Source organism: Mchenga conophoros, linkage group LG16 (assembly GCF_057382185.1).
Source record: "Mchenga conophoros isolate Kocher_MC1m ecotype Shallow Benthic linkage group LG16, M_conophoros_male_GT1.1, whole genome shotgun sequence".
NCBI lineage: Eukaryota > Metazoa > Chordata > Actinopteri > Cichliformes > Cichlidae > Mchenga > Mchenga conophoros.
The window spans coordinates 38,812,206-38,882,764 of NC_140541.1; the positions used below are offsets into that span (position 1 = coordinate 38,812,206).

The following is a 70,559-nucleotide window of genomic DNA, read 5'->3' on the forward strand; positions in this document are numbered from 1 at the left end:
ACAGCTCAGGTACAGATAGCAGAAGAACACAAAGAGTATATCAAGAATAGAAAGTCAAGAAATACAAAGTAAATAAGATAATACACAATATCCGGCTCTAGACTAACTTTTTGTGCGCCTAACCTTACAAACTAACCCATAATAGCTGTCCATACAGACAGTATTGATTTGTAAATGATTAACTATCAATCCTCTCGACACAAAGTTCTTTATTTGGAGCACATTTCTACCAGAAAGCCCAGTTACTGAAAAAGTTCTTGTGCCTAACGAGCTTCACTGAGCTCAAATTTAAACTTAACACCGTCTCAGAGGTCCCGCCCTTGACTGTCTCTGATTGGCTTAGACCACGATATGAGCATAGTGTCGTCTGTTGTCGGCCACACAGAGACTTTTTTTTACTCGAACAGCTGCTCCATTATTTTAGTGACATTATTGAGGAATTAGGTCGCATTTGCAACCAAACTGGCTGCACTCTAGAGCCCTGCTCTATACAGCAGCAGCTGAGGTTCTATGTACACGCATGCACAGTATGTGTTATGGATAAAGGGCTGTGGAAATATGCAAGTAATAGCTATCTAACAGTATAGACATGTACATGCACACATCCATACAAATGTAGGAATCATTTAGAGTGCAGCTCTTCAGTATTTCACAGGAGCTCAAACAGCAGAGTTTTAATGAAGCAGGGGCTGACTGCTGTCTTCTACAGGGGAGGATGCTCACACCTCATCGTCAGGTCACCACAGGTGCAGAGTGGTGATGTAGTGAAGGATGGCGGTCTCCTTCAGCCTGGTGGTGCTTCCTCTGCAGGACCTCATTCAGGTCTTGAGCGTGGCTCCTATCTTACAGCTCATGCTGTGTGTGTGTGTGTGTGTGTGTGTGTGTGTGTGTGTGTGTGTGTGTGTGTGTGTGTGTGTGAGACTGAGTGTATCAGGGATGGAATATGCTCTCTGAATACTCCCCCACTCTTGTAAACAGATGTTCCAGACCAGCGGTGTACCAAAAATGCAAAAATGGAGTGCACTCGTAGCAGTGGTGAGACGTGCGTGGATGGAGGTGTTGCACTCCATGGCGACCGAACCAGAGAGTTCCAGGTGAGGTCATGGCCATCGATGTATTTGGACCCGGCCAAGTCCTTCTTCAGCTGTCTCAGTGGTCGATGGCTGGACTACACATTTGCCACAACCTTCCTCGCAGCGCTCATGAAACAGCTTCCCCAGCTCTGGACGCAATGCTGTTTTGATCCTGAGAGACAGTTACTTCTACATCTGCATCATCGCTCTCAGCGCCACTCTCCCAAAACTCTTCGTCAGGCTCAACATGAGCTTCCTCCATGAGGCCGCCTCTCTCTGACTCTCTGTCCAGTTCAACATCCAAACTAGGCAGAGGGTGACGTCACACAATGCACTGGCACAAGATGGCGCTGCACATGCTCTAAAACCAGTAACTTTAAACACTTACTGGTCAAATCCATCACAGACCTGACACAGCACCTGAGCGACGGTCCACAGTTCACTGAAACCTCCTCAGAAATGCTGTCATGAAGACATTCTTAATGAAGGGAAACAGGAGGACAGACTGAGGCTGAAAATGACACCAGAACTGGACTGAAGGTCAGAGGAACAGGTGTGATGGAGAGATGGATCCACATCATGGTCAGTGTGTACGAGGAGGTCAGGAGGAGGTCCAGCAGTGAGAGTCTGCAGCCATCTGTGAAGCACGGTGGAGGCTGTGTCATGGTTTCAGGTCAGTCAGTGCTGTTGGAGATCTTAAACTGATGAATTACAGAGTCTGATCCACCACGCAGGAACATCTGGAAACATCTGACTGGCAGCAGCTTCATTTTTCAGCACGCCGATGATCCCAAACACACTGAGAGAGCAGTGAAAGCACACAGGAACACACACACGAGTCATGGAGTCCAGTGTCGAGTGGAGACTGCTTTGTTCCTCCTGAATTGGAGGCCTTGTTTCTTGAAGAGTCAAACACCATCCCGCTCATGCAGCGTTGTAGAGACATGCAGCCAGAGCTGCAAAGCACTGTGGGTGAGCCTCATGCACCCGCGTAGCTTCTACGTCTCTAAGCAGGCCTTAGCCATCACTCGTCATCGCTGTGTTATCAGTTAAATACAGGGACCAAACAGTGCTGCAAACATGCTTATCTGCTGGGAAGCTTTAACATGGGAGTCTACGGGGACGGGCTCGCTGCTTCCCCTACTGGACGTCAGAGGAACTGCATGTTTTGTGCTTCAGTGTGTTTCCGTCACCACGAGTGTGTGAACAGGTCCTCACAGCATCACACACACACTCCTGCCTTCCTTCCTTATGAGGCCCACTGTCATAATGACTTCAACCACAGACTGACCCGAGCCTCAGCTTGAACACACCGCGAGTCCGAACCCCCCTGCCCCCTAAAGCTGCCACCTGCCCACGTGACTGCACACTGTAAAAAGTAAGTGTCGGTGAAAACGTTGAGAAGTGCTACGGTTCCGTTTCGGAATAACTCGGTGCTGTTGGTTCGTCTGCCTGTGACTAAGCAGCAGACATGCGCGCTGTCACATAAATAAACCCACGTATAAATAAAGGCACGTGACACCCCGTGTGCGCGTGCTCTGGGTGAACCCACACTTTTTCCAGCGCGCTCTGATTCCTTGAAGCCGGACTCGTTTCTGCGCACACGCCAGTTTCGCTTCCGCGTACTTCCCCGCCTCTTGTTGCCGTGAAAGCTACCAGGAAACACACTCGGAGCCGGATCACAGCACACTGACAGCGGCGAACCTGCCGGGGACATGGCAGCCTCTGTGTGCGCCTTCATCCTGGCGCTTTACGCACTGTGCGGCTCCGCAGGTAAGCACACCTTTACTTTGAGGGCAGGTGAGGAGGAGGCGGTCTGACGGAGGGAAAGGCAGCGCAGAGCGTCTGGAGCTCAAAAAGAAAGCTCAGCTAGTGACGAGTGTTTAAACTAAAGCTGTGAGCTGAAACCCAGAGCACAGTCTGCTGTTTACTCAGTCAGACAGGTGAACTTTGACCCCAGCACAAGAGACAGCAGTGTGTTTTAGTGTCAGCGAACAGCGCTCATGTCTTTGTGTTTGTGCTCAGCCGGCTCAGGAGGGCTCAGCGCACCCACCCACGTCCGACTGACGTCCTACAACATGGACCTGGTGCTCAGGTGGGATCCACCTGAAGGGACGACCGATGTTCTGACCTACACGGCCGAGTACAGGTGAGTCACCGGCGGGTGTGACAGCTTCAGGTGATCGCAGTTTAGTGTCAGAGAACTGAGTCACTTTCAGTTTGAATGTTTACCTTCAGGAGGGCGAGTGCGATCATCACACTTAGGGCTGGGTATCGTCACTGATTTCTAGAATCGATTCAATTCCGATTCACAAGGTCCCGAATCGAAATTTTGACAGTCAGAAATATTATAATTCAGATCAGAACATTTACATATTTTTGTATCTATAAAAAGGAAGCTGACACACGCAAGACTTTATCAAAGGTGTGAGCATCACAGCAGAGGCCTTTGTGTCAAAGTAGCTGAAGATAAAACACAGAAAAACATGAAGGTGATTTTCCTGGCCTGGGATTTTATAAAAATATTCTGCAGTACATCAAAAACGAAAGAAAACCATTAATCAACACATGATTGTAATCTGAAGTTACAGCGGTTTTATTAGAGACACAGCATTTTGCATTTTGCATAATTTCAAAAAGTTTTAATTTGTTCAGTATTGAACGGCAGAAATTAGGTTTTCTTTTCGGAAGTATATAAAACGAAAAAAAAAGAAAGTCGGCCGACAGCCTGTAAACAACGGTAGTCTTGTGCGTAACAAGTAAGCGAATAATGAAGAAAACAGATTTTTAGACGGGAAACTGTTCTTGAAGTATACTGAGAGAGAGAGGGAGAGAGAGAGAGAGCTGTGCATCGTGGTCGAAGCAAAACAGTAAAAGTCAGAGTGAATACATGACGATGTTTATGTGAAGTGTAGTTTGGATCTTCTTTTGCTGCTGGTTCGGTCAATATTGTTTGGAGAGACATCAAACTAACAGCTTTAGAATCAGCGCATAAAGGGCGTGAACACACGGACCCGCCGAATCAGAATCAGCGAGCTGTCGGCTTTCAGCCCCGACCGTGAGAAAGGCGACATCTCACTGATTCTGATCCGTGGGTTCGCGCTGTGTGTTTAAGTCTTTGTGCAGAATCCGTGTTCCTGCTCTCATTTACTCTCTTAGCTGTTTGGTGGTTCTTGAAATTTTGTGAGATTTCACCTGAGATTCTGGCATTTCGGGCAAAATAAATTTATATAAAAAAATCGATTCAGGATTTTAATGAATCGATTTTACGTTATCCAAGCCAGAATCGATTTTAATCGATGAATCGATTATAAAAACCCAGCCCTAATCACACTGCGAGCTAGAAAAGGAAACTTAATCTTTGGGTCTTACTCGTCGCTGTCAGTGGAAAATCAAAGATTCCAGAGCAGCTGGGCTCAGAAATGGACGTTATTCTTCCTCCGAAGAGTCCGATCACCTCAGTGTTTGGGAGCAGGTCACACTTCGCTTTGTCATATTTTTAGTTGCTCTCTGAATCAGGGATGCCAAACATGAGGCCTGGGGACCAGCACCGGCCCACCAGAGGCTCCATTCTGGACAGTTCATAAAGTATTATGAAGAAGTTTTACCTGCAGGACACTGGCTTGGGAATACGTGGAAAGTTAAAATATTCCTAGATCTTTATAAACTACTGACATCATACAGAATGAGTGCACGTTTGCTCACTCCTGCCAAAATAAAAAATGAAAGGCTGCAGCAATAAAACATCCGCTGATGCTTTCTCCTATGAAACCCTTCGGTTCAGCGATGCTGCAGAGCTTCAGGTCCTGCTGGGATTTGTCCCAAGTAAGGCGCGAGCCTTTTCCCAGGGTCTGCATGGACTGAAGGAACAGTGACTGCAATAAAGCCTGTGAGCGCAGGATGTACTCTGTTCAGGCCACATAGAGGAAGTTGGATAAACTGTCAGTAAGATAATCCATGCAGAATGTGAACTAATGAAATCCGATGTGGCCACAGACCGCCCCTGAGAAGACCCGCCTACCTTGATGTACTCACGCGTGCGAGCAAACCTGACCCCCACGACAAGCCCATTACCGTCAGATTATGAAACGCCACCCTATTCAGCTCTTCCCACCATGTCTGTGTCCGATGGGCTCCTGCAAAAAGCTCATTATCTGCAAACTGACGCGCCGCCATCCCTGCATGAGGAAGCACCTGTACCTCCAGGTGAAGCGCTGATGGTGCCTCGCGATGAGGAGACTGAAACAGCCGTGTCCAAAGAAGAAGTACAAACGCAGTTATGGAATCACAAAGTCACAAAAGTTACTCATCCAAGAGCGGGGGAACGGTGAGTTCCAGCTGTTGTTCTGGGAGAGATCATTCTAAGAAGAACGGATTTCATGAGTCTGTATAAATGTGCCCTCGTGTCCAGCATCAGGAGTTTTTCCTGCAGGCAGTATAAATTTGAACCTGATGTCTTTCTGTAGGAACAAACATTTAAAACTCAGCGCTGAGTAAACCTTCCATCACACCTGGATTTACCTGGATGCAGAGGTGCGGCGGTTATTCTGTAGAACGCCGTGCGCTGATGAACAGTGTGTTTGCAGACTCGTGGATTAGTCGTGTTTTTTCTCTCCTGTTGAGATGTCGAGTAAAACCGTCACAGGAACATCTTCGCTTCTTTGTGGGTGTTGACCTCCGACCTCAGCCCCTCCTCCCTGCGCTGTCAGATCTCGGCTTTATGAGGTCGATCTGATGAAGACGTGCGTTCAGGCAGAAGTCAGGAGGCGGAGTCGTGTTCAGATGAACAGATTAAACTGCGGTGCGTTTGTGGAACCGACACAACCGCCGTCATGTCCAAACATAATCTCAGCATCTGATTGGTCAGGGCACAGCCTTCCATCTGTGCCCGGCTCAGGCAAGCCGGCGGCGTTCCCGGGTCTTCTTTGCGTGGACGCAGTGATGATCCTGAGCCCATGCAGATGTGTTCATCCAGCTGTGTGCGCTCTGGAAACACCCGGCCTCCTCTTTAGTTGGCAGACGTCGAGGTTTACACTCTTCTCCAGCCTTTTGTTGCAGCTCGTCCAACTTTTCTGAAAAACGATTCTAAAGCGGTGTCAGTGTCAGCACTCGATGTGCTCCCTTTGTGCGTTTTCAGATGATCCTTAATGATTATTTAAAAACAGTATGCACGTGCTCTGAAACGGTGAGGACAGCGCAGTGACTGCAGACCGGTTTAGTCCTGCTTTGCATATGAATCTGTGATATCTGCACCATCAGTCCTGCTGTTCCACATTTCTGAAAAGCTGCAATCAGATCACTTACAGGAAGAACAGCACCTGCCTTTCTCCTGCTCTCCGGCCCACTGAAGCCATTTTAATATGTGTGGTGTGGTTTGTGAGGACCGTGGTGAAATCGAAGCTGTTATTGTTGCGGTCCAGGTGTTCACACAACAGAAACGTCCTCTTATCTGCAGCGTCTCTGTTCTGGGAAACGCCTCCACTCGACTGACTCGTTAGAAAGCAAACGCACGCTTTTCTGTCCCGATGCACAAACGGTGAACGTGGCGTTCCAGCTTTGATGTAACCAGCACCGCCAGCTCGTGTGAGCGTTAGTTTCTTTGCTTCGTGCCGTCACACGTCCTGCAGGATAAAGTCGTGAGATCTTCTTGAACAGCGGTCGTGTTCCCGAGAGGAGAACATCTGTCTGAAGTCACACCTGTGACGCCATCGCTGTGTTTCTCTGTTACAGAAGCTTAGCAACTGGATACAACAATGGCTGCACAAACACATCAGCCCTCAAATGTGAGTTCACCTCCTCCTCCATCACCGTGCACGGGAGTTACACGGGCAGAGTGCGGGCGCATCGGGGGGCCGAGAGCTCCAGCTGGGTGGAGAGTAACGTCATTGACATGGACAGACACAGTAAGTGAAGCTCGTCATATGTATTTAGTATTTAGTATTTATTTATTTATTGTCATTGTCAAGAACAATGAAATTGCGTTTGGGGCTTCCATACAACCCAAAAAAAAAAAAAAAGAAGAAAATAATAAATACCCCTTAAAACCCAAGTGTACATATTTAACCCAGTGTGACTCCAATGCAATAAGACAATCCTTAGCAATAATGTTCGTAGAAATTCAGACAAAGACCTGAGAAACATGACAAAATACAACAATGCAACCCATTCAATATTATTGTACTGTGAGATATGATATCAGATATGATAGTTATCTATTTAAGAAAGAGGGGGGGGGGGCAGGAGGGGGAAGAGAATAAAGATATGATGCACCAATGCAGACCAGTTCATTGCTATTAAGAAGTTGGATATGGTTATTGTCCGTGAGAGGGGGGCAGAGAGTTCAGGAGCCTCACAGCCTGTGGATACAGGCTGTTGGCTTTCTAACGTTTGGTGTTTCTGCGGAGCTCGTTTGTCTCTGATCCAGTAGCGTGACACAGAGAGGAAAACCGAGTATTAGCCGATGACGAGCTGATGGGTGTCGTTTATCCCACTGAAACTTTTGCCCGTTTGGCACTCGGGTGGAAATTTTAGCTCTGTGCTAAAAAACCAGCCCATAGTGATTGGAGAGGGGATCTAACCCCTGCAGTTATCTGCATTTGAAACTATGAAATCTGCAGGCACAAAGCAAGACCTTTGCTTCTGGGAGCTTTTGGTATCCTCTCGTTGGCCACTTCTACTGGACAGAGCTGAAGCTTTTCCAGTTGTGCCACATGTGCTCCACAGTGGGAAATGTTGCTCTAACTCCCATCGGCTGCTCAGTTTTGTTCCAAGCTTCCATGTTAGTGGATTTCCAGGCCAAGACTTTCCCCTCTGTCGTCTGGTATTTACAAAGGAAGAGGCTAAAAAGCCAGCTGACAATTATAAGGCAGCAGATAATAACCCTCACAGCTGACTTGTAGATGATTAAGGTTATTTTCCCTCGTGTAATGTCATCATTGATCTAACAGAACAAGTTTTGGGAGGTAAAATGAAAGATTGGTGAATGAGACCATTTGGTGGCTCTCAGAGAAGCTTCCTGAGATCAGGATGGTCCCCTTCAGCTCCGGTTCAGACTGTGGCAGCAGCTGTGTGGGGAGTCTGCAGTTATGCAATGACTGCTTCAGCAGGGGACGTCTGAAGAGCCTCGCTGAGCTGAAGACGATCAGAAATGAAACCGTGAGCGAGCTTTTCAGCGTCTCGCTCGTCAGAGCTCTCGCCGTCGCTGACTTCAGTCCAGTCAGAGTGAAATCCTGGTTTCTGTGTTTCTGTCTGTGTCCTCAGTGAAACCGTCTGCCGTCATGGTGGGAACCTCCCCAGCTCCAAGCACACTGGCATGACAGAGCTGTAGCAGATGGAGTGGACTGTTAGAGAAGCTGCAGCTTTGATTTTGTCCAATAAAAACGTCTCTCCACATCTGTCCCCCTCAGCCTTCATCGGTCCACCTGATGTGACTCTTCATGTCACTGGGACATCTTTGGAAGTCAGCATTAAAGACCCAGTGTTCAAGCAGTCAGAACTGAGGGAGACGTACACCTCGGCCACCTATAACATCACCTACTGGAAGAGCAGCTCGAAGGAAGAGGTGGGAACGCCGGTTTGTAGTTTTAGCTTCTAATATTATTAGAAGCTAACATTATGCCAGCTAATATCAGGCTCCAGTGTCCTAAAATCACACTTTCCCTCTGATAAACAGTTTGATTACGTTCTCATATCACACGAGAGTTTGTTCACAAAGCGTCTGGGTGCAACAATGTTAGATGCACAATAAAGTTTCATTAAACCAGCTAAAAGCAGCAGAAACAGCATTGCTAAGGACACTTAAGCATAAGCTCAACAACTCATGGCTGAGCTCCCCTGACTTGCACTGGCCTCCTGTCACAGAGCTTCACAGCCTCTTTCAGATTAAATAAAGGTGGCGGCGTCTCGCCCACCAGTGACAGCTGAGGTAAACAGCACTGACAGCCTTCCACAGGCTTGGAGGTGGACGCGGTCCAAACAGTAGCAGGAATACGGCCACAACCGTTATGATGTACAGTCCAAATTTCATGTGTTTGATCTCTCATAGAAGCATGTTTGTCCTACAGCAGCCACCGTAGTTAGAGCTACGCACTTAAAGTGTGAGGGGTAAGAAACTGCTGACAGCTAGTGATGATGTTTTACACACTGTAACTAGGGATGCACCGATACCAGTATCGGTGCATCCCTAACTGTAACTTTTAAAAATTCAAAGAGTGAAAACAGTGAAATCAGCTGAGCTCCTCTGCTGCCTCCTACAGGTAGAAACAATGAGTGACATGATGCAGGACCGAGTGGTTCTTAGTGACCTGGACCCGCTGAGCGAATACTGCGTCCAGGTCCAAATCATCACCAACATGAACCCCAGACCGAGCGAGTACAGCGACGTCGTCTGTGAGCGCACCGGTGACGGTAGGCACCGCCGTCACACAGCCGTCACAATCGCTCAAGGTGTCGCTGATGGGCTCACCTGCTGCTGTGTGGTTTTCTTACAGTGGATGCAGCTCCGTGGGTGGCGGCCGTGGTGGCGTTTGTGGTCATGGCCACGGTGGTGGCTCTGGTGGTGACTCTGGTGGTCTACTGGAAACAAATCTCCAAGTTCCTGTGCCCAGAAGTCGTGCTGCCGCCACACTTTAAAGAGGTGTGTGTGTGTGTGTGTGTGTGTGTGTGTGTGTGTGTGTGTGTGTGTGTGTGTGTGTGTGTGTGTGTGTGTGTGTGTGTGTGTGTGTGTGTGTTCTTTAATCTAACACTGACCTTTCTGCCCCGCCCCCTCAGTCTCTGCTGCTGAATGATCCCAACTCCATCTACCCAGTCTCGCTGCCCTCTGAGCACTGCGACCACGTCAGCATCGTAGCAGACCACAGGACTGAGGAGGAAGGAGGGTGCAGCACTCAGCCTGATACCTCACAGGATGGGGGCTAGGAGGCGCAGGAGGGGGTGGGATGCACTTTAAAGACTCTGAGAATCGGCCTCTGACTGTGAGGTTTTAGAGCTGTGAACTCTGCAGCAGTGAAGTGATGAAGACGAGCAAGAACAGGTGAAGCTGGCCCAGGTGAAGCTGTTCCCACTGTCACAGGCTGCTGTTTATACTTTAATAGTTTATTCATGTCAATGTAAATGTTTTGCTTTCTACTGGTTTTTTAATGGTTTTAATGGTCGGAGGTTAACCGAAGCCTGTGCTGCTCCTGCTCGTAGGAACCAGGTGACCCGATGCTGGGCTGTACTGAGACAGTCTGGGTCTTTTACTGCTCTGTCTTCGTAGCCCAGTTTAATTACGTGTTCAGTAACTGGATTACAACATAACTACATGTGAAGGTGTAGCCCTGCAGGCTGTGTGTTTGGGTGTAGTAATAACTGATGTGGGGATGAGGTTGGCTTGGGTTTGCCACCAGCTGCTGTGAGACCTCGCCGTCCTCTGCTGTTTCCAGCGGGTTCACCTTGGATCTCCATCAGGCAGGATTCGGGCCGTCCAGCAGAACTTATGATGAAGAAGTGTGAACACTGTAAATACTCTGATTTATTTCTAATAAAAGTCTTTGTGACGGATGAAATGCTTCTGATTGTTCTTCGCTACAGAAACACGTGAAACATCGTTTTAAATCAGACTCAAACTTGGCTGCTGGTGTTCCAGATCAAGTGGCGTTGGTCAAACAGATGTGTGGTAGACTTGCTTTTCAGGACTCCATTTGAGTGCTCACAAAGTAAACTGCACGCTTTAGTTGTGAAGCGAAAACGCTGAAATCGCAGTAATAACACGTGCGAGGGGAACGATAACAACGACAAGATTCTCCAGATCGTTTGCTCTGTCCTGTGAACTGCATCGGCGTGGTGTCAGTCGTTTGGTGTTTCTGCGATCGTGCGAGAGAACCTCACCAGGGAAACTTTTTGAATATTTTATTGTTCAGCAGCAACAAGACTGACGGAGTGTGTTTGAGGGAAGCTCACAAATGTCAGGGAGGAAATATTTGATGTTTATTTGCTGGTTTGTCGGTAGCAGCTCCTGAAAAGCAAGTCTACCACACATCTGTTCGAGCAACTGTTGCCAACCAAGTTGATTTTGCCTCTGACAAAGACGACTCCTCAGCCAGGCCTCATTTCAAAGCCCTGTAGCGCCACCCTGAGGCCCCAGTGCTACCTGTACACGGGCCGTTGAGGCCAGCAGGAGGCGCTCCAGTTGAACTTGTTTTCCCATCAGTCACTGCGTGGACGCACACTTCAGCTGCATTTATGAATCATTTGAACCCTCCTTTATTTATTTTGTGCATCTCGATGATGTTTTGTTCTGCTGGGCTGTTCTTTTGGTCCGGCTCTCAGACTAAAGGTCAGCTGTCACATCACATCACATGTTTTTTTTACAGGCTACTGACAAAAAAACAAACACTTTTAACCACATCCTCGCTGAAAACACAGAAATGCAGAACTTCAGCAGCACAGGAAGTTTCAGGGTTTTACTCAGAACCAGAAAAACTTTATTTTGAGACGTGAGGCAGAGCCTTCAGTTCTCAGGCCCCTCTTCTGTGGAACCAGTTTGGATCCAGGAGACAGACACTATCTCTACTTTCAAGATTAGGCTTCAAACTTTCCTCTTTGCTAAAGCATATAGTTAGGGCTGGACCAGGTGACCCTGAATCCTCCCTTAGTTATGCTGCAATAGACGTAGGCTGCCGGGGATTCCCATGATGCACTGGGTGTTTCTTCTTCACTCTCTTAAACAAAGTCTATTTTAGTTTCATGATCTGTAATGAAATGATCTAAATCATTTATAAAACAAACTGACCTCTACACCTGATCTTAAAACCTATTTTGTCACATCTAAGTTGTAATTGGAACATGAGATGAAAATGCAAAGTTTTCTTTTCTTCACTGTTACTTGTGTTGTTGCAGGATGGGGTTAAAATCATATTTTCCTGGGTATGAGCTCCTGATCCCTCAGCTCCCAGTATGAAGTGGTTTAGTGGTGTTCTTCTCACAGGCATCTGTGTCACCTTCCCTGGAGCTGCTGGTTTAATCTTTTAAACTTGTAGGTCCTGAAACAATCTTTGCTTTCCAGTAAAATTCCTTTTGTGTCTCGTTTGTCCTGAAAAGTTTATCTGGCTGTGTTTCCTACTGACGTTGGAACTGTGACAGTTTCAGTATGGCTGTTGAGGACAGCGTGCATACTAGGGCTGCCACGACTAGTCACGATTAGTCGACGACTGATTTAATAGTCGACGCGTCGTTTGAAGCTTTGTAAGATCACAAAAGACGCAGGAATAAGTAGCAGGATGTGATGTTACAACACTGGTGAAATATTAGTGTGTCATATATTTGTTCACGACATTTTTCTTATGGGCAAAAGTATTGATATCATGATGAAGAAGGGTGGTGATTCTTATGACTTTGTGTATATAATTTGGCATTTTGTACAAATGTGGGCTGATAATAAATATATGATATCATTTCATTCTTTTCAAAGGTTTATTCCCATGACGCACAGACAGACACAATTGAAAGGTACAAATGCGCATGAAACGAATTCAAACGTGCTGCAGATGTGTGTCACAGGTTGATCTGGCACTCGGCCAGAGGTGGCGCTGGTTGACTGGAGTCCATGTTAGTGCACAAAGTAAACTGCCCGCTGTAGTTGTGAAGCAAAAACGCTGAAACCGGAGAAATAAAACGTGCGAGGGGAACGGTAACGAGTGGTGGAGGCCCCGCCCGTGCTTTTATTTTGAAAACAACGCAGGAACAGAGCTCCACGAATTACAGACGTCCCGTGTCTGCCGGTGTGGAAGTTTCTCGGTCCGTGGGTCCTCTCAACAGCGCGATGTCCGCCGCCCCCCGCCACAGAGTGGCTCTCCTTCACGGCTTCCTCTTCTTCTTCTGCGGTAAGTCCCACACCTGGTTGCGTTTGCGTAGCATCCTAGCCTCGGTCCGTGCTGCTGCTTTACTTCATATAAATCAAATCAAATATATTTGAGATTAAAGGAGCTTCGTCTCAGCCCGCAGCTGTGCGCGCGCGTACACGTGTGAGTACATCATGTCAACAAAGTCTTCATTTGGTGTGTTTCCCTTTAGTGATCACAGCTTCTACTGGTGTGTGAGGGTCGGCTCGTGCAGTGTAGGGTGACTGGTCGATAACTGGTCGATAACTGGTCGATAACTGGTCGATAACTGGTTAACAGTCGGCCAGTGTGAGGCTTGGTGGTGCTTTATGGTTTAACGGTGGCCATAATAGTTTTACAGGGAGTCATTTAGAGTCGGTCAGCCTGGATGAACCTGCAGGACTCATGACTGTCATGACAGGTTCCCAGTGGTCACATGGGTTTAGTACTGATCTGTTTCAGGTGGCTGCTGCTGTAACGCACAGCTCTCCCCGTCAGTGTGTCTCTAGTATTTGTGTGCAGACTCTGGTGCTGTGTGAGCTGCTGATTGTTGTGTGGATTCACTTTCATTTCACTTTGCCTCGGTGTGTTTCTCTCTGATTCATGACTTGAGTTTCACTGTGAGTCTGAGGCCACGCCTGTGTCAGTGGCGTGTCTCTGCAGGCTGAAGGACACTTCCCCTCCCCTCCTCAGGCACAGATCGCACAGACACCGTTTCCTGTAGTTGTGTGCTTGCGGTGGTGAAGGCTGGCACGTCGTTACTCAGGGCGGTGAGCCGACACCCTTTGTTGAGCAACAGTTTCACCTTGAAGTTGTTCTGCTTTGGATTCGCATCAGTAACACGTTTGGCACACAGACCCCCCCACTCAGCTCGCTGTCACTGCACTGCATTTAACTCATATACACCATCAACATGTCCACGCTACACTCGCTTCAGCAGATCTCCACCTGCAGGGCTGAAAAACGTCAGCTCTGAGGAAACATCGAGTCAGCTTTAAAGCCACTGCAGGAGTCCCGGTCTGAAGACTCGGCCTGTGTTTGTTAAAGCAGCTGTGAGCAGCTGTGTGATGCTTCCTTTAGATTCCTTCTGCTGCGTACAAATAGCTCTGCTGTGTATAAAAGAGTAAAAGTGGTGAGAAAATCAAATCAGTCAGTTCTGTCCCACACAGTCAGTGATTTCACAGCGGCAGCGCGTTGAAACATGAATATGGGCTCAAAATGTGGTCATAAATATTTTGTACTTGTAAAAAAGATTTGTGTGTGTAAAAAAAATTTGTGTGTGGACTTAGAAAAAAAACCCTGCAAGTTACAAGTACGGATTTTTGACCCCATTTTCTTCCTTTCATCTGATTGGTCAATGTCATGTCAATCACAAATGTAACAATCCAATCAGAGAGCAGATGGGTTTGGCTGTCGAGGGGCGCTTTTTTGAATTGCAGGTCTTTGAAGGGAATAAATGCCCTTTTACATGCCAACCCAGCGTTTTCCTTCATCACCACGAAGGAAAACAGTCTGGTTGTCTGAGTTTGGTGATTTTTGTGTCACAGGACTACGTGTTTAATACAGGGACTTCAACAGAGCTGCGGACCGCGGGGTGAGGGGGGGCAGTGTTTTGGAAATGACAGTCTTCATCACAAAGCTTTCTTCGTTATGAATTAGCATACATGTTTTTATTGAACATTTGAAGAACCAGCAAAAAAACCCAGAAACTCTTGTAGTTCACATAAAGTCAGAGATAGAAAAGACAAGGAGCAGGTGCATCTAGTGCAGGTAGAGCTGCTGCACACAGAGCCCAGCAGCCAGCAACAAATCCTGGATCCTTGGCTTTTAGTTAGCAGTTAGCATTAGCAGCACATCCTGCGTCCGATGTGAAAGGACCTTTATGCTGCGCACTGTGACTCACAGCAATGGTCCCGGGTCAGCCCTGACGTTGTGTTAAACTAATCCTAAAGTAATGATGGCGTTTCTAACCACTGATATAGCACAACTTTATCCTTTCAACAGCTGCTGAAAGTTAGGGGACCTAGCTGCTATCGGATTTTTATATAGAGATCCTCCAGCTTCAAACTGTATCACCCTTCAAGGACCTGCAGTTCAAAAAAGTGTCCCTCCGACAGCCAAACCCATCTGTTCTCTGATTGGATAGTTACATTGGTCAATGTCATGTCAATCACAAATCAGATGAAAGGAAGAAAAATAGGGTCAAAATTCGTATTTGTAACGTGCAGGGTTTTTTTGGCTAAGTCCACACACAAATCTTTTTTACACATACGAAACTGATTTACAAGTACAAAATATTTATGACCACATTTTGAGCCCATAGGAAGCTCGGTCTTTATCCACAGTTCCTCCTTCACTCTCACAAATGCTTTCTCGCTCATATTTTTATTCTGCTCAGAAACACCTGTGCTTTATTTTTGTCCCTGGGGCTGCTGGGTAAATAATCACTCTCACTCCCAGTGCGGTCCGGTTTTAGTCGCAGCACTTCCTGTTCCTCGGCAGACGCTGTGCTGGTGTTTTTACTCGATGTGCAGACGCTTGTTTTCGTGGCTGATACGATTATTGTTATTCTGATCTAGGGCTGTTTGATATAACTATATATATATATATATATATATATATATATATATATATATATATATATAAAATTGTAGGTTGTGTATCCTTCAGGTGTTAATGGGGTTATTGAAAATGTGCGTATGTGTGTATATACGTAGGTATGGATAGATAGAAACATATATGTGTATATATTAAAAAAAAAAAAAAAAAATTACACATAACATATAATGTAATTACAAGGAGGTATTTCTGTAGTCTATTGATACTAGATAGTGGAAAAGGGGTGGGATTAAATAAGCTTATGCTTCTTCCTGCTCCTTTTTGAACATGGACGTTATTTGGAGTTGTGGTTGCTCGTTTTCCTTTTGTTTGCTTTGTTCATTTGTCTCTTTTAATTCTATTTTTTTTTAAATACTTTTTCAGCATGTTCAAAATAAAGATTCAATCAATCAATCAATATCGGATGGCGATATAAAAACGTCGATCGTTTCATTTTACGCTATCGTTTGTTTCGTGGTGTCGCAAAATAAACTGTTTACAGCAATATGTGTTCATGGTTCTGATGTCACTGTAGTGGCTATATTCATTTATTAAAGTTCTCTTTCTCTTATATGTAATATCACCACACTACGGACGGACAAGCGCCTGTTTTTATGCGTTGTCGTTAGCAACAACGACAGTAACAGCATCGCGTGTCCGCTTGTTTATGTTCCACATAAACCTTTCACAATAAAGCTCAAGATCCTGTTGAGACTTTTCAAAATAAACTGAATCACGTGAAAGATGCAGATTATTTACGATGAGAAGTAAAAAAGAGCCGCCAGGTGCTAAAAAATCAACCTTAGACTCAAACATCAGAACAGGCTTTTCCCCGCAGCACGCCGTGTAATAAATACTCACAAAGAAAAAAATGTATCGTTTCATGCATCGTTAAAACACTCGACTCCGGGTAAAGGACGCGCAGCTGGAAACACTTCACGCAAGTCGAGCTGCCCGAGATTCACAGAATTTACAGGAATTGTTACATTTTTGTGATTTATATCGTTGTCAGGACGATAGAATTCTGATATCGGGATGTGAGATTTTGGTCATATCGCACAGCTCTATTCTGATCACAGCCACGTGGACCTGATTTACAGCTGCGGGGCCAGCAGCTGAGGACGAAGGAACAACATAAGGGTCATGTGACAAGTTGATGGCTATTTTTCAAAATAAAAGCCTCACTTAGTTCTAGGACCTAGGGATGGATAATTGGGGAGGGAATCAAACACGGGGTTCATGTCCCAGACTGAGGTCACAATGACCACCTGTGGACACCTGAAGACCGAGACTAGAGGCAAGATGGCGGCAGCTGATCTGCTGCGTGTGCACGTGTTACAAACCCTCAGACACACACACACAGCAGGGCTATAGACTAACGTTTACTTCTGTAACTTGTCCTTTTCCCCATGTGTCTGCGATGACACCTGTAACCTGGGTGCATGTGACATCATTACTGGAGGTGGGGTTTATTTTCAAGCCATTTGAACTTTGAACGGAACATCTTCTTTGGGAATATCGTAGGCAATGTTAAACCTCATGTCGGCGTCCTCTGACGACCTGTTTGCTGCTGCCTGAAAGGCCGATGTCTCGGGACTACTTCCTGTGAGGTCGCGCTGACGACACTGAGCTGGAAAGATTTCTGTTTTTCTCTTCGCACACACATGTTGACTTTCTCAGAGAGATAGCGATATAGAACGCATAGTATGCAAACTGTTAACCCCACTCCAGCCAATCCCCCGCTGCCCCGCCCTCTCCTCCCTGCCCCGCCCCTCTCCTCCCTGTGCAACAAGCAGCAGGCACACCTGGCAAACAGAGTGAATATCTCTGATTGGTTCAGACAACGATATGAGCACAACGTGTGTCTGTTGTTGACCACACAGAGACTTTCTCTTCTTTCAGCTGGTCGCGGTCTTGTGACCTACGATTTTTTTTCAGTCGCACCTTTGAGGAAGTAGGTCACATGTCTAGAGCCTTGCACACACATGTTTACTTTCTCAAAGACAGAAACAGAAATCTTTTCAGCTCAGTGTGTCGTCAGCGCGGCCTCACAGGAATCAGTCCTGAAACATCAGCCTGATTTGATTACTGATTGATTGATTACCAATAATTAGCATCAGGCCTGAGGAATCCTCATTGATCGGTCCTGTCTGATATCTCTTTTTATTTGGACCCCGCCCTCTAACAGCTGGGGTTGGACGGCTCTTATAATAGAGATTGAAAATGTGACGTCACTCAGGGGTAAAACCGCAAAGAATTCTGGGAACTTGTGGCAAGAGGTACTAGCGCACGCAGGCTTTCAATTGAACTCAGTCACACAGCGATAAAAAGAAACACAAAAATGGCAAGAAGCTGTTGTATTATTAACTGCAATAGCCGGTCACATGACAGCCACAGGAAGCCGACGGGTAAAGAGAGTGTTTTTATCGGATTACGTCGTTGAAGAGAAATTGTTCGAGCCATGTTTCCGAAGTAACAAAGACGCGACGGATGGCCTGGATTGCAGCCATTCAAAGAGCAAATATAACGTCTCAGAACACTCCAGCTCACAGGTTAGTCTGCTCCAAGCATTTACACGAAGGTCAGTGTTTTGTAGTAGTTAATACGTCATTTTTCTTAACATAATTGGTGACATAGGTTACAAGCAAGTCTGGCGCTGAACAGAAATTGTCGCGCTATGTTCCTTTGTTTATTGTGCATAAATAGTGAATTGTCCTGACACAATATTGCGTTTCGCTTCTGTTATTATGGTACACTGACAAAAACATATACTTTTATTCACAGGATAAAACAGTTGTTTTGTATCACTAATTGCCCAGTACGATTACAGCATACAATATTATCGTCACTGCTACATTTCTGTGATGCTACCAGAAATTATTTCCACTACTAATTAATTACCGTTGAGCTCAAAGGTCCTATTAATAAACGGTTAACGAATGTGTATTTATGACGACGATTTGTGAGACTGGTAAACTTATGATACGTACGATGGTCTTTCGTTCTACACGGTGCGTTTCAAGGTCCTGCACCCATCCGTCGGTAAACTGTACCTGGGCTTGTTGCAGTGACCTGAAGTTACTAAACTTCATGAGTGTATGCACTCACTCCAAGAACCGTATGATTATAAATATGAGCGTGGTGAAAGTTGGGCAGCACGCTGACGTCTTTTGTCCCTCTGTGTGCTCGTGAGGATCTAACACTTTCACTGGTTTGATTTTTTTCCTCGTATCTTTTCTTTGACTTTTCATCAAGTCTGTCTTTGTACGGACCGGCATTGTTCTCCTTCGTTTTGTACAGAACTTTTTTAGGGGACAAAGAAAAAGCAAGAATTTATTGGAACCGAAGAATGAATGTTTTGCGGTGCTGCAAATGCTTGCATTTGATGCAGTACTTGGATTGTTTTGCCACGAGTTACCGGCATGCAATGCGCGAAAATCACGTGGTCTGTCAATCTCTATACAAACAGAAGATGAATGTGTGTCACTCTGTTTTTGTCCTGCAGGTGGAGCCGATGGATCCGAGGTGCCGCCTCCTCAGAACGTCATCACGAAGACCTTGAACACCAACTACACGCTGAGCTGGGACTGGCCGCCGGGCGCTGCAGGGACCCACGCCGTCACCTTCACCACGCAATATGTGCCGTAAGTCTGAGAATCACGAGGGCGGGGCTTATTTACCTGTCAGACGGTGGACACAGGGGACGTGGTCCACCTGAAACATGTTTTCTTGATTCAAATTCAAATCAAATTCAAATTCAAATTCAAATTTTATTTGTCACGTACACAGTCATACACAGTACGATATGTAGTGAAATGCTTGGACAACTGCTCGTGACCTAAAGAAAACAAAAAAGGAAAAGGCTATGAATAAGATAGGAAATAAATATGAAAAATTAAAAAGGGTAAATTTAACTAGGAAGGAATAAAATATAAATTAAGGTTAAAAATGAAATAACTGTACAACACAAATTAGAATGAAGGGTAAATTTAACTGGGAAGAATAAGATAAAATATATAAATTAAAGTTGAAAATAAAATAACTGTACAACAAAATACACAATATAGAACTATATAAGAATGTATGAAGAAATATAAATAAATATATACACAATAACAGCAGCTGTACAAGTATTAACCGGAAATGAAGAATATAGTGACCAGTGTTGTGCAAAACCAAAGTCCAGAAAGTCCAGTGTGTGTGTAAGAACCATATGTGTGGGTCAGTACTGTGTGGTGGTGTGATTGAGAGACCGTATCGCCTGCGGGAAGAAGCTCCTCCTCAGTCTCTCTGTGTTGGTCTTCAGGGAGCGGAATCGCTTTCCTGACCTCAGCAGAGAGAACAGTCTGTTGTTGGGATGGCTGAGGTCCTTCACCATCTTCCTGGCCTTGGTCCAGCACCGCCTGCTGTAGATTGAGTGCAGGTCAGGGAGCTCGGAGCGGATGGTGCGCTCAGCTGACCGCACAACCCTCTGTAGAGCTCGTCTGTCCTGCATGGTGCTGTTCCCGAACCAGGTTAAGATGTTTCCCGCCAGGATGCTCTCTATGGTGCAGGAGTAAAAGTTCCTGAGCACCTTGGAGGGCAGTTGGAAGTCTCTCAAGCGTCTGAGGTGGTAGAGACGCTGTCGGGCCTTTTTCACCACGGTGTTGATGTGACAGGACCATGACAGGTCCTGCGTGATGTGAACTCCGAGGTATTTGAAGCTGTCCACTCTCTCCACTGGGCACTCGTTGATGACGGGGGTCTGGTAGTTCCTCTCCTGCTTAGTGCTGAAGTCCACTATCAGCTCCTTTGTCTTACTGACGTTTAGAAGGAGGTTGTTCCTCTGGCACCAGTTCTCCAGATTCCTAATCTCCTTCAGGTAGGCCGTCTCGTTGTTATCAGAGATCAGGCCCACCACGACGGTGTCGTCAGCAAACTTGATGATGGTGGTGGAGCTGGTAGTGGCCACGCAGTCATATGTGTACAAAGAGTACAGCAGGGGGCTCAGAACACACCCCTGGGGGGCTCCAGTGCTGAGAGTGGTGGAGGCTGAGACATGTCCGCCCATCCTTACTGCCTGTGGTCTGCCAGTTAGGAAGTTGGAGATCCACTGACACATAGATGAGCTGAGTCCCAGATGCTCCAGCTTGGTGGTGAGTGTGGAGGGAATTATGGTGTTAAATGCAGAGCTGTAGTCTATGAAGAGCATTTTAACATAATTCCCCCTTCTAGTGTCCAAGTGAGTGAGTGATGTGTGGAGGAGATGAGAGATGGCATCGTCTGTGGAACGATTTGGACGGTAAGCGAACTGTAGTGGGTCCAGTGTGTCTGGTAGTGAAGAAATGATGAAGTCTCTGACCAGGCGTTCAAAGCACTTCATCACTACTGAGGTGAGGGCTACAGGGCGATAGTCATTGAGAGAAGCAGGGTGGGGTTTCTTCGGGACAGGAACAATGATGGACTCTTTGAAGCATGTGGGGATCACCGACTGAGATAAAGAGATGTTGAATATCTCAGTGAACACAGGAGCTAGCTGGTATGCGCAGTCTCTTAGGATACGACCTGGGATGCCGTCTGGTCCTGCTGCTTTCCTGGTGTTCACTCTCTTGAAGGCTCTCCTTACTTCATGCTCGGAGATAACGAGCACGTTTCCGGTGCTGGCAGTATCTTCCTGTCTGCAGCCGTTAGCGCCGCTAACACTAGCATTGTTGGAGACCTTAACTGCAGCCTCGAAGCGAGCATAGAAAGTGTTCAGCTCGTCTGCCAGAGTCACGGCCGCGTTCGTCATACCGGTTGTTGGTGCTTTATAGTCCGTTATTGTCCTTAGTCCCCGCCACAGGCTCCTAGAGTCACTCTGTTGGAGTTGTGACTCTAGTTTCCTCCCGTAGCGCTGCTTCGCCTCTTTCACCGCCCTCCGCACGTTATATGACGCGGCTTTGTACGGGTCCATGTCCCCCGTCATGAGTCCCGTGTTGTAGGCAGCGGTGCGGGATCTCAGAGCGTCGCGGATGGTTTTATCCACCCACGGCTTCTGGTTGGGAAACGTTGTGATAGTCTTTGTCTCCACGGTATCATCCGCTAGTTTCCCGATGAATCCCACAACCGCTTCCGTAAACACGTTGACGTCATCGTCGGAGCTGTTTCTGAACATGCCCCAGTCTGCGTCATCGAGTGCGTCCTTTAACGCGGCCACCGATTGATCCGTCCAGCGCGCGACCTTCCTCTGAACCGGAACTTCCTGTTTCAGCCTTTGTTTGTATTTTGGCATGAGGAAGATGGCGGCGTGATCAGATTTGCCAAACGGGGGGCGGGATTGTGCCTTGTAGCCATCCTTGACCGTAGTGTAGCAGTGGTCCAGTGTCCTTTCACCCCTGGTGGGGCAGGTGATGTGTTGATAAAAGTTCGGCGCTGCGCGTTTGAGGTTGGCGCTATTAAAGTCCCCCGTCACAATAAGCGCAGCGTCCCGGTGTTGTGTCTGGTGCTGTGTGAGTGCCTCATGCAGCTCGCATAAGGCGGTGACCGTGTCCGCTTGTGGTGGAATATAAACGGCACTTACAATGACCGATGTAAATTCCCGAGGTAGATAAAAAGGACGACGCATGATGGACAGTAGTTCCAGATTTGGTGTGCAGGAGCGTGTGAGAGGAACAACGTTCGCACTGTTGCACCAGTTGTTGTTCACCATTAAACACACGCCGCCTCCCCTTGACTTCCCCGAGTCCCGTGTCCTGTCCATGCGGTGAACCGAGAAGAACTCGGCCGGCTGGATGGCGTGGTCCGGCACCGCTGGGTTCAGCCATGTCTCGGTGAAGCAGAGGAGATTGCAGTCCCGAATGTCTCTCTGGAACTTTATCCTGGCCCTGAGGTCGTCAAGCTTGTTCTCCAGTGACTGGACGTTGGCGAGCAGGATGCTAGGCAGAGGTGTGCGGTGTGCACGAGCTCTCAGCCTGTTCCTGACGCCGGCTCGCTTCCCTCTAGGCCGCCGCCGCTTCCCTTTGTTCTCCCTCGAGATCTCACTCGGCCAGCTCGGATCCGGAGTTAAAAACTTCGAATTGTGAGTACATTGTATACCAATAGAAACAAGAGTGTCACTGTCATACCTAATGTACCCAATGGTGATGATTTTGCCGATTTAGAAACGCTGAAAACTAACTTAAAAAACAAAGACAAAGAAAAAGTGGTCGGAGCAGTCATGACGGCAGCCGACCTCACCGGCGCCATCTTAAAGAAGATTCAGGTTCAAACAGGTTTGAGCTGAGAGAAACTAACTGTGAGCCAGCTTTAAAGTCAGTTACCATGGTAACACAGAGCGCTGCTGAGAGAGAAACCAGCCCTGAGTAAAGAATGACATCATCAATGGAGCTGTGGCACCGGGATTCACCATGGCGACGGGCCGCTGTGGTAACTCTGCTGCTCTTAACATTAAACGTAGCCTTCCTCCAAATGGAGGCTCTGCTCCTTATCCCGCCGTTGCCATGGTATCGGGCTCGCTTTCATGGACTCGGGCCTGGGTGAACTTTGATCGGCTTCAAAGTCTCTATCGCCCCCTGGTGTCTGGCTGGAGTATAGGTCCTAAACCCCGCCTCCTCCATGTTAGCGGATGGGACTGGGGTCAGGCTGATATAAAACAGTTCTCCTCAGATAATTTTTTCCAAAAATTCTTTCTTACATTATCAGTAGTTCTCATCGCACTGATTTGTGTTCAGTTGGTCTCCTTTGGTTGGTCTCCCAGAGAAAAACAAGTAATTTCCCCATGGGGATCAATAAAGTATCCATTATTATTATTATTATTATTATTATTTCTATTAAGTTTGATTCTAATTAAACTTATAATGCTGTTAAAAATCATCACAACACTTCTGACTCGCAGTCACGGATAAACTTGCGTCTCTCTGTTTGGGAGTAGCAGATAGAGCGTGGATGCCGAGAGGAGCTCCAGCGTCCCGACTGTTTCAAACAGACAGCCTGACGTGTTCTTCAGTAAACTGGACTACCCGACAGAACAGAGGAAAGTTAAATGTGTTTGTAAGCTAATCCGTAACTAACGTCCTTAGCTAGCTAGCTAGCAGAAACTCGTTTTTTAAAGTGCGTTTAGCTAATCCGAGCAGGTGAATGAATTTACCCTGACTAAGGAAATGAAGAGAAACGCCCCGGGCCGCTCAGTTACTAACTAACTACCGTTACTGTACTTTTAGACTGTAAGAGCAACAGGACTCTGCTTCTGCTCCTGTGCAGAGCTGATTATTAAATATGTGCAAACAGCAGCATGTTTTCTGTCTCCTGTCACATCTGTAAGGACAGGAAGACCAACTTATAAAAAAAAGCTTGCACTTCATTAACCCCCATTAATTATTAATTAATCATATAACTGTACCAAAGCCCAATATTTATGTGCTGATACCAACTACGGCCACTTGACAGCTTAAGTTAAAATGTATGTTTAATTTTTCCACTTATGACTTTTGTTTAAAATATTCAGGTTAAAAAAACAGTCTGAATTATTGTTAGTGAGGTATGTTCACAGTCACGTGCAGTATTCTGTACAGCTTAAATCCTTGAGGAGAAATAATTGAAAGCATTAATGTTTGTTTCTCAGTTCTCAGGCAGCAGGTCACACACTGCTGATAACACCTCCGTGTGTTGTGACCAGGATGCAGCAGCAGACTGAACCAGGACTCAAACCTGCTCCATCATCTCATCTTTGCAGATCTCCATTTATACAGCACCGACAACTCAAAGGTGAACATTATATTGGAAAATCTGTTAGTATATAAGGCTTATTTTAATAAACAGCTCTCTGTCAGCAGAACTGTAGAACTGAATAAATGTAAGAGAAGAGCTTCAGATCCTGAGTGTGTGAGGACAGAGAGGCTCAGCTGTATTTCAGATCCGAGGGATAAACCTTATATTTCAGTTTGTGGCGGTTCTGTTCTCTTTGTGATTGCAGGAGCCGTCCTCAGATTCAGACCTCAACACCACCCAGTGACAGCAGACAGATCATCCATCATGTTCACATGTTGACTGCAAAACTAATGACAACAAGGTTAAAGCACCACATGTGCTGTCAGTGAAAGCTGCAGCTGTTTATTGATAAAGTTAAACACTGACTGTACTCAGCTGCATGAAGAGAACATGATGTTTTCTCTGACACAATTAAATAAAACCCGATGAAGGTCAAAGGTCGTCACTTGTATGTTGAACTAAAAACTTGTCGTCTGGGATCCTTTCACTGTTTTTTGCCAGTGGTGTGTTATTTACCATAAGCATCTACCATCGCAGAGTCCAGAGCTGCCTCCATCCTCAAAGACCCCACACACCCCCAGACTGTTCACTCTTCTGCCCTCGAGACGAAAGTTCACAAGTGTGAAATCCAGAACATCTCGACTCAACAACTCCTTCTCCACTGCTATCAGACTCCTGAACAGCTGACCTATTTTAGCAGTAATAATAATTTTTGCACATCAGGTCATTTATCCATGCTATTTGTATTTTATCTATTTGTACACATTAACCAGCATCTGTGTGTGGACAGCAGAGAAAGAAAATGCTTTTCTTTGCACACATGACAACAAACGCTTTGAACAGACAGCTGTGGGTGGGTCCCTGCTCGACTGGACCAGCACTGCAGCGGGCATTATTCATCTCCACAGTAACTGTCAACTATAGACCTTTTTGAAGAAACCGTAACAATAAGTTGAATAGTTTTCTTTACCTGCATGGCTCAAGTACAGCTGCCAGCTTTTGGAGGTTTACCAGCTCTGATGGAGTTAAAATGACCAGCTCGTGCTTTTGTTTGTCTACAGCAGCAAAAACAGCCTCTTGATTCTTTAGTAGAGAGAAACCACATCCAGTGTTGAACTCCACCGTGTGGAAACATCCTCTGTGAGTGGCTCTTTCTGTTGCCCCAGACTTGTTTGCTCCTGGTGTAGTTCCTCCATATTAGCAGGTGCTGTCTGTAATCTTGCTTTTCAGTGTCATAAAGCTGTTGAATTTTACTTGAAATAGTCTTTCAGGCAGTTGGAAAGTTGGACCACCTGACGCTAACTGTAGCACATGTTCTAACCCCCTATCTTCTCCCACTGATAGTGGTCTACAGCCCAGAGCAATCCATTGTGTAAGTTTGTCCAATGTTGACTTACTAGTTTAGGTCCTGAAGCCAGTCATCTCATCAAGTTTGGGCTGCCGACACCTTTTGTTGGTACTCGACTGGTAGCGCTAACAGCTCCCACAGTTTCTGTGCCCGCTGCAACAGGTTTTGCATTTAGATGGTACCATAAGGTGGAAGTGCTTCGGTGGTATCCAAACTCCTTTTTGCACAGTTTGTACAAAACCACGCTTTTATCAAGGCTTCTGCTTGGTAGTCTTTTGAAATGAAATCTGCCTCCAATCACTCCTAGCAACGCACTTTCTTATGACACTTTAGCTGTGTCCAATTCAGGGACCGCATGCTTCGGAGTGGGCATTTGTAGACCGATTGTGTCACAGCGACGCGACGAAGGGTGTCCCAATTCGAAGAGTCCTCAAAATGCGGTTGACAAATGCGCCCTTCAATTCCCCAGATTTGAAGGCTGGGTCCAGTGTAGCCTTCGTGACCCAATCTATCCCACAATTCATAGCGTGGTGGTGGGTGTGGATATTTTTTTCGGAAAAAAGTGGCAGACGGCTGAAGCGGAGCGGCCGAAGAGTAAACTTTTAAAAGTAAGTACTGAATATGACGTCACTTATTTATGTGCGAATGTTTAATAACGAAGAACATTAAAACATTGCTGTTGGCCACATGTCGGCAAAGTTATGTGACATTAGTGACGTTTGTACTAACTTTGTTTTAAAGCCTTTACTTTATACGCCGTTCGATAGTCGACCTTAATCTGACAGAGAATGTGATGATTCTGTGGATAATTAAAGTCAGTCATATATCCACAAACACAACAAGCTGAAAGTCAGTGATGCTGCTCGGTTTGCAGTCCTGAACATCACGGCACAAGCAGGATTCACTGCACTGTTAATGTGAGCTGTGTTATATTGCTGCCTCTGTTCGGTGGTGTCGAGCCAAACGCACTTTAACGTGTGTTTGAACGAGCTGACGGTTCACTCGTTAAGCTGAAAGAAAGATGCTTTAATCACAGCAGTCACACATGTGTCCACTGCACCATCTGGAACTCTTCTTGTTTACACTCGTAATAACACAAACACTAAATCCTGCTGTTGTGTAGCAGTGTGTACACCTGAGACTGTCACCTGTCTGTCTGTCCTGCACTCTCTCTCTGTTTCTTTCTCTCTGATTGTGGAATAAAAGTATAAGATAAGATAAGATAGAACTTTATTAATCCCTCGGGTGGGTTCCTCTGGGAAATTCGACTTCCAAAAAGCACAGCAACGACCGAAGTTACAGTTACAGAATTGATATATATATATATATATATATACACACACACACACACACACACACACACACACACACATATATAAATACAGAGACAAATATAAATAAAATATACAAAGGGGATAAATAGAATAAATAGGAATAAAAAATAAAAATACAAGTGAATTGCACATTTCAAGTATTGAGTCTATTGCACTGTTGACTATTTACAAAAAGTATTGCACAAGGTATTGTACAGTGAGGTGAAGAGGCACTACAGCTTAGTTGTTCCCCCCTCCTTTGTCCTCCCGTTTCCCCTCCCTCTCCCCTCCAGAGAGGAGTTAAACAGTTGTGGGCCTGTGTCAGTGGCGTGTCTCTGCAGGCTGAAGGACACTTCCCCTCCCCTCCTCAGGCACAGATCGCACAGACACCGTTTCCTGTAGTTGTGTGCTTGCGGTGGTGAAGGCTGGCACGTCGTTACTCAGGGCGGTGAGCCGACACCCTTTGTTGAGCAACAGTTTCACCTTGAAGTTGTTCTGCTTTGGATTCGCATCAGTAACACGTTTGGCACACAGACCCCCCCACTCAGCTCGCTGTCACTGCACTGCATTTAACTCATATACACCATCAACATGTCCACGCTACACTCGCTTCGAGTACGTTTGATGCTTGCAATGAATTTTCCCGTGTTTCTGGTCCTTCAAAAGTTCAGCAGATCTCCACCTGCAGGGCTGAAAAACGTCAGCTCTGAGGAAACATCGAGTCAGCTTAACAGCCTGTTTAAGGCTCTGATATCTATTCTGTGTGACTTACAGCAGTTATGACATGGTCTGATTTTCTCACCCAATAAAGGAATATTTCATATATCAGTCTACTCTTCATTCTATCAGACACAGTTATCACAGCTCCTACATTTGCTTTTTACACATATATGTAAGCATTGAGCCAAATTTAGTAATGACAACATATTAAAAGAACAATATTTGGGGGACTGACTTTTTCTCCTTTTTTCTTCCTTTCTTTTTTTCTGGGGTGTGTTTGCTACTATTTTTATTTGTTTGTTTTTGCTTGTTTCTTTTCCATACCTTTCTACTGTGCTGCTTACACTAACAAAGTGCGCTGTCAGTCTTCCCTTCTGTTTTTGTCTTTGTGTTTTGTTTCTTCTTCTCTTTTTGTCTATGGGGTAGTCACTCTTCATTTTGTCATTTTATTGTATTCTTGTGTGTCTTGAAAGGCGCTTTTAAATAAAATGTATTATTATTATTACAGCTCGTGTCCCGGCTCGTGTTTCTCCTCTCTGGTTTCACTGGAATTCATTTGAGACGTTTATTAACCACCTGGCCTGCCATCATGTGATCACATAAAGACCTTTTAACTCCTCGCTGGTATTTTAATACAAGTTTAAGTGTAAGTCAGAGTGTGCTCCATGCCTCAGAGAGCCGTGGAGCAGCCTTCCTCTTCATAGTCTTCCTCCCTCGTCCCCATCATCCTGCTTCCACAGGCGTTAACCTCCCAGCCCCGACCTATGAAACACAGATGACGCCTGTTTAGACACGTTTACTGAAACACGGCTGGTGTGTTGCTGTTGTAATTTGATTTTATTTGAATGAAAGCTCTCCCTCCAGACCCGCCGAGTATTCGGGGAGGAGCGAGCGAAGACAGAACACAAAGAAAGAGCAGAAGGGTTTAATGTGTTTTCATGTTCATGTCTCCTCAGGAAGCACCAGCTGAAGAGGAAGACTCCAAACTGGATCACGGCGTGCAACCAGACGTCACACCGGTCATGTGACCTCACACGCTTCAAGCTGTTATTCATCGGCGACTTCATGCTCCGGGTGCGAGCCACCGTGGACGGGCGGCACTCGGAGTGGGCGCAGAAGACGTTCTGCCCCTATGAGGAGGGTAAGTACTCGGCTTTCCAGGAAGTGTGACGTGCACATGCTGCAGCAGCGTGTGAGCTCACAGCCTTCGCACTGTATCGGTGCAACAGCCGAGAGCTGCGCTCAGCAGAGATAAAGATCTCCAGCTTCAAATATGTGACTGTGAATCGTGCGTCCATGTGTGAGGCTCTCATTGCTGCAGTAAATGAACCAGAGTCAGCCAAGCAGTCACAGAAAGTCTGTGCAGGTGTTCACTAGTGATGTGTCCTGCGTGTCGGTAATGTCGGGGGAGTTTTGGTAAGCGTGTATCGAGGCTTGCTTTGATTACGTATGCAGTGACGTTCGAGGCCTCGCGGGCAGTCCGTACCACGTGACTGATTCAGGAACTGGCTCGCCGGTTTGCGCCAGATTCGAAATAAAATGGGCAGCAAAACACAGCTGATTTCCACCATCACTGTGTTGTGGAATTGGATTACGTACGTGCTACATAGCTACTTGAGCATTTCTTCTTCGATGGAACCAGCAAGAGATTTTTTTTAATCTCATCTCTCCTGATAAAGTATGCACACAGTAATAAATATCATGATAAGCACCATAATATAAGTAAACAACACTACAGATCCTATAATCTGATTTCTGTCTTTCAGTTCATTAAAGAGTGAAGCGCCACACACTAGTTTGTGTCATTGTCCAGATGTACATAAGCATGATTACACAGTTACACAATCATACCAAAACTCTGTCCTCATAGTTTCCACTTTCTCTTTTGTATCAGACATCCTGAGACAATATTCGGGATAAATAACCATGAAAACAATTTATTTATTCCATTTAGAGGTTTACACATCACATCATTATAATCACAGAGCCTGTTTCACTTGAATTGTCCACTTGATGGCGCAGTAGAGCAAATGAATCATCGCAATGCTTCGAACCATGAGTCGACCAGTTGGATGGAAGCTTCAGTTCATCACGAGGCTTCATCTCACCATCAGTAGTGTTCATTACACATCCTGGGACCTGAGCTCACCTCTTATCTGAACCGCCTGTGTCTGAATCATTACTGCAGGTATTTGCTTACCTGAGCCGTCAGTTTGTTCTTCCTCACATCTGCAAATATGCAAACCGTGCAGCAGAGCTCTCTGCAGGTAGACCAATACAACGTACGCCTGACGGCATGTTGAGGATTGGTGGCTCTCAGAGAAGCTTCCTGAGATCAGGATGGTCCCCTTCAGCTCCGGTTCAGACTGTGGCAGCAGCTGTGTGGGGAGTCTGCAGTTATGCAATGACTGCTTCAGCAGGGGACGTCTGAAGAGCCTCGCTGAGCTGAAGACGATCAGAAATGAAACCGTGAGCGAGCTTTCCAGCGTCTCGCTCGTCAGAGCTCTCGCCGTCGCTGACTTCAGTCCAGTCAGAGTGAAATCCTGGTTTCTGTGTTTCTGTCTGTGTCCTCAGTGAAACCGTCTGCCGTCATGGTGGGAACCTCCCCAGCTCCAAGCACACTGGCATAACAGAGCTGTAGCAGATGGAGTGGACTGTTAGAGAAGCTGCAGCTTTGATTTTGTCCAATAAAAACGTCTCTCCACATCTGTCCCCCTCAGCCTTCATCGGTCCACCTGATGTGACTCTTCATGTCACTGGGACATCTTTGGAAGTCAGCATTAAAGACCCAGTGTTCAAGCAGTCAGAACTGAGGGAGACGTACACCTCGGCCACCTATAACATCACCTACTGGAAGAGCAGCTCGAAGGAAGAGGTGGGAACGCCGGTTTGTAGTTTGGACCTTGAACGTGTAGAAACAGTCAAACACAGGAAGTTAGTGATGTTATGGGCCGGGACTGAGAGCCAGGCAGCTGCAGTTCACTCATGATTTCAACCACGTTAGCAGTGAAATGAAAACTCAACATTAAAACAAATCAAAGATAACAATAAAAAAGCATAAAAACTAAACACTGAAGATTCACTCAGTAATAACTACATGTGTAATTACATCTTTGAACAATTTTCTTAAACTTATCATTAATCTGTTAAAAATAGGCAGGAGCGGCTTTGTGGTTTGTAGAAGCTGTTTACCCACCATATTTGAATACAATGGCTGGGAAAGACATCATGTTTTACATTCGTGGCCAGAGACAGCTGAGGTAAACAGCACTGACAGCCTTCCACAGGCTTGGAGGTGGACGCGGTCCAAACAGTAGCAGGAATACGGCCACAACCGTTATGATGTACAGTCCAAATTTCATGTGTTTGATCTCTCATAGAAGCATGTTTGTCCTACAGCAGCCACCGTAGTTAGAGCTACGCACTTAAAGTGTGAGGGGTATCTTAACAAGGTTCCAAGTAGAGCTTCAGCATGCAACAAGAAGAAATGTGACACAAAACAACACTTGAACTGAAACAGGCTGTTTTACACCAGTTTAGGACCACATGCCTTTAAAAAGCCAAATCTGTGCAAAAATGTGGATTCATTTCATTTTCTGTCAGGTGGTCACTGCCATGATGTTCTGATGGCAAAGGCAAAAAGACTTTCCCTTGTTGAACGTGGTCGGGTTGTTGAAATGCATAGGCAGAGTCTCTCGCAGCACGCCATCGCTGCTGAGGTGGGACGCAGTAAGAAAGTCATTTGGAATTTCTTAAATCTTAAATAAATTCTTAAATGATCCTGAGGGTTATGGAACAAAAAAGTCAAGTGGAAGACCCAAAGAAACGTCTCCAGCACTGAGCTGCAGGATCCACTTGGCTGTCCATCAACACACTGGACGATCCTCGACCCAAATTAAGGCTGTTACTGGTGGCGACTGCAGCCCCATAACCACCAGACGACATCTGAGACTGAAGGGCTTCAAAAACAAAACACGTCTTCAAAGGCCTCGTCGCCTTGGACACAACAGAACTGACCGTTTGGACCAAACATGGGACGTTGAAAAGTGGAAGAAAGTTTTATTCTCTGATGAGAACAAATGTAACCTTGATGGTTTCCAACATTACTGCCATGACAAGTAGATCCCACCTGAGATGTTTTCTACGCCCCACAGTGGAGGGGGCACCATAATGCTCTGGGGTCTTTTTCCTTTAGTGCAGGGGTGTCCAAACTCTGGCCCGCAGGCCAACTGCGGCCTGCGATCCACTTTTAATTGGCCCGCAAGTAATTTTATAAATAGAATAGAATATGGCCGCACTTCAACTTTTGCCTGAGTGTATTGCACTTCTTATTTTTAACACCAGGGGGAGCTGCTGTTGATCAAGGCAGTTGCTCCACCAAAAAGGACAATCACAGAAGAAATTTACCCCAAGTTATTAAACATGGCAGAACCAAAGAAGCGAAAAGTAGAAAATGAGTGCAGAAAATTTCAGACATGGTGGGAGAGTGAATTCTTCAAAGAATTCAAGGAGAAGTGTCTGTTTGATCTGCACTGAGACTGTGGCAGTTATGAAAGAAGATAATGTACGACGTCATTATGAAACCAAACATCAGGCCTGTGCAGCCGACACTGGTGCTGAGCCAGAGCAGAAAGCAAAGGGTAGCTCTCCTGCAGGGTCAGCAACTGTATTTATTTCGTGCTCAAAAGGTCCAGGAAAAGGCTCCGATAGCCAGCTATGAAGTCGCCCAACTCATCGCGAGACATGGCGAGCCTTTTTCAGATGGAGACCTCATAAAACACGGCCTCGTTAAAGTCACTGAAATAATGTGGAAAAAGTGCAGAACGTCAACAACGTCAGCGTGTCCAGAAATCCAGTCGTGCGACGCACTGAAGACTCGTCAGCCAACATTAAACTGCACCTGTCTGATAAAGCTGTGCTTTTGATTTTGACTCCATCGCAGGCGATGAGAGCACCGACGCCACAGACGCCGCACAGCTGCTAATCTAATTTTTTTTGCGGGGAGTGGACGAGAGCACGAGCGCTTTAAAAATATATCCCACAGTACCCGTGTGTTAATGTGCACATGCTTCAAATATCAATAATGCGCATCTTTCTGTCACTACCCTGCTTTTGAGCACCACTTTCTTATGTGCGTTTTTCTTGTTAACACACAGAGCACACCGCTGTGCACGGCGCACGCACATGCAGTCAGCTGATCTCATCTGACGCAGATCTGCTCCTTGATCAAGTGACATCACCAGAATAATTTACTAAAATGATGCACTCCTGTTATTAAGCCCAGTTCAGTCTGTTAATGTTGATAAAGGTTTCAAACAGATGTTAACAGCTGTGTTGCTGAGCCTAATAACTTAAATAACAAGCTTGAAATGTACCCGTCACATCTTTGTTTTTTCTCTGTGCTGTAAATCTTCTAAGAATAAATCCGAGGCTGTTGTGAGAACGAGCTACCAAAGCTTTGTCTGAATAAATCAATAAAGATCCATTTATGGAAAGCTGTGATGAAGGCAGTTTTGTCTTTAATTATATTCAACAATATAACATATTCGACCACTTCTAAGTGATTTTTCTAACTTTAATACACTAAAGTTAAGGTTATATTCCTAATTTCTAGTAAGTGGCCCCGCCCCTCCTATATTTTTATGTATGTGGCCCTCAGTGAAAAAAGTTTGGACACCCCTGCTTTAGTGGAACAACGGAGCTTCAGGAGATAAACGGCCGATGGCTGTGTGCAGATGTTGCAGAGAACATCCCTCATTGCTGAGAGCCCTCGTCTGTGTGGTAACCACTGGGTTTTTCAGTAGGATAACGTTTCAGTACACAATGCAGGACAAAGGACTTCTTCCAGGAGAAAAACATCACTCTTCTGGACCATTCTGCGTGTTTCCCTGATCTAAATCCAACTGAAAACCTTTGGGGATGGATGGCAAGGGAAGTTTACAGAAATGGAGAACAGCTTCAGACAGTAGATGTCCTTCATGCGGCCGTCTTCACCACTTGGAGAAATGTTCCCACTCACCTCATGGAAACGCTGGCATAAAGCATGCTGCAACGAGTCTTTGAAGTGATCAACAATAAGAGTGGAGCTCCTCATTACTGACTTCATATTTGGGTTTACCTTTTTTGAGGTGTGGTCCTAAACTTTTGATGAGCTGTAAAACAGCCTGTTTCAGTTTAAGCGTTGTTTTGTCACATTTCTTCTTGTTGCATGTTGAAGCTCTACTTGGAACCTTGTTAAGCTCCAGCATGCAAAATATGATTTTTGCTCATTTTAAACTGGTTTTAAACTTTTGATCTGTATTGGGTCAAAGAATAAAAACAGATACTGAAGACCTCTGACCTCCTCTCTGCTGCCTCCTACAGGTAAAAAAGGTCCTTGAAACGAGGCAGGACCGAGTGGTTCTTAGTGACCTGGACCGAGTGGTTCTTAGTGACCTGGACCCGATGAGCGAATACTGCGTCCAAGTCCAGATCATCTATAACATGAACCCCAGACCGGGCGAGTACAGCGACGTCGTCTGTGAGCGCACCGGTGACGGTAGGCACCGCCGTCACACAGCCGTCACAATCGCTGAAGGTGTCGCTGATGGGCTCACCTGCTGCTGTGTGGTTTTCTTACAGTGGATGCAGCTCCGTGGGTGGCGGCCGTGGTGACGTTTGTGGTCATGGCCACGGTGGTGACTCTGGTGGTGACTCTGGTGGTCTACTGGAAACAAATCTCCAAGTTCCTGTGCCCAGAAGTCGTGCTGCCGCCACACTTTGAAGAGGTGTGTGTCCTGCCCCCTCCGTCTCTGCTGCCTTTCAACCCCTTCATCTACCCAGTCTCGCTGCCCTCTGAGCACTGTGACCAGGTCAGCATCGTAGCAGACCACAGGACTGAGGAGGAGGAGGAAGGAGGGTGCAGCACAACCTGATACCTCACAGGATGGGGGCTAGGAGGAGCAGGAGGAGGTGGGATGCACTTTAAAGACTCTGAGAATCGGCCTCTGACTGTGAGGTTTTAGAGCTGTGAACTCTGCAGCAGTGAAGTGATGAAGACGAGCAAGAACAGGTGAAGCTGGCCCAGGTCACGCTGCAATGCATTGTGGGAGCACGCCACCGTTTTAGCAGGTAGCGAATCAAAACAAACACACTGTGTTGGAAGGAAGATTGCTATGAACCATACTTCAAAGCAGCTCAAAAGAAAAAGGACGTTATGGAGGAAGATTGCATTGGAAGTGTGGACCCGTATGAAACACAGCTGAAACCCTGAACCGCTATTGACTTAGCTTAGCCTGATCTATTCTCGTTCCTTGTCTGTGGAGTCACCGCGTACACGGCGAACCAATTTTGCCATTATAAATCTCTGGAGGCGCACATCCACCAAGGATCGGGTACAAGATTTGGCAATTATTAGACTCCACGTTGTCAATACGCCGTCATTCAAACAAAGGTAAGTCAGCTCGAGTACTGCGAGTGAAATGCGTTTGATTTCCCCGAACATTCAAAGTAGTGCAGCATAAATTCATTCATGAGGGGAAAGTAGAGTGAGAACATGTGGAGGCTGTTAGAGGGAAAACACAGTGCGTTCACACTGAGTAAAGTATTCTGATTGTATATTTTACAGTTTTGTACTGTCGTTCTAAAATATCATTAAATTTACATAAGTAGACTGATTTTACATGTCAAAGGTAAAATAACATCACGAACCGTATTTTTATGCGGGAGTTATTTTCTGTTATTTTACGGTTGTATTTTGGCGCTCCGGCTGCTGGAATATTACAGGTTTTTTTTAACAGTGCACCCTACTTGAAAATGGAGGTAAGTTCAGTAAAGTCCTTATCACGTTAGAGTGCGCACTTCCAATTTAAATAGTGCTCTTCAAACACTTTCAGATAAGACCCTTCTCAAAGTCTAAAAAATTCAGGAGCCTAATTTTCCATGAAGTGTTATTTTTTAATTATTCAATAAATAATGTTTGATTAAAACCTAACTATGAATGTGTTTCAGGGAACGCTGAGGACTACTGCGCTGTTTGCTCCATGTTAGATGCTGACGCTGACCGCAGCATGATTGAAATGGTAAAACAAAAGAAACACATAAGTCTTAGTATCATTACTTGCTAATCATGTTTAAAATGTTGACTAATAGTATTCACTCAACAGAATATGAGTTTTTATTTTTCGCGTGGTGTGTCCTAGGATGCTAAAGGCGTGTGCTGCTGAACTTGGAGAGCCGCTATGAGTCTTCAACCTCCAACAGAGGCTGAGGTCTTTTAACATCTGCAGGAAGCTCCTGAGGATGTTTGACCAGTTGGTGGTTGAAAAACTCCTTTGTCCCACATCATCAAACTGTTGAACTCCTCTCTGGAGGGGAAAGCGAGGGGATACAGGGCGGGAACAACTGAGCTGTAGTGCCTTTTCACTGCGACTCACTCAAATGTGGAATCCACTGGTATTCCCATTTATCCATATTATATATTCTGCATTTATATATGTGTTATATGTATATATGGTATATTTATGCTTAAATCCTTACTCTCATTCCCCTTTATTGCATCTGTAACATGCAACTTCTGTTGGTGCTGTGCTGCTGGAAACTACATTTCCACCCACCTGAGGGATTAATAAACTTTCATCTAATCTAATCTTTACGCTCAGCAGAGTTCCATGAAACTACAACAAACCACAGTCTGATCATCCAACAACAGCTGACACAGCAGAATATCAAGCATTATATAATACAGCGGTCTCCAACCTTTTTTACGCCACGGACCGGTTTATGCCCGACAATATTTTCATGGACCGGCCTTTAAGGTGTCGCGGATAAATACAACCAAATAAAACTAGTACCGGTACAGAAAAAAAGAAGATTTATTCATAACACACGTGAAAAGCCCCAGGAAAACCGAGTAAACGATAAAAACGATAACAAAATAACGCTGAAAACCGATAAAAACCCTGAAAACCAGACATTTCACACCTGAGCCTCAACTCTCGCGGCCTGGTACCGGTCCGAGGCCCGGGGGTTGGGGACCGCTGATATAATATGTAATGAGGAGGGGGCTCAGCTGTTCATATGGCTCGAATACAAAGACGACTCCTCAGCCAGGCCTCATTTCAAAGCCCTGTAGCGCCACCCTGAGGCCCCAGTGCTACCTGTACACGGGCCGTTGAGGCCAGCAGGAGGCGCTCCAGTTGAACTTGTTTTCCCATCAGTCACTGCGTGGACGCACACTTCAGCTGCATTTATGAATCATTTGAACCCTCCTTTATTTATTTTGTGCATCTCGATGATGTTTTGTTCTGCTGGGCTGTTCTTTTGGTCCGGCTCTCAGACTAAAGGTCAGCTGTCACATACATGTTTTTTTACAGGCTACTGACAAAAAAACAAACACTTTTAACCACATCCTCGCTGAAAACACAGAAATGCAGAACTTCAGCAGCACAGGAAGTTTTTTTTAGTCGTTTATTTATCCAGGTAAAAAAAATCTCATTTCCAACAGAGTCCAGGGGCCTGTTCTTCGTACCTCGCTAAGTGAGTTAGCTGGATGAGATTGTTGACGATTTCGCGTGATCCTGGATCGTTCGGTTCCCCGAAGCCCATCCGGGACTTGCTGTCATAGCAACAGAGCCGTAAGCGTAAACCTGCTCGGGAGCAGGCTTACTTTATGTAAACAGGATTAGATCGCGGCCACTCAGGTATGTCCGCTTCATTCATACGAAAGCAACAGCGATATTCCACCACTGTTTCACCATAAATAAATAACATCAATGTAACTAAAGATAATGCAGCACTTGATCCTTTTATTGATGTCACACAGATACATACAGGTCATTTCCTAAAAAAGGGAAATGTACTATTAACATTCTATTACATGTATGTGATTATTACAGATGTAATTCATATTTCAGAGTAGCAATTGTAAATTACTTCGTGTAATCAAGATGAGAGACCACGGCTATAAAAGCGAAGGTGGATTTGGGAAGCCTGTCGCAGCCATGTCCTGTCCGTATACGCGACCAACCCATTGCGGAAGGTGCAAGATTGATAAGGAGAGTCCTCAGAATTCAGCGTATATTGCAGGACAGACAGGATCCTTTAGCTCAGCGCGACAGTGTGCTCATAGAGAGATATCGATATTCCCGTGAGGGTATTATTTACTTAACCAACTTGTTGACGAGGGGGTGCAGGACCACCACCTGTCTTTGTTTGCTCTGCCCTTTTCTTGGTTGCTGTTATAAACAAACAAACAGATTATTTCAGGGTCTCTTTCCAAGAGACTAAAAGCAATATAAGTGATAAATATTACCATTCTGTAGAATATTCTTATATTTCACTTTTACTTGTTCCCATGTTCTTGTGGGTCCTGTTGTGGCTCTAATGTGAAAGGGGATATAATATAACATATTATAATATAATATAATGTAATATAATATTGGATAATATGGTGTGATATGATAAATCTACCCTACCGCCTACTGGTGTTGGCCAGAGGGGCCGATGGTGCGATATGGCAGCCTGGCTTCTGTCAGTCTGCCCCAGGGCAGCTGTGGCTACAACCGTAGCTGCCTCCACCAGTGTGTGAATGTGAGAGTGAATGAATAGTGGTATTGTAAAGCGCTTTGGGTGCCTTGAAAAGCGCTATATAAATCCAATCCATTATTATTGTTATTATTGAATTACTTACGAGTTTGATTTGTCAGCAACTTTCTGCCAGCCCTCTCTCCTTGCTTTTGCAGCCTTTGCAGTGTTCCCTTGCGTTTTAATTAAACTCTGAAACTCCTGAAATCCCTCAATCAAGAGTTCTTGCTCTGCTGCCGAAAAATACCGAGCGCGCTCCTTCGACATTTTCGCCGACCAATCAAAGGGTTGCCGATCAATGTTTCTACTATCGATGCGTAGCCCCTGTTGGGCCACCCAGTGATCTCACATTACTTCATCCAGCTATACTAATCGTCAACAACAGGTGTGTTCGGGGAACCGGAATAGCGAGCTCAGAGTTAGCGCGATGATTTGGTCTTGGATGTTTCATTTGATCTTGGATGTAGTAAGCGACGTACGAAGCACAGGGCCCTGGGCCCTATTTCAGGAAGCCGGTTTAGAGCAAACTCTGAGTAAGTATACCCTGAGTTAACGAAAACTCTGGGTTTTCGGTTTCACAAAGCGAGTTTAGATTAATTCTGAGCGAGTTACTATGACAACACACTCCGTGAAGCTAACCTGCCCCCTAGCAGGTTTACTTCAACTAACCCTGACGTTCTCCGCCTCTTTGTCAGAAACCTGACTGTAGGAAGTGTCAGACATGGCGTGCTCCTTCCTTGAAGAGCCAGTAGATGTTGAAGCCCAAATTCTCCGCAGAGCTCTCCGCCGGGAGAGAGTGATTAGAGCGCGTTCGGACATTTTATCATTTCCTGATGATTTCCTGTGTGAACGTTACCGTTTTTCAGCACAATCTATAATTTATTTGAATAACATCCTCAGGCCTAATATTGCTCATGTGACACATCGCGGACATCCTCTCAGTTCTGTACATATTATTTGTATTGCACTTCGGTTTTTTGCAAACGGGAGCTTTCTGTATAATATTGGTGACGCTGAGCACGTTTCCAAGGCTACCGTCTGTCGGGCAGTCAGGAATGTTACAGTTGCACTGAAACGTCTCCTGCACTCGTCTGTGGTGTTCCCCGGTCACAGACCCACAAGATTTATCAAAGAGGGATGCCACAAAATTGCAGGTAGCAGGATGACCAAAACTTAATTCATGATGTGGTGATACTTGAACTACCACTTAAATTTTACATTTATTCTCACAGTTCCCAGGCGTGATTGGCTGTATAGATGGCACTCACATTCCAATCATTGCTCCTTCAGTAAATGAAGGAGACTATGTGAACAGGAAGTCTTTCCACAGCATTAATGTACAGGTACATAGTTCCCTGTAGCATTTCAAACTAACAAATTATTTCATTATAGTAATGGATGCTAATTTGTGTTCTCTGCACTGTGAAGATCATATGTGATGCTGCCAACATTATCACAAATGTGGAAGCCAACTGCTCAGCCTCTGTGAGTGGTGGTGGTGGAGGACCCCCACCTGTTTTTCGGGCCTCCGCTTTTTTTCTGTTGGCTATAACGGGTCACATTTGAGCATACAGAGTAAGCAAATATGTACTTGTAATGTGCTCAGATAATTTCAATAAGTGCTTACAGAAAGAAAATTAATGTAGCCTCTAACTGCAATTGATTTACATGGGACAAACAGACCAAGCACTATGGCTCATAATACAATTACACCTTACCTGTTTGGACTATATTTTTATATTTCATTTTTACTTGCTGCCAGGAACATTTGGGGCCTGTTGGGTTGCACCTGCGCTCACATCGTATCACAAAATAAAATGTATGAAATAAAAAATAAAATAAAATAACGTGTTAAATGGGTGGAAATCCCTCGATCAATGTTTATATTAACACTCACGCATTGACTCTGTCGGCTATGTTTTGCCATGCATGCTCTCTTTCTTTTGCAGCTGGGGCTGTGTTACTTTTTTTCCTCAAAATTTGCATGTTATCAGCATATGCTGCCATCAGAATTTCGGCCTCAAGCGCTGTAAAATACATTGACCGCGCCTTCTTTCCCTCCGTCTCCATGGTGACTCGCTTAATCTGTGCTCCACTAATCAGGGCTTTATGTATCCTCGTGCGCGCGCTTAACTTGGGGTTAAAGCAACTCCGCGTTGACTGAACTACTTGTTATCAGCCTTTCTGAAACCGAATATTCCGAGTTGGACAGTTCGGGGTTACTCAACCCTGAGTATCGTTTTTCACTCTGAGTTTTCTAAACCGGCTTTCTGAAATAGGGCCCTGGTGTTATGAAGGAAGAAAGGCTCAGAGTTTTAAGTCGTTGCCATCACGGGCTCATCTGATTAGAATGAGAATAAGCAGTCATCAATCCTTTATAGGGTTCTCCTTTTATTCTCAGAATCAGTAAGCAAAGACACACATGGAGTGCTAACGCTGAAAGGAAATAAAGTGTGATTTAAGTCACTCAATAACTCAAAATAACACATGAACTCAGGAGACTCCAACAGAAACTCACCTCAGCTGCTGCCCCATGTGTGAGCGAAGAGTGAGCTGTAGGTGAGTGCAATCAAGGGCAAACACCACACCCAATCAAAGGTGAGGAAAAGAAACAAGGTGCATGTGATGAAGTGAGTGTGCTGAAAGGTGAGTCTTTACAACACCTGGCATCACGTCAAATATACACGTACCACATAAACACATAACATTTAAAACAAATACAATATTTCATACAAACATCTGAAAAATATACAATAACAAACAATCACACTGAGTAAAAGAGTTGTTCTCTCGTTCCTTTAAGATGGAGGCAGAGCCTTCAGTTCTCAGGCCCCTCTTCTGTGGAGCCAGCTTCCAGTTTGGATTCAGGAGACAGACACTATCTCTACTTTCAAGATCAGGCTTCAAACTTTCCTTTTTGCTAAAGCATATAGTTAGGGCTGGACCAGGTGACCCTGAATCCTCCCTTAGTTATGCTGCAATAGACGTAGGCTGCCGGGGATTCCCATGATGCACTGGGTGTTTCTTCTTCACTCTCTTAAACAAAGTCTATTTTAGTTTCATGATCTGTAATGAAATGATCTAAATCATTTATAAAACAAACTGACCTCTACACCTGATCTTAAAACCTATTTTGTCACATCTAAGTTGTAATTGGAACATGAGATGAAAATGCAAAGTTTTCTTTTCTTCACTGTTACTTGTGTTGTTGCAGGATGGGGTTAAAATCATATTTTCCTGGGTATGAGCTCCTGATCCCTCAGCTCCCAGTATGAAGTGGTTTAGTGGTGTTCTTCTCACAGGCATCTGTGTCACCTTCCCTGGAGCTGCTGGTTTAATCTTTTAAACTTGTAGGTCCTGAAACAATCTTTGCTTTCCAGTAAAATTCCTTTTGTGTCTCGTTTGTCCTGAAAAGTTTATCTGGCTGTGTTTCCTACTGACGTTGGAACTGTGACAGTTTCAGTATGGCTGTTGAGGACAGCGTGCATACTAGGGCTGCCACGACTAGTCACGATTAGTCGACTAGTCACGATTAGTCGACTAGTCACGATTACGTCGACTATCAAAATGGTCGACGACTGATTTAATAGTCGACGCGTCGTTTGAAGCTTTGTAAGATCCTGAAAGACGCAGGAATAAGTAGCAGGATTTAAGAGTGTAATAACGGACTGAAACAGAAGATGGCAGCACTGCATGTACAAGGATGCCAGCTGCCGTTAAACCCCGAAGAAGAAGAAGAAGAAGCTGTGTCCCAGAATTCATAGCTCAGCCCAGCTCAGTTTCCAACAATGGCGGCAGCTAGTTAGTTTTAATATTACTCTTATTATTCTTTCTGGGTCACAAAATAAACGTTTAACATATTTTCAGGCTGGAATGTAGCTGTGTAAACCTCAAATATCTGCTCAGTTTATCAAGACACCACATATTTTCAAAAGCGCTCCGACGTTTTAGGAGACGTCTGTTACCCACTAGCTCGATAGCTAGCCGGGGGCTAGGCTCACTAGAGCCGTGAGAACACCGGACTCCCCGCAAATCGTTTTCAAACCCACCGCCGTCTTTCACTACTCAGGTTAAACATGATATATGAGTCACTTAGATAACTTAAAATGTTGTTGTTTGGCTTTTTTCAGTATTTTATTTGTTCCTGAGTAAATCGGTTTGGCTGAGATTAAAGTTTTTACACAGCTGAATAAACGTCAAGCAGACAGCTGATTATCAGAAGTGTGAGATGCTCCAGAATTTACTCCGGTGTCCTGTTATATTTTAGATAGCAAGGAGTTTATTAAACTTCACCGAAACAATCTGCAGATTTCATTGAAATTTAATAAACTATCATCTTGTCTTTATTTTTAGTTAGCACAGACCTTAAACACTTAAAGCTGTAAGCTAATGATAGTTATATAAGAGCAGATGCTGCTGGTGCAATAAGCTGTACGTCTTACGTCCAATGGATGATGATCTGATTAGTCGACTATCAAAATAATCGTTTGTGGCAGCCGTAGTGCACACACAGTTCTGGAAGGCTAAGCAACTTGGAAAGAAATGTGTCTGGACTTGTTGCTTGAAGACGTTTCACCTCTCATCCGAGAAGCTTCTTCAGTTCTAAGGTCAAATGGTGGAGAGTCCCAGATTTAAGCCCTAAGTGTCCCCCCAGAGGGTCATGGACCCCCGTTGCTCCTCTACCTAATCACATGAGCCGAGGTGTGAAAACCGGTGTCTCTGTTCAAAGAGGGTCGGAGAACAGAGGCGGTGGCTTATGACACCAACTGTCTGCCATTTATAATCCAGAACCTTCACAGACACAGTTCTGGAAGGTTCTCCGTATTTAGTTGAAGGGTTTCTATATCAGACCCTCGGTCTGTAACCAGCCTGCAGAAATGTGGACTTAGATTTATTTCACAATCTAAACTATGAGTCTGGATCATGAAACCTGATATCTGTCTTCATTTGATTATAATGAATTCAAACGCTTCCTGTTGATAGCACAAGACACTGAAATTCTTTAGTCCTCTGTTTAATTTTGTGGGAATATTTACATAAATCCTGCAGCAGCGGTTTGTAAGAAAAGAAGGACACATTTATAAAGCTCCATATTTCTGAAGCACCACTCTCAGACTGACCGACCACGAAATCCTTTAGTCCAGCATGGAAATCACAGATAACTTATTGTGACGCATCAAACGGTGCACCTTTATGACAGGTAAATATTAAATCCAACTGCGCATGTGCTGCTTTTCAGTTCTGAATTCTTTAGACAACAGATCTAAAAGTTTGTGTTTTTTAAGAGTGCAGGTCAAAGGTCAGAAGCACAGATGCAGTTGTTAAGTCATCACGTACTCGTGTTTTTAAACATGTTTTGTATTTTGTTCTATTTAATCTGAACAAGCCCCTAAAACAGTCAGTGATCACTGTCGGCCTCTCTCTTTTTTTACCACCACTGTTCATTTTAAAGCTCAGTTTTTAAACCCTTACGATGTAACTCCAGCCCCTGCAGCAGTATATGAATGACTAACCTCGTATTGTGGATGGATTATCTCAGTTGTTCTCCTGACTGAAGTTTGGTCCGTTTACAGCATCCTGCCATGCGATTGCATTTGTCTCTAACCATCAGGAACCTTCACGTTAACTTATCGTGTGGAAAAAAAGTTAGTGTTCATCCTCCAGCTTCACTGTGTTTATGCTAGGTTAACATAGCTGTGTCGCTAGCGATCACGTAGTACAGACCTTCCCAAAGTGTGTGTGTGGGGGGGGGGGATGAAAAGGGGGGGAAAAAACAAAACGCTTGGACACTGCTAGCACGGGCGGCCATAGAAATGCAAAGCAGGACATGAAGCATCACTGAATATGTTTCCAAACCAACTTCATTCTAAGCCAAAGACTAGAAAATATGGTGAAGCAAATCTTCCCTTTGGCTTCACCTGCACAGGTGCTGAGGTAGGTCTCCCTGCAGGATTAGTTTCCCCTCCGTTGGGAGCAGCGCTGGGCTGTTCAAATCACGGACAAACAGGATCCCACATTCTTGATTTTTAGTTCACAAACACTTGTTGTAATGACTAACTACTCCTGACATGTTGGAGATGTTTGCTCTTTATACAGTAAAGTTACAGCGGGATACAAATAACATCAGGCTGATCCTGCCACGATTTGTTCCCCCGGTTCAAATCACAGACAAACAGAATCCCACAGCTGTTTATGTTTTTGAACACATTTTGCACAGAGAGGCATTTTTAAAAAAATGTATTGATGCAATGTTGAATATTATTACACAGGAAAAAACAACTACAGTAAAATAATCACAGCGTGATGCCTCTGCCTTTGTAAATGGAGGGACAGTAACTGCGTGTAAAACCTGCAGACAGTCAGATTAACAGTATTTCGTCTCTATCTGCCATTCTGCAATTCATCTCATGTAAACAATAACGTGGCGCACAGCGTGACGTGAAAAAGGCACATACCTTTGATGTTGCAATGAACCACACCTAAACGCATAAAAGGAGTTTAAAAAATCTCAGTTTTCGGTGATTCGAAACGCCGTCTACGTGGACGAAACAGCTGCGTGTTCAAAAATACCCGTGTAGGTGCGGACGCAGCGTAAACGAGTTAGTAGTTTATTTTATTACTACCTGTAATTTATTGCAGATTACTTGTATTTGCTTAATTGTTTACTAAAGGTTTGAAGTGTGAAATAAACTGCAATGGAGCAAAATATGTGTGTGGTTGGAGGATGTGTTAGTGCATGTGCACGCGCGGGGGTGAGGGGCGCGAACATTTTTCTTGTAAAACAAAGGGGGGTTGGAGAGGGGGGTGGCTAGCAAAAAAGTTTGGGAACCACTGACGTAGCACATCATTATATAGCAGCTAGCCCAACTTCAGTAACCCTACAAACGTCACTGCTGTTTAGTTTTCTGTCTTCATCTATGTTGGAAGTGATAGCAGAGCTGTACGTTTGAATTTTTCAGAAATCTCTCAGTCAGAACATGCTATATCATGTTTAGGTGGAAACTAGCGAGCTAACTTCCTGCTAGCTTCATGTTATGTAATAAATCCTGTTTTCATGGATGCCTGGATGTTAAACTTAATTTTTACACCTGGTAAAGCAGCAACACTGATCATTTTATTAAAGATTAAAGAATTTAGACAGTTTTTAACTCTCAGTGATGCCACAGTGACACCGTCCCAGACCAAGACAACAACAACGGCGCAGACGCGTCTCAGACCGGACGTTGATTGAGGCCCCGCCCATTCTTTTATTTCGAAAACCACGCCGGAACAGAACTCTGTGAATTACAGAGAGAGAGATACGTGCCGAGTCAGTCCGATCCGTGAGTCGGTGAGTCTGTCAGTGTGGAAGTTTCTCGGTCCGTGGGTCCTGTCAGCGGCGCGATGTCCGCCGCCCCCCGCCACGGCCTCGCTCTTCTTCACGGCCTCCTCCTCCTCTTCTTCTTCTGTGGTAAGTCCCACAACTGGCTGCGTTAGCATAGCATGCTAGCCTCGGTCCGTGCTGCTTATTTACTTAATTTTCTCCGAAACTACAGAGCGAGGCTCACCTGTGTGCCGCGCGGGTCTCTCACCTGCCCGCGGTGGGGTTTATATTTGAGATTAAATGATCGTTTTAGTCCGCAGCTGTTTGTGTGTGTGCGTGTGCGTGCGCACAAACGGGAAGCAAACGGGTTAAACTGGCACGGACTGGCTCGGTGTCACAGTCAGGAATGCCAGGTTGGTGGGGCTGAAGGCTCTACGAAGCAGACAGAGTGTGTTAAAGTGGATAAAATGAGTGTGTGTGTGTGTGTCATAAATCAGCGGTGGCTGTTATTGGAGTGAAAGCTGTAATTATAATATTTCTGTGCGGTGACACATGATCAGAGAAGCCTGGGTGTTCGGGACATGAAGTCGATCATGTTTCACAGTGGGGGGGATTCCCTCTGTACAGGCGTCCCACGGGGGTTTTTACAGTGTATTTACCGGACGAAATGTATGATAATATTTCCCAGAGCAGGTTTGGGATGTGCGCTTCGTCTCATGTTATGATTGTGCACAGAGACACGAAGATGCGCCTCGGGCTGCTGGACTGACTCACCTTTCACTTTGTCTTTCAGGATTCTTTAAACGGGAGATAACGGAGATAAAATAAGAGTTTTTATTCAGAGTTGTGCTCCTAAATACAGTATTACAGTAAATATACTCCAAGTATTGCATTAAAGTTGTACTTTGTGTGCGCGGTGTTTTCAGTTTGTTGCCCGCGGCCGTGTCCGTGAGCTTTGATGGCGTCTGTGTTTTCGGGAAACTGATCTGAGCTCACTGCAGTTCCTGATTGTCTGTTCCTCATAGCTGCTGGATGATGTAAATAGCTGACAGGAGAATGAACTCGTGGTGTTAAAGTTTCTGCAGAAATCATCTGTTCCTGGTAAACATAAATGGGAAGAGGTCAGAGATTTACTCAGGGACAAAACGATTTGACAAACAGCATAAAAACGTCTTGTTCCACTTCCTCTCTCGCTGCTCTCTTCTGCTTTTCTGTGAAAGACTGAGGCTGTGTTCACACTCAGGATAAAGATTGTCGAACAGCACCCACAGAATGAAAATAAACCTGCATGACTGTGAAACCAAACATGGAGGAAAAAGCTCTGTGTTTGCAAAAACCGAAGGCTGTTCCTGTTCCTACGTTTGAAGCATCAGAGCGGCTCTGAAACAGGCAGCGGGGTCAGCGTGCTCTGGTGTAAACGGTGACGGTCAGGAGGGCTGCCGCTCCTCTGCGTTATTGCGCTCACCTTTCGCAGGTGTGTCGATGGTGGACAAACCCCATGATCTGCTGGACGCCCACCATCATGCCACAAACAGGAACTTCAGATGAAGCAGTTGTTCCACACCGCTCACACCTCTGGAGCTGGAACCCTGTGGATCGTCAGCTCACACTGAATCCATTTTAATCAGAGTTCAGCAGGTCCTCGTTCAGCTGCCAGGCGTCTGAGCTTGTTTGACCTGAAGCTGTCAGAAAGGAGGGAAATGATCGAGTGGAAAGTCCTCTTCACAGCAGTTATTCTTCCTTCACCCTTTATGTGACAGAAACTAGAACCACAGGAGTCCGATGTGTGTCCACTCTGAGAAATCAGGCGATAAAGAAGGAAAAAACTTTATTAACCGCCCTGATCTCGCTGTGAGCGCAGAGCACACAGACGCTGTGAGAGCACGCCACTCTGACAGAGCTTCTTCTGTCTTGTCTGTTTTCTGTTTGTTGTCATGTATCTGTTGTGTGACTGCTGTGTGCGAGCGACACACACCTTTTATTGGGGTCAATAAATTGACCTGAATCAGTAAAATGGATCCGAGCTTCAAACAATTCTGTTTTTATGCCGGCGTCATCCAGCCCCACAGGTTCTCCCACTCTCAGTGTGAGGCATAGTTTAGTGTGCACACCTCAGCCTTTGTCCTGTGTGTGTGTGTGTGTGTCGTATCAAAATGTGTGAGTACATCATGTCAACAAAGTCTTCATTTGGTGTGTTTCCCTTTAGTGATCACAGCTTCTACTGGTGTGTGAGGGTTGGCTCGTGCAGTGTAGGGTGACTGGTCGATAACTGGTCGATAACTGGTCGATAACTGGTCGATAACTGGTCGATAACTGGTTGACAGTCGGCCAGTGTGAGGCTTGGTGGTGCTTTATGGTTTAACGGTGGCCATAATAGTTTTACAGGGAGTCATTTAGAGTCGGTCAGCCTGGATGAACCTGCAGGACTCATGACTGTCATGACAGGTTCCCAGTGGTCACATGGGTTTAGTACTGATCTGTTTCAGGTGGCTGCTGCTGTAACGCACAGCTCTCCCCGTCAGTGTGTCTCTAGTATTTGTGTGCAGACTCTGGTGCTGTGTGAGCTGCTGATTGTTGTGTGGATTCACTTTCATTTCACTTTGCCTCGGTGTGTTTCTCTCTGATTCATGACTTGAGTTTCACTGTGAGTCTGAGGCCACGCCTGTGTCAGTGGCGTGTCTCTGCAGGCTGAAGGACACTTCCCCTCCCCTCCTCAGGCACAGATCGCACAGACACCGTTTCCTGTAGTTGTGTGCTTGCGGTGGTGAAGGCTGGCACGTCGTTACTCAGGGCGGTGAGCCGACACCCTTTGTTGAGCAACAGTTTCACCTTGAAGTTGTTCTGCTTTGGATTCGCATCAGTAACACGTTTGGCACACAGACCCCCCCACTCAGCTCGCTGTCACTGCACTGCATTTAACTCATATACACCATCAACATGTCCACGCTACACTCGCTTTGAGTACGTTTGATGCTTGCAATGAATTTTCCCGTGTTTCTGGTCCTTCAAAAGTTCAGCAGATCTCCACCTGCAGGGCTGAAAAACGTCAGCTCTGAGGAAACATCGAGTCAGCTTTAAAGCCACTGCAGGAGTCCCGGTCTGAAGACTCGGCCTGTGTTTGTTAGAGCAGCTGTGAGCAGCTGTGTGATGCTTCCTTTAGATTCCTTCTGCTGCGTACAAATAGCTCTGCTGTGTATAAAAGAGTAAAAGTGGTGAGAAAATCAAATCAGTCAGTTCTGTCCCACACAGTCAGTGATTTCACAGCGGCAGCGCGTTGAAACATGAAATAAATGCCGTTCCTGAATGTTGGTGACTTCCCAGTAGAGCTGGGCGATAGAACGATAACGATATGTATCGCGATATAACTTTTACTCGATAGAGAAATTAAGCTATCGCGATAGACCTCGCCGCTCTTGTCCTCTTAAAAAAAAAAAAAAAAAAAAAAAAAAAAAAAAAAAAAGGTCAGCCAATCCAAATTAAGTAGCGCAGAGCCGAACCAATCACAGCCGCAGCGTCACGTCGCATGACTTGTTACGTACAGCACAAGTGCCAAGCCGCACGTGTGTTTGTTTGGGAAGCAGCCAGCGGGTAATGGAGGAAATGAGTGTGCCGACTAGGAAAATCAACCGAGCGTGACCGAAGAGAAAACAGATGATGGTTCCAACGCCGGAGAGATTGTCGAACGGAAGAGCCATAGAAGTTCCGTAGTGTGAAGGTATTTCGGCTATTTCAAGTCTGACAAAAACAGAGTAGCTGCACTGTAAATTGTGCCGAAAGCAAGTCTGGAAATACAATAAACTGGTGCATGCGTCACACTGTGCGCCACGTTATTGTTTCGGTGAAATGAATTTCTACAATACTGTTACTGTTAATTCTACTCTCTGCAGTGTTTAAATGCTTACATATACACACAGTTACTGTCCCTCCACACATACGACTCGGTTCTGCTTCTATGCCCCAGCTTTGTTTACTTTTTCCCACCGAGGCTTCTAGACTTCTGATTGGCCAACATTTCTGCACGGTTAGGAATCTAGCGCCACCTGCTGCTTTGGCATGTTCATAGCAGCGTTTTCCTTCATTTCTGCCTTTATGTGTGGACGGGATTATTTTTTAAAACGAAAACGGAAAATCTCAGTTTTCAAAAATACCCGTGTACGTGTGGACGTAGCCTCAGTCTCTGACTGGAAGCGCTAATTCGTCATTCGGCTTTTGTCAGACTAAAGTAACTGTTAAAACTGTTTGAAAAGCTCAGCTATACAACAAGGAGAGATTGAGAATTTCCTTTTAGTTCTCAGTTTATTTGATATTGACAAAAGTTAGTCAGTTTTGTCTGTTCTTCTGTAAAACAAACTAAGATTTATTTTTAGAATTCATATTTTGTTTCTAAGTGGAATTGACAGTTTAGTCTGTTTCGTTTGTTCTATTTTGAAACTTAAACGCTTTAGCGGCTGCCTTTGTGTAGTTTGCAATATTTGCCTTTATTTATCTGAAAAAGTCTCATGTTCCTTAAGTACATCTACCCTGTTGAACTTATTATGGGAAATAAATATTTAAATAAAAACAAGCTGCTGATTATTTCACATTTTACTTGTGAGCAACGGCACATTTAAATCTTACAAATATAGTTATTTGGCTTATATCGTGATAGATATCGTTATCGCCTGAAATGAAAAAAACATATCGTGATATGAAAAAATCTCATATCGCCCAGCTCTACTTCCCAGGAGCGCTCAGGCTGGGCCGCTGTGTTCAGAGAGGCGCACAACCCAGCGCTGGTACCTTCTCAAAGTGCATTGTGGGTAAACTTTGAGGCTCTTTGTCTGCTCGGAGCGTCGTCAGGCAGATACTCCTCACCGCTGAATAATCTCAGAGTGGCTGTGATTCTGGGGGATTATTGTTTTGTTGCTGTGGCCAGCACATCTGGATCCAGGTGTGGGGGAAGCTCGGTCTTTATCCACAGTTCCTCCTTCACTCTCACAAATGCTTTCTCGCTCATATTTTTATTCTGCTCGGAAACACCTGTGCTTTATTTTTGTCCCTGGGGCTGCTGGGTAAATAATCACTCTCACTCCCAGTGCGGTCAGGTTAGTCGCAGCACTTCCTGTTCCTCGGCAGACGCTGTGCTGGTGTTTTTACTCGATGTGCAGACGCTCGTTTTCGTGGCTGATACGATTATTGTTATTCTGATCTAGGGCTGTTTGATATAACCATATATATTGGTTGCTGGAGTACTTTTCTATGCTGTGGTGTGCTGGGGGAGCAGCGCAGCAAAGAAGGACTCATGCAGGCTGGAGAAACTGATCAGGAAGGCTAGCTCTGTGGTCGGCATGAAGCTGGACACTCTGGTGACAGTGGCAGAGAAAAGGACACTAAAGAAGCTGCTGGACATTATGAACAATGCTGGACATCCTCTGCACACAGCTTTAACAACCAGAAGAGTCTGTTCAGTGACAGGTTGCTTCTCCCCAAGACAAGAACTAACAGACTTAAAAACTCCTTTGTCCCACACGCCATCAGACTGTTTAACTCCTCTCTGGAGGGGAGAGGGAGGGGAAACAGGAGGACAAAGGAGGGGGAACAACTAAGCTGTAGTGCCTCTTCACCTCACTGTGCAATACTTTTGTAAATAGTCAATGGTGCAATAGACCTCAATACTTGAAATGTGCAATTCACTTGTATTTTTATTTTTATTCCTATTTATTCTATTTATCCCCTTCGTATATTTTATTTATATGTGTGTGTGTGTGTGTGTGTGTGTGTGTGTGTGTGTATATAATATTCTGTAACTGTAACTTCTGTCGGTGCTGTGCTTTTGGAAACCGAATTTCCCAGAGCAACCCACCCGAGGGATTAATAAAGTTTTATCTTATCTTATATGGATGACGATATAAAAACGTCGTTTCATTTCACGCTATCGTTTGTTTCGTGGTGTCGGAAATAAACTGTTTACAGCAATATTTGTTCATGGTTCTGATGTCACTGTAGTGGCTGTATTCATTTATTAAAGTTCTCTTTCTCTTATATTTAATATCACCACACTACGGACGGACAAGCGCCTGTTTTTATGCGTTCTCGTTAGCAACAACGACGGTAACAGCATCGCGTGTCCGCTTGTTTATGTTCCACATAAACCTTTCACAATAAAGCTCAAGATCCTGTTGAGACTTTTCAAAATAAACTGAATCACGTGAAAGAGCAGATTATTTACGATGAGAAGTAAAAAAGAGCCGCCAATAACGATAGAGGAGATTCAGAAAGCGATTGGAAAATTACGTACAAACAAGGCACCAGGCAGTGATGGGTTTCCTGCCGAATAGTACAAGAAATGTGGAAAAGAATTGATACCCTTACTCCACCAGACTCTTAATTGGACTCACACTAAACATGTGATTCTCTCCTCTTGGAGGGAGGCAATTATCACGGTGCTGCCAAAACCACAAAAACAAAGAGAATACTGCCAAAATTACAGGCCTATATCGGTGTTGAATGTTGATTATAAAATCTATACTACAATCCTATCAAATAGGCTCCAGTCGTTTATACCAGACCTGATAGATGAGGACCAAGCAGGTTTTGTCAAAAATAGACAGGCACAAGACAATATTAGAAGGACCCTACACATCATACACCAAATACATAAAGACAAGATACCGGCTGCATTGATAAGTTTAGATGCAGAAAAAGCCTTCGATCGAGTCAGCTGGGACTTCCTGTACCTAACCATGGCAAAGTTCGGGTTCACTACGAAATCAATCCAATGTATTAAATCTCTCTATGACAAACCGACTGCAAGACTAAAAGTTAACGGCTCATTGACAAAGACATTCCAAGTAGAGAGAGGAACTAGACAGGGTTGCTGTTTAAGTCCAACCTTATTTGCCTTGTATATTGAGCCATTGGCACAAATGATTAGACAAGACGCCCTAATAACAGGAATAGAAATCAATAAACAAGAGCATGTAATTAGTCTGTTTGCTGATGACGTGTTGATAGCCCTCAAAAACCCCACAAACTCTTTTATGCAGCTCACAGAAATGTTAGGAAAATTTGGTACGCTTTCTGGCTACAAAGTAAATATACTTAAAACTCAAGTTCTAATGTTTAATTGTATACCAACTCAAAATCTTAAGGAATGGGAAATAAAGTGGGAGGCAAAAACCCTTAAATATTTAGGTATAAATATAACCAAAGACTATGACAAACTATATCAAAGTAACTATGGACATATAAATAACAGGATAAGGCAGGATATGGAAAGATGGAATACATATCCGTTAGGATTTAGTGACAGGATAAATGTGATAAAGATGAATATCTTACCACGATTGCTATATTTATTCCTCTCTCTTCCGATAAGCATACCTCAAACCCAATTCTCAGAATGGGATAAGTATATATCTAGATTTGTCTGGGAAGGCAAGCGGCCAAGGGTACGATACACTACTTTACAGCTTACTAAGGAGAAAGGAGGAATGTCGCTTCCTAATTTAAAAGAATATTTTCGTGCTGCACAGATACGCCAGATAACATATTGGTGTAGTGATGATTACGGGGCTCGCTGGAAGGATGTGGAGCTCTCCACACTCAATGTCCCAATCCAAACAAACATGGGTATGAAGAAGACCCCTGAATACGTAACTAAAGACCAAGATAGGAACCCGATAATATCCTTTACATTAAATGTATGGTATGATACAGTAAGGGAGTTCAGGATTGGCAAAGAGCTTGGTTTGCTAAAATGGATAGCCTTCGATGAAGAATTTAGACCAGGAAAATTGGATCTTGGTTTTAAAAATTGGAATGAAAAGGGAATCACAGCAATTTGTTTATTAATCAAAAAAGGAGAAATTAAAAGTTTTGAAGAATTAAAACGGGAATACAACTTAAAAAACAAGGATTTTTTCAGATACTTACAGGTGAGAGATTACCTTAATAAAAACATAAAAATAGAGGAAGACAAAATCCATCCTATTATAAAAATAATTATGCTAGCATATAAAAGTGTTATTCCAAAAACAGTGTCTACAAATGTTTGATGGAATCAAGACAGGACTCAACTGTATATGTTAAAGTAAAATGGGAAAGAGAGCTGAGTGAAGAAATCACTGAGGTGTGGTATGAAACATGGAAAGAACATAAGAATACAACTCACTCATTGAGGTGGAGAGAATTCATCTGGAAAAATCAAATTCGCTATTTTATTACACCTAAGATTAAAAATAAACAAACCAATACACAACAACAATGTTGGAGGCTGTGTGGATGGGATGAACCAGACCATACACACATTTTCTGGAAATGCAGAAAAATTCACACTTTCTGGGTTAAAATTCACTCAGCTCTCTGTGATATATTAGGTTATATTATTCCTAGAACCTGCCTTGTTTTGTATCTAGGGTACTTGGAAGGTACTGTAGATGTAAAGGATCGTTACCTGGCTAAGATTCTCCTTTTGGCAGCAAAGAAGGCCATCACCAAAAACTGGCTTAAGACAGAAACACCAGGAAAGCAGCAGTGGGTAGCAATTGTGGAGGACATTATGGAGATGGAGAACCTTACATATAAACTGAAAGTAAAGGAAGAACGCTTTTTGAAGGACTGGGGAAAATGGTTGACGTACAACGGAAGGGGAAAAAAGACTGAACTGAATGAAGATGAGCATACAAGAAGAAGAAAAAAAAAAAAGTGAAATGAACGATGGAAATGTTTGACACCACAGGCATGTTTCCTTTTTTTCTTTTGTTTTACTTTATCTTATTTTTCTAATTATTATTCTATATGTATCTATATTTTTATACATATATATTTGTTTGTTTCTTTTTCTTTCTAATTTCACTGTCTTGAGTTTGTGACTCTCTTTGTATTCTGTTATTCTGAAGAAACTGTATGCGTAATGGACAGGTGAGTTCTTCAAATAAATAAAATAAAAAGTTATAAAAATAAAAAAAAAAAAAAAAAAAAAAAAAGCCGCCAGGTGCTAAAAAATCAACCTTAGACTCAAACATCAGAACAGGCTTTTCCCCGCAGCACGCCGTGTGATAAATACTCACAAAGAAAAAAATGTATCGTTTCATGCATCGTTAAAACACTCGACTCCGGGTAAAGGACGCGCAGCTGGAAACACTTCACGCAAGTCGAGCTGCCCGAGATTCACAGAATTTACAGAAATTGTTACATTTTTGTGATTTATATCGTTGTCAGGACGATAGAATTCTGATATCGGGATGTGAGATTTTGGTCATATCGCACAGCTCTATTCTGATCACAGCCACGTGGACCTGATTTACAGCTGCGGGGCCAGCAGCTGAGGACGAAGGAACAACATAAGGGTCATGTGACAAGTTGATGGCTATTTTTCAAAATAAAAGCCTCACTTAGTTATAGGACCTAGGGATGGATAATTGGGGAGGGAATCAAACATGGGGTTCATGTCCCAGACTGAGGTCACAATGACCACCTGTGGACACCTGAAGACCGAGACTAGAGGCAAGATGGCGGCAGCTGATCTGCTGCGTGTGCACGTGTTACAAACCCTCAGACACACACACACACACACACACACACACACACACACACACACACACACACACACACACAGCAGGGCTATAGACTAACGTTTACTTCTGTAACTTGTCCTTTTCCCCATGTGTCTGCGATGACACCTGTAACCTGGGTGCATGTGACATCATTACTGGAGGTGGGGTTTATTTTCAAGCCATTTGAACTTTGAACGGAACATCTTCTTTGGGAATATCGTAGGCAATGTTAAACCTCATGTCGGCGTCCTCTGACGACCTGTTTGCTGCTGCCTGAAAGGCCGATGTCTCGGGACTACTTCCTGTGAGGTCGCGCTGACGACACTGAGCTGGAAAGATTTCTGTTTTTCTCTTCGCACACACATGTTGACTTTCTCAGAGAGATAGCGATATAGAACGCATAGTATGCAAACTGTTAACCCCACTCCAGCCAATCCTCTGTTTCTGTCCTGCAGGTGGAGCCGATGGATCCGAGGTGCCGCCTCCTCAGAACGTCATCACGAAGACCTTGAACACCAACTACACGCTGAGCTGGGACTGGCCGCCGGGCGCTGCAGGGACCCACGCCGTCACCTTCACCACGCAATATGTGCCGTAAGTCTGAGAATCACGAGGGCGGGGCTTATTTACCTGTCAGACGGTGGACACAGGGGGCGTGGTCCACCTCACCAAACCAGCGACAGGAAGCTGTCAGAGAGGCTTACTGGAAACGGGCTCAGGCTCAGCCATCTCTTCCTCATACTTGAAGCAGAGCCTGAGCCCGGCTCGTGTTTCTCCTCTCTGGTTTCACTGGAATTCATTTGAGACGTTTATTAACCACCTGGCCTGCCATCATGTGATCACATAAAGACCTTTTAACTCCTCGCTGGTATTTTAATACGAGTTTAAGTGTAAGTCAGAGTGTGCTCCATGCCTCAGAGAGCCGTGGAGCAGCCTTCCTCTTCGCAGTTTTCCTCCCTCGTCCCCATCATCCTGCTTCCACAGGCGTTAACCTCCCAGCCCCGACCTATGAAACAGACACGTTTACTGAAACACGGCTGGTGTGTTGCTGTTGTAATTAGATTTGATTCAATGAAAGCTCTCCCTCCACTAATGTGTTTTCATGTTCTCGTATCCTCAGGAGGTACCAGCTGAAGTTTAAGAAGAAGAAGACAAACTGGATCACGGCGTGCAACCAGACGTCACACCGGTCATGTGACCTCACACGGTTCAACCTGCACTACCTGGGCATCTTCGTGCTCCAGGTGCGAGCCACCGTGGACGGGCAGCACTCGGAGTGGGCGCAGACGGAGTTCTGCCCCGATAAGGAGGGTAAGACGAGTGCTCGGCTTTCCAGGAACTGCGATGTGCACATGCTGCAGCAGCGTTTGAGCTCACGTGTGAGCTCACCATAAACCATGAAAAACAAGGTGTTATGACTCAGAGGTGAACAGCCTTCGCACAGTATCGGTGCAACAGCCGAGAGCTGCGCTCAGCAGGGATAAAGATCTCCAGCTTCAAATATGTGACTGTGAATCGTGCGTCCATGTGTGAGGCTCTCATCGCTGCAGTAAATGAACCAGAATCAGCCAAGCAGTCACAGAAAGTCTGTGCAGGTGTTCACTACACATCCTGGGACCTGAGCTCACCTGTTGTCTGAACCATTAGTGTAGATGCCCTCAAGCCCACAGTTCTGACCCAACTTTTATTCAACCAGCGAGTTTTTTTATTTTGTTTTGTTTTTACCCTAAGTGACGCGGGAGTCTCTCTAAGTCGATGTCCAAGAGGTTTCTCAGCTTTTATTTACATTTCAGCAAAAAGTGTCACATCCAAAATGATTCATAGTCTTCTTAGAAAAGCCTTTATTGGCAACCTCGGATCAGTGTTTCGCACTGATCTGCTCCTCCGTCTTTAGCAGTGAGCTCAGGTTGGAGGGTCTCCTCGCCCTGGTCTTTAGCTCATCCACAGAGTCTCAGTTGGGTTGGAGTCAGGACTCTGGCCGGGCTGCTGCACAGTGTTAATGGTTTTGTCTGCTAACTGTTGGTTTTGCTGTGAAATGTCCACTGGTGCCTGAGGCCAAGTCTCTCTGCAGACTGCCTGATGTTGTTGTTGAGAATCTTCGTTCATGGTGGCGTTCATGTTCGACAGTGGGGATGGTGTTCTTTGGGATCAATTAAAGAAACGTCATCGTTACTAAACAACTAAATTTTTTCTTCCTCCGACCAAAACACAGAAGACCAGACGTCCTCTTCTTTGTCCAGATGAGCATTTGCAAAGGCCAAGCGGGTATTTGTGCGCCTCCTCTGGAGAGGTGGCGTCCTCCTTGAGATGCATCCGTGGAAATTGCAGCCACTGGAACTTTGGAAAGCGTGAGATGTGGCCTCGTGACAGTGTGTTATAATTATGGGCTTGGCTGTATTTGCCTAGCTGAGCCTGCACTGTGTGCTGCCTCACATATACCAACATGCAAATATGCAGCCCGAGCAGCGGAGCTCTCTGCATGTAGACGACCGACACCGCGAACGCGTCGCATTGATTTGAGTAATCGAGTATTTCATCGATTGTGGTCTGTCGCCTCACAGTAACAAGGTCCTGGGTTTGAATCCAGGCTGTCTGCATAAAATGGCAAGGTTTATGTAACGCCTGCTGAGTGTGTGATAGTAGAAAATGTTCCTGCTCTTGTTCTTCTCTGTTCAGCCTTTGAATGTTACTATTAATATTTTCTGTTCTTTTCCTCGTGTCTTCATCTCTGTAGACGATTTCAGTTGTTTTTGTAAGATTGCAGTCAGGTGTTGCTTAAATCTGCTGCTGGCATCAGACAAGCAGAAAGAAAGAGGAAGGAAGCAGCCGACGGGGAGAAACCAGGACAGCTGTCACGTCCTCTGTGCTTGTTATTTCAGCGTTGGCGGCCTGAGCTAAAGTCCAGCTGCAGAGGTTTCAGGCCCTGTGCAGTGAGACAGCAGTCTGCCTGGGCTCCTTCAGTAGACGGTCACATGGTGTTTAAGGACCGCCTCACAGGTGTCAGAGCAGGTGAAACACCTGCTCATCAGGTGAATAAATGTGATCTCCTCTCTGTCCCGTCTAGCGGCTCTGGGGCCTCCCAGCAACGTGACCCTCGCTCCTGCTGGAAGCGACCTGGACGTGGTCGTCACCGACCCGCTGACCAGCAACAACACCTCCATGAGGGAGCACGTCCCCAACCTGTACTACCACGTCCAGTACTGGGAGCGCCAGGCTGATGGGCAGGTAGGAAGCCCCTCCCACTTCAGTATTACCTTTTCTCCTCGTGTGTGTGTGTGTGTTTGTTCTCGCCTCCCCAAGACGTTTCGGTGGAGAACAGATGTATTTCCTGTGTGAATCTCGCCGTACTTCCTGCCGTACTTCCTGCCAGCTGGCTGCAGTTGAGCAGCGAGCTGAAAACTGGTTTGATGAGGAAGAAACAGGTCACTGCAGCACGTCCCAAAATAAGCCGAGCGCGTGACGAGCGAGTCGATGATGAGGGTTAACGCCACACAAACACGACATGCACGGAGGAATCGGACAGCTCAGAGCCTCACACAGAAACACGGGAACCTATCAGAGCCCACCACATCTGCAGAAGGACCCGCCCCCTCGGGTCAGCTGACTGACTCAGACTGTACAAAGGTGGTCGAGTGAGTAGACGGGACACGTGAGCGTCTCAGGCCTGTGTGTGTGATAAAGGTGATGATGAAGACGTGGTCCAGCTGCAGAGGTGCAGCCTCAGTGATCATGTCGGTGACAGTGGGAGCACAAACGTGTTCAGCACCAAACCCCCAAACGCACAGGAAACCACACAGACGTCACGTTTACACTCGTGGTGGAGTTTAAGTTAGGATGAGACACACAATCACACACAGACACACAATCACACACAGACACACAATCACACACAGACACGCACACAGTCCTGTTTGCAGTCTGTCCTGATTGGCTGCAGTCAGGCTGACTATTACAGGACTGATGATGATGATGTCTGACTGCATGTTGATGCTGGTGCGTGGCGGTCCGCTCAGAGTGATGCTCTCTGCCGTTACCCCTCTGACCTTTGCCCCTCCCCCTCAGGCAAAGCGGCTGAGGATCAACACCACCATGGTGACGCTGCCGGGCTTGAAGGCGTGGACCTGGTACTGTGTGAGGGTGCAGTCTCGCGACGATTTCTACTCGAAGACCAGCGACTTCACGGTGCCGCACTGCATGCAGACCGAAGGTAACGCCGTCACTCTCACTAAGCTTGGCGCTCTGCTTCCTGCAGCTGTGACAGCACAGCCTCTCTCTCTCGCCCTCTCTCTCTCTCTCTCTCGCCCTCTCTCTCTCTCTCTCTCGCCCTCTCTCTCTCTCGCCCTCTCTCTCTCTCGCCCTCTCTCTCTCTCGCCCTCTCTCTCTCTCGCCCTCTCTCTCTCTCGCCCTCTCTCTCTCGCCCCCTCTCTCTCTCTCTCGCCCGCCCTCTCTCGCCCGCCCTCTCTCGCCCGCCCTCTCTCGCCCACCCTCTCTCCCGCTCTCTCTCTCTCTCTCGCCCCCCTCTCTCTCTCCCGCTCTCTCTCTCTCGCCCCCCTCTCTCTCGCGCCCCCCCCTCTCTCGCCCGCTCTCTCGCTCTCTCGCCCGCCCCCGCCCTCTCTCTCTCCCGCCCTCTCTCTCTCTCTCTCGCCCCCCCTCTCTCTCTCGCCCCCCCTCTCTCTCTCGCCCCCCCTCTCTCTCGCCCCCCCTCTCTCTCGCCCTCTCTCGCCCGCCCTCTCTCTCTCTCGCCCTCTCTCTCTCTCGCCCCTCTCTCTCTCTCGCCCTCTCTCTCTCTCGCTCTCTCGCCCCCCCTCTCTCTCGCCCTCTCGCCCCCCCTCTCTCTCTCGCCCGCCCTCTCTCTCTCGCCCGCCCAATCTCTCTCGCCCGCCCTCTCTCTCGCCCGCCCAATCTCTCTCTCTCGCCCTCTCTCTCTCTCTCGCCCTCTCTCTCTCTCGCCCAATCTCTCTCTCTCGCCCTCTCTCTCTCTCTCGCCCTCTCTCTCTCTCTCGCCCTCTCTCTCTCTCTCGCCCTCTCTCTCTCTCGCCCGCCCTCTCTCGCTCGCCCTCTCTCTCTCTCGCCCTCTCTCTCTCTCTCTCTCGCCCTCTCTCTCTCTCGCCCTCTCTCGCCCTCTCTCTCGCCCGCCCTCTCTCTCTCTCGCCCTCTCTCTCTCTCGCCCTCTCTCTCTCTCATCCGCCCTCTCTCGCTCGCCCTCTCTCTCTCGCCCGCCCTCTCTCTCTCTCTCGCCCTTTCTCTCTCTCTCGCCCTCTCTCTCTCGCCCCCTCTCTCTCTCTCTCGCCCGCCCTCTCTCTCTCTCTCGCCCTCTCTCTCTCGCCCTTTCTCTCTCTCGCCCGCCCCCTCTCTCTCGCCCTCTCTCTCTCTCTCTCTCGCCCTCTCTCTCGCCCTCTCTCTCTCTCTCTCGCCCTCTCTCTCTCTCTCTCGCTCTCTCGCCCCCCTCTCTCGCGCCCCCCCTCTCTCGCCCGCTCTCTCGCCCGCTCTCTCGCTCTCTCTCGCCCTCTCTCTCTCTCTCGCCCTCTCTCTCTCTCTCGCCCTCTCTCTCTCTCGCCCGCCCTCTCTCTCTCGCCCGCCCAATCTCTCTCGCCCGCCCTCTCTCTCGCCCGCCCAATCTCTCTCTCTCGCCCTCTCTCTCTCTCTCGCCCTCTCTCTCTCTCTCGCCCTCTCTCTCTCTCGCCCGCCCTCTCTCGCTCGCCCTCTCTCTCTCTCTCGCCCTCTCTCTCTCTCTCTCGCCCTCTCTCTCTCTCGCCCTCTCTCGCCCTCTCTCTCGCCCCCTCTCTCTCTCTCTCGCCCTCTCTCTCTCTCTCGCCCTCTCTCTCTCTCATCCGCCCTCTCTCGCCCGCCCTCTCTCTCTCTCTCGCCCTCTCTCTCTCTCTCGCCCCCTCTCTCTCTCTCGCCCTCTCTCTCTCGCTCGCCCTCTCTCTCTCTCGCCCTCTCTCTCTCGCCCTCTCTCTCTCAGAGACCAGCTTCTTTCTGAGTCAAAATTGAATCGAATTGATTGTAGAAATTAAAACCGATACCAGCACAGCCTCCACGCAGGGACACATCAGAGGAGAACCAATCAGGTGTCAGAATGTAAACTCGTCCAATCATAGCCTGCAGAGGAGATAAGTGAAGTTCTCTGAGGGTCTGAGAGGGTGGTCACATGGGCTGTGACTCTGAAGGCGGAGCGCCTCCATCTAACGGCGTCGGTTTGTTTCCAGGTTCGATCCCCTGGTGGAACATCTTCCTGTACTTCCTGGGCTCGCTGCTGTTCTTCTTCCTGATCGTGCTGGGAACCATTTACGGTTTATTCAGGTGCTGCAAGACCATGAAGGATGTTCTGAACCCGTCCGACCAGATGCCCTCCCACCTGAAGAAGGTAGCTTGCAGTTGATGAGCGGGTGGTGTTCACCTGATTGATCTGTTTTATTTAAACCATGAACTGGAACACTTATGATGAGGTGTGATCGGGGCGTTTCTCTGTGATGTGTGCATCATCAGCAGCTCTTCTTCTCTCCTCTGTCCTCCTGCAGTACCTCTGCAGCTCTCCGGGCTCCGACATCCCTCGCCTCCTCACCCCGGACTCTGAGTCTGAGCTGCTGTGTGAAGGTGTGACCATCTGTCCACCGCCCACCGTCCTGGAAATCCACATCCCTCCTGCCGAGGAGCTGGCAGCACCCCCCTCGGGCCTGGAGCCGAACAGCAGGTCAGTGTTGGCGTGTTCATTAGAGAGCGTTCATGATGGCAGATCCGGCAACGCCAGCTAAACCGTGTCTCTGTGTTTGCAGTGTCAGGCACAGCCGGCAGGACAGCAGCAGCAGCGGCGACTCCGGCGTCTACTCCTCTGGCGGCGGCTCCTCAAGCAGCTCTGCCCTGAAGCATCTCAGCGCCGTTCGCCACAACCACATGGGGAGCGATGACATCTTTAAGGGTTTGTTGGACCCTGAGCGGGTGAACCTGCGGGAGATGACAGCCCACCTCAAGAGCCAGCCCGAGGTCGCAGACGAGGGCGTCGTGGACGTGTGCGTCTGAGCGAAGAGGAGACGGGTCCATGGGAAATGTGTGGCGTGCCTTTTTTCCGCCAGTCACTGTGAAACGAGCGTCTCTTTTTAAACACAAACACTGAAAAAGACTGAACTGCTGAGCCACGCCCCTCACGCAGAAGGAATGAGTCGTGCTGGAGCGTCGCCGTTTGCAGCTGCTGATCCTGGTTCAGGCAGACAGGAAGTCCTGCTGGTGCTGACAGAAACATTCCTCCTTCAGCCGCTACTGTCGTCTTAACCCTCGCCACACAGCTCGACTCTGCGCGCCATCATGCATCACTTTAACTTTCACAGGTAGCTTGCAGGTGCTAGCATTAATCAAAGAGGAAGCAGTTCATTACGTGAGCGCACCTGGCTACAAGCATGACATCTCTGCGGGCGGCGGCCTCTGTGTCGCTTTCATTTAATCTCCGTTTTACCGTAACAGCACGTTTTATTCTTCCATTTATGGTTCTTATAGAATCTCTGTTCTGGTAACTCTTGCTTTCTTTATGGGTCTGTCTCACCTCCATCTGCAGCTTATGCTCCGCCCACATGGTGATGTAGAAACCGAATCTGTGGCATGTATCAGCAGGACAAATCAAACTAATTGTAATCAAAGAAGCATCAGTCGTGTGGTTTGACTTCCTGCTCTGAATCGCCCCGCCCATCTGCTGACCTCTGTTAACCTTTGTATATAAGCTTGTTGTGCAGCTGTGTTTACAATCAGAAACTAAATAAACTCCTGAAAAAACCAAACTCGCTTCATGTTACTGTGCGCAACATCTTCTCGTTCCAAACCCTCGTTTCACATGTTTGATGACGCAGTTCCTGTGACGTCCAGCAGAGGCAGCAGTGAGTCAGTCCCCATAAACTCCCATGTTTACAGCAGCAAAGAGCCTCTGTGCGGACTCAAACTCACGCCCCTGCGTTTCTATGGTACACTGTTGCCCAACAGTGCAAAAACATGAAACGAGTGATTTTTCACGTGACAGGCGTTTGCTCTGCTGCAGAGCTTTTCTTTGGTTTTTTCCACGTCATGAAGAAAAGCTTGAGTGTCGCTGATAAACTGCAGCCGGTTCTGTTCCCGTGGCAGAAATGTTGGACAGGTACGTGAAAGCTCGACCAAAGCTGCACTTTCCTCGGGTGAAATGACCTGAGAACAGGAAACATGATTCATGTAAAGTTCAGCTACTAAATCCCTCCAAGATGAACCACTTCTAATTCTGTGTTTATTTGCTCACACTGTCACATGGAAAAAGGATGGTTGATCTTGTAGCTTTCCCAACAATGACCTTGGGGAGTTCAATTAGTTTTATACAGCGCCAAATTGCAACAACAGTCGTCTCAAGGTGCTTTATATCATACAGTAGATCGTACAATAATACATACAGACAAAAACCCAACAATCATATGACCCCCTATGAGCACTTTGGCGACAGTGGGAAAGAAAAACTCCCTTTTAACAGGAAGAAACCTCCAGCAGGACCAGGCAGGGGTGGGGCCATCTGCTGTGATTGTTTGAGAGAAGGAAGACAGGCTAAAGACATGCTGTGGAAGAGAGACAGAGGTTAATAACAGATATGATTCAATGCAGAGAGGTCTACATCTGCAGAAATGGTGGCGTGCTCTACAGATTTAATGGCTGAAAGTTGACTGTGATGATTTCAGACAGCAGACATATCTGGGAATAATCTGGGCTAATTTTCTCTCAGTTACTGACAAATGCTGCTGTGTGCCTGAGTTTCCTATTCTCCCTGAGTCAGTGCCAAAGGTTGCCTGAAGGAGACTGGACGACACTTTCGGCGAACATGGAGCTGCAACCTGCAGTTCCTCTGACGTCCAGCAGAGGCTCCAGCAGTGTGTCAGTCCCCACAGACTCTACGTTTGGTTAACAGACCGTCCAACAAGTCTGAGCTGAGTCTTTCTCTGTGTTTGATGTGATATGTGTTTGAACTGCTCTTGTTCTGTCAGGAATGTATGGAGTACATGGGACAGACCTGAAAAAGTAGTCCGTGCAGCCTGAGGTGAATTGAACCAGAATTATGCCAGAAGCCTGCTGACGACGCTGAGGCGTGCCTTTCTGAGGAACGTTTACCAAATATTAGAGGCGTGCCCGTGACCAGCACTAGCATTGGCTGATGCCTCCTCAGCTCTGAGCTTTCATCCAAATAAAACAAGCTAATGGGAGATGAGACGGGAGCGAGGGCCATCTTTTATGTACTTGTGATGGTGGTGGAGAGAGACTGAGGTTTCAATAATCTGTCGTACTTACATATAAGCTGAGAGATGTTCTGTGATGTTGCCGTGCACAGACAGGTGAGACAGTCACTGTGCTGTGAGTGCGCTCCGTGGCGCCCAGCGGAGAGCGGCGGTCGAGCCTCGTGATTCACAGCTGCTCCCTCTCCCTGCTCTCAGCTGGTATTCCCCGTCACTTCCCCGAGTCAGACAGAAAATGAAACCGCTCCGAGCACGACCAACAAAGGGTCGCAGCGGGGCCAAGAACCAAAACAGTTCCAAACATGTGGTGGGAGTCTGATCAGCTGATAAACAGCTGATATTTGATTTCTGTTTAGTCTCTTAATCAGTCCTCTGTTCTCCCGCCTGAAGCTTTCTTCTCCCTGTTTCTCATTTCCAAATATTCCAGATATCTTTTTGACCTGGGGTCCTGTTACTCCTCATACAGGAAGTGATTGGGTTGAAAACCTGCTGATTTTAGAATAGAATAGAATAGAATTCAACTTTATTGTCATTGCACATGCACAGGTACAGGGCAACGAAATGCAGTTTGCATCCATCCAGAAGTGCTTTAGTGATATAGATATATTACAATATATATTAGCAATAATATAGATATGTAAGTATATTACAGAAATAGGTCTATTATGGTATGTTATAATGTACACGGTATGAAGTATGTTGTGAATATTCTATAACTATAAGTATGTACAGGCTGTAGTGAGTACAAGCTATGTACAGGCTATGAACAGGATATAAATATGAAAAACTATACAGAATATGAAATAAATAACTTTACAGAATCTGAGATATACAGCTATACAGAAATGGGAACTATGCAAGTTGTAAACAGTTGTAGGATTAAAAATTATCGAATGTACAGAATGATTATTTACACAGGGCTATACAGTAGTGCAGTTAAGATAAGTGAGGGTGTAGATAGTTTCTACAGAGGCTGTATAAAGTGCTAGTGGTTGTGAGTGGTGGTTCAGTCCATGTTATTATTGTGTGTTTGAGGGTACAGTTGTCCATTGTGGGTGTGTGTATGTTCAGTCCATGAGTTTAACGTGGGTCAGATGTCAGGAGGCAGAGTTCAGGAGTCTGACAGCTGTGGGGAAGAAGCTGTTCCGGTACCTGGTGGTCTTAGTCCGGAGGCTCCTGTGGCGCCTCCCAGAGGGCAGGAGGGTGAAGAGTCCATGTGATGGGTGACTGGGGTCTTTGATGATTTTCCCAGCCCTTTTCAGACACCGCTTCCTGTAGATGTCTTTTATGGCAGGAAGTGGTGCTCCGGCGATGCGCTGGGCAGTTTTCACGACCCTCTGCAACGCCTTCCGGTCCGAGGCAGAGCAGTTCCCGTACCAGACTGTTATACAGTTGGTCAGGATGCTCTCGATGGTGCAACGATAGAAGTTCACCAGGATGTCTGAGGACAGGTGGTTCTTTCTCAGAGTCCTCAAGAAGAAGAGGCGCTGGTGAGCCTTCTTGACCAGCTTGGAGCAGTTGGTCGTCCAGGTGAGATCCTCGGAGATGTGGACTCCCAGGAACTTGAAGCTGCTCACACGCTCCACAGCCGTCCCCTTAATGTGGATGGGTGGATGTGGGTCAGCATTCCTCCTGTAGTCCACGATGAGCTCCTTGGTCTTCTCGGTGTTAAGCAGCAGGTTGTTTCTGTCGCACCACAGCCAGACGATCCACCTCCTCCCTGTAGGCGGCCTCATCGTTGTCACTGATGAGGCCAATCACCGTGGTGTCATCTGCAAACTTAATGATGGTGTTGGAACCATCAGCAGGTCTGCAGTCGTGGGTGAAGAGGGAGTAGAGGAAAGGGCTCATCACACAGCCTTGTGGTACACCGGTGTTCATTGTGATGGTAGATGAGCAGCGGTTATCCAGCCGGACATGTTGGGGGCGGTTGGTCAGGAAGTCCAGTAACCATTTGCAGATGAGGGAACTGATGCCCAGGTCTGTCAGTTTCCTGATGAGTTGTGAGGGGTGGATTGTGTTGAATGCTGAACTGAAGTCTATAAACAGCATTCTGGCGTAGGTGTTGTTGTTGTCCAGGTGTGAGAGGACAGAGTGCAGTGCGATGGAGACTGCATCCTCTGTGCTCCTGTTCTGGCGGTATGCGAATTGGTGGGGGTCCAGGGTGGGGGGGAGACAGGATTTGAAGTGTGCTAGGACCAGCTGCTCTAAGCACTTAGTGATGATGGGGGTGAGTGCTACTGGGCGGTAGTCATTGAAAGAACCAGATTTAAATGTGGTTCAGGTTTTAATTGTCTTTGATGTTTTTGACTTTTTGTCAGATTTTTGTAGTTTTATCCTGTTTTTCTTCATTTTCTGGTTTTCCTGTGTGCCTTGCTGTCACCTCCAGTCTTTCTGATTATGAACCTGTGCCTGTAGTTCTCCGGTCATTCTTTGAAGTATGGATTTAGCTCCTTTGTTTGCGTGCTTATGGTCTCAGGCTTTGATGCTTTTGGTGTTTGTTTAGGGCTTCTGGACTTGAGTCAGTCAACGCCTCTGTTTGTTTTGCCGTCCTCTCCTGCTTAGCAACGTTACCTGATATCACTAGTTTAGCTTCTGTGCTTTTGTTCAGTATATTGACAAAAGGATTGGCTCAGCTGGCTTCACACGGATATCAGCTTGAGTGGCATTCCCATTCTTAATCCATCCATAGGTTTAATATGATGTCAGCCCCCCTCTTGCAGCGATAACAGCTGCAAATCTTCTAGGAAGTCTTTCCACAGGTACAGGATTGGTCACCCTGATGTTGGACGAGAAGGCCTGGCTAATTCATTCCAAAGGTCCATCCATCAACCTAGGCATCCATCCATCCATTCATCATCCCATATACCCATCATCCATCCATCCGTTCTGTCAGGACTCTGTGCTGGTGTGCAGTCATGTTGGAACAGGAAGAGGACATCCCCAAACTGTTCCCACAAATTTGGGAGCATGAAATTGTCCATAAAGTCTTCTTATGCTGAAGCATTGAGAGTTCCTTTCACTGGATCTGAGAGGCTGAGCCCAGCTACTGCAAAACACCCCCACACCATGGCACAGTGCGGTCAGACAAGTACTGTTGACTATTGAACCCAGACTTCTCCATCAGACTGAGTTTGCTTCTTAAATACCAGGTACATAATTGGCAGGAACCCTAAACCTGACCTCCAACAAGAAAACTCTGTCCTGCTCAGGGAGGGGTAGCCATCTATGTGTCATGTGATTTCACACATAACTGTAATTGAGTATCCTCTGCGTAGCAATCAGTATCAGGTTTTCTAGTAATAGTACCAAAGGGAAGCATCTACATTGTGGATTATACTTTCTGCACAGGCTGGCACGGTTTTAGAACATAGAAGTAAAAACTCAGATATGACTGAAGGAGGGATTTTTGAATCTCCTCTCCATGTGTTTAAGCCACCTGAATGTGTGACTGTACGATCACATCACAATGCCCAGTTATTGTGGAAAACTGTTATTCATGGACAGGTTGGGAGGACAGTGGTAAGGACTCTGCTTGCCTGTCTGGCTTCAGAGCTGAAAGGAAACCTGGGTTTGTTCCTGTTTTCCTCAGAGGACAGTAAGTTGTCCTAACTTTGCTTCTTTTTTGGAAAGTCTTAGACCTTAGAATACCATTTTGTTTCTAGCGTATGACTCATGTGGTTTAAGGGATGTGACTGTGAATTATTACAGGGATTCATGCATCTCTTTGTTGGGTCTTGTTGAGGTAGCTTCTCTCTCAGCCTTGAGTTTGTGAAGCAGAACGTCTAAGCTTCCTCTGGTCTTTCAGAGTGAGCAGCTCAGAGGTTCACACAGGTCGTTGGTCATGTTGGACATCTCGTTTTGGCTCTCAGCAAAGGCGGTCGCACTTTTTCTCCTCTCCTCCTCACCCTTATCTTCCCTGCTTAGCCTCTTGTGTCCTTGTCTTGTCTTGTGTGTGTTACTTTCCCTCGAACAGTCTCTCACTGTCGTTCTCTAAAACCTAAAAGAGAATTATGGATTTGATCAACTGGTCTCTGAATGTTATTGACACCCTTTTCTCAATGAGAAGTCTGGGCTTGGGAGAGCCTGAGTGCCCTGGAGGGACTTTCCCTGCCAGATACACGATGGACAGGTGGCAGGAATGGAGGGTTGTGTGCCTGGCGGGACTGTCGATCGAGGACGCTGAAGATATCTACCTATTTGGAACCATGATAACAGGGTTCTTGCTGATCGGAGCTGGCTTGGCCCTGGCTTATCGGAGAATTAAGACAGCGGAACGAGCTGTTCAAACCCCCCCAAGGCTGCCCGCTGGAATCGAAGTGATGGGACGAGGTGCGACCTCTCACAACGAACGCAGCATGGTCAACACCTTGGAGACGCTTACAGCTGCCGTGAAGACTCAAAACAACAACATTGAGCGTATGGGGGGATACATCAGAGAGAGGCCTGCTCAGAATGAGACCCTTGAGCGACAGTTGGAAAACATCGCGGAACGGATCACTGCAGTTGTGAGGTCTCAGAATCAAAAGAATGACAACACCATGGAACAGAAGTTTGATACCATCATGGGGAGGCTCGCGACTCTCCGACGGGAGATTGAGAGGCCAGCATCAGAGTGTTAAAGAGCAGCTTGACGTTCTCCTGGGCTGCTCGCATGAAAAATCAACAAAATCAACATCGTAATGCAGACACCACCACGGCGCCAGCCGAACAATCACTCGCTGATAACGACTGTGTGATGACTATTCTTCCCATCCCATGCAAGGCCACCTGGGTTGGCTGGAGGACTGTTTACTTAGCCTGATAGGGTGAAGGACACTGTCTCAGCTGAACTATGGACACGCACACACACACTTACACTGATAAGCACTCACTCATCCCCCCTCCCTTTCCAACACCTTCGATGCTTGTTGCCTCCTGGGAACACGAGGCGGGTCTGGGCCCGCGCTAGAGACGGCGCCGTTGCAGGATGGCTGCTGTGTTGCCTGGGATTACTCCTCATCCCCTACCCAACCCTGTGGCTTGTCATGTCTTCACAATGTTGTGCTGTGGACATTCATGTGCTTTTTTGTGCAGAGGACTTTTTTTGTTTCCTGCTCTCGTGCTGTCCTACCATGGAAGCACAGCATGAGTGGAGGTCTCTTTTTTTCCTCTTGTACCTTCCCGTTGTTATGTACATTTCAGTGTTTTCAGTGCAACGCTACCGATCTCCGACTTGTAACCCCATGTGATGTCTGTGTTATGTGTGTAAGGTCGGGGGTGGTCCCATTTCACGGCAGGGCAACCTGCTTGTGACAAATAAAGCTTTGATTAGTTGATTGATTGATGTGTAACTGCTCGGTGCTGTTATGAAGAATACTTAAGCCACCATGGCTCTGAACACAGCGCATGTAACAACTACCAGTCGGAGGGAAGTGTACAGATCAATGGCGCCCTCTGATGGAGGGAGCTGGGCAGACTGTTTGTCTCTTAGTGCCATCTTGCAGTGAAAATGTTTCAGCCCAATGATTTATTGATGCAAAAAATAACCTGATTTATAAAGTCTGTATCAGAGTTAAACTTTAAGCAGAGATTTGATGAAATATGAGTCATGGCACTGAGAATCCTGACTTTAACTCAAGGAAGAAGGTTTCCATCACGTCAGCGGGATCCACCGCCTTGTTCCAGTTTGATTATTGGTTCTTCTTTATGTCTTTCGTGATCCTCCCTGTCCAGCTAATGGTACCGCAGTTATGGAGCTTTACATGATGAGCTGCTCAGTGAAAGAAGCAAATGCAAAAAGGCCCTCAGATGTGCTGGGATGCCTCAGATTAAGTGTGATTGTCCTGATGCTCCTGTGGGAATTAAGGTCCCGTCAACATTTAAGGTGCTGATGGTAAAGGAGGCTTCTCTCTGGGGTCTGTAACATGCTGATCCATACACTGCTCAAATAGATGCACACAGCACAAATGCCCTGGGTTAACCCTGGGAAGAGTGAGGCGATCACAACGATGAAGGAAGCACAAATGTTAGTGAGCTTTCCCAGGATTCATTCCCAGCCTTCTGGATCTGGGATATGGATCGGCTCTGTTATCAAAATGCTCCAGAAAGCTCCGTCTCCTGCTGTGCTCATCATGTATGACCAAATACATCCTTCATCTCGTGGCCTTTGCGCTTTTTTTTTTTAGTCCAATTATCTGCCGGCCTTATTCAGGCCAGTCAACGTTCACTCTGTCTCACAGACTCCTTTGTGCAACCCACCTCCTCCCATCATGGCCTCTCCCTGCTCACTCAGGCTCCATTCAAGCCTCCGT

At 46.2% G+C, this 70,559-nt stretch overlaps 3 protein-coding genes across 4 annotated transcripts; all 3 read left to right on the forward strand.

The window, feature by feature from the left end:
* The first annotated feature begins 2,166 nt into the window (after positions 1 to 2,166).
* On the forward strand, positions 2,167 to 10,612 carry LOC146557315 (interleukin-10 receptor subunit beta-like). Its single transcript, XM_085249564.1, has 7 exons — positions 2,167 to 2,846; positions 3,099 to 3,222; positions 6,804 to 6,976; positions 8,480 to 8,634; positions 9,329 to 9,479; positions 9,563 to 9,708; positions 9,843 to 10,612. Exons 1-7 carry the CDS (start codon positions 2,789 to 2,791, stop codon positions 9,987 to 9,989), a joined length of 954 nt encoding a protein of 317 aa, XP_085105690.1. The 5' UTR covers positions 2,167 to 2,788; the 3' UTR covers positions 9,990 to 10,612.
* Positions 10,613 to 12,654: 2,042 nt separating this feature from the next.
* LOC146557316 (interferon alpha/beta receptor 1a-like) lies at positions 12,655 to 37,829 on the forward strand. Of its 2 annotated transcripts, XR_014888963.1 has the most exons (8): positions 12,655 to 12,934; positions 19,035 to 19,173; positions 28,591 to 28,775; positions 30,355 to 30,509; positions 33,998 to 34,172; positions 34,256 to 35,066; positions 35,624 to 35,694; positions 35,815 to 37,829. XR_014888963.1 is itself a non-coding variant. In XM_085249563.1 (6 exons), the coding sequence occupies exons 1-6, from the start codon at positions 12,874 to 12,876 to the stop codon at positions 34,546 to 34,548; spliced, it is 1,008 nt and encodes a 335-aa protein (XP_085105689.1). In that variant the 5' UTR covers positions 12,655 to 12,873; the 3' UTR covers positions 34,549 to 35,558. The 2 variants fall into 2 exon arrangements, 1 of the variants encoding a protein (XP_085105689.1); XM_085249563.1 differs by lacking the exons at positions 35,624 to 35,694; positions 35,815 to 37,829 and having other exon boundaries at positions 34,256 to 35,558.
* Positions 37,830 to 45,443: 7,614 nt separating this feature from the next.
* Positions 45,444 to 62,805, forward strand: LOC146557317 (interferon alpha/beta receptor 1b-like). Its single transcript, XM_085249562.1, has 8 exons — positions 45,444 to 45,647; positions 55,492 to 55,630; positions 56,157 to 56,347; positions 58,101 to 58,261; positions 59,099 to 59,243; positions 61,246 to 61,403; positions 61,558 to 61,730; positions 61,813 to 62,805. Exons 1-8 carry the CDS (start codon positions 45,581 to 45,583, stop codon positions 62,054 to 62,056), a joined length of 1,278 nt encoding a protein of 425 aa, XP_085105688.1. The 5' UTR covers positions 45,444 to 45,580; the 3' UTR covers positions 62,057 to 62,805.
* The last annotated feature ends 7,754 nt before the right edge of the window (positions 62,806 to 70,559 follow it).

Excerpts from the sequence above, each read along its gene's own strand:
- LOC146557315 (XM_085249564.1), top strand. The coding sequence starts at position 2,789 with ATGGCAGCCTCTGTGTGCGCCTTCATCCTGGCGCTTTACGCACTGTGC. Across the intron at positions 6,977-8,479 it reads CATTGACATGGACAGACACA|CCTTCATCGGTCCACCTGAT; the intron begins GTAAGTGAAGCT and ends TGTCCCCCTCAG. Across the intron at positions 9,480-9,562 it reads CTGTGAGCGCACCGGTGACG|TGGATGCAGCTCCGTGGGTG; the intron begins GTAGGCACCGCC and ends GTTTTCTTACAG.
- LOC146557316 (XM_085249563.1), top strand. The coding sequence starts at position 12,874 with ATGTCCGCCGCCCCCCGCCACAGAGTGGCTCTCCTTCACGGCTTCCTC. Across the intron at positions 19,174-28,590 it reads TTCACCACGCAATATGTGCC|GAAGCACCAGCTGAAGAGGA; the intron begins GTAAGTCTGAGA and ends ATGTCTCCTCAG. Across the intron at positions 28,776-30,354 it reads GTTCTGCCCCTATGAGGAGG|CCTTCATCGGTCCACCTGAT; the intron begins GTAAGTACTCGG and ends TGTCCCCCTCAG.
- LOC146557317 (XM_085249562.1), top strand. The coding sequence starts at position 45,581 with ATGTCCGCCGCCCCCCGCCACGGCCTCGCTCTTCTTCACGGCCTCCTC. Across the intron at positions 58,262-59,098 it reads AGCGCCAGGCTGATGGGCAG|GCAAAGCGGCTGAGGATCAA; the intron begins GTAGGAAGCCCC and ends CCTCCCCCTCAG. Across the intron at positions 59,244-61,245 it reads GCACTGCATGCAGACCGAAG|GTTCGATCCCCTGGTGGAAC; the intron begins GTAACGCCGTCA and ends GTTTGTTTCCAG.